General features: G+C 41.7%; 1 protein-coding gene across 3 annotated transcripts; it reads right to left on the reverse strand.

Annotated features, from left to right (window-relative positions):
- Window positions 1–26,280: 26,280 nt before the first annotated feature.
- Fcrl5 (Fc receptor-like 5) lies at window positions 26,281–56,534 on the reverse strand. Of its 3 annotated transcripts, XM_005400121.2 has the most exons (19): window positions 56,389–56,534; window positions 55,060–55,080; window positions 53,626–53,871; window positions 51,584–51,841; window positions 51,010–51,294; window positions 49,497–49,760; window positions 47,778–48,047; window positions 45,957–46,226; window positions 44,124–44,402; window positions 37,883–38,161; window positions 34,756–35,034; window positions 31,407–31,685; window positions 30,870–30,986; window positions 30,148–30,175; window positions 29,098–29,180; window positions 28,844–28,912; window positions 27,594–27,625; window positions 26,942–27,517; window positions 26,281–26,543 (listed from the first exon to the last, which is right to left on the reverse strand). In XM_005400121.2, the coding sequence occupies exons 1-18, from the start codon at window positions 56,417–56,419 to the stop codon at window positions 27,431–27,433; spliced, it is 3,177 nt and encodes a 1,058-aa protein (XP_005400178.1). In that variant the 5' UTR covers window positions 56,420–56,534; the 3' UTR covers window positions 26,281–26,543; window positions 26,942–27,430. The 3 variants fall into 3 exon arrangements, with proteins under 3 accessions (XP_005400178.1, XP_005400179.1, XP_005400180.1); XM_005400122.2 differs by lacking the exon at window positions 49,497–49,760; XM_005400123.2 differs by lacking the exon at window positions 45,957–46,226.
- Between the last annotated feature and the right edge of the window lie 9,222 nt (window positions 56,535–65,756).

Genomic DNA, 65,756 nt, shown 5'->3' on the forward strand with positions numbered 1-65,756 from the left:
CTTTAACCCTTTTTCTACCACTGCAGTACAGATTGGGCCACTGGACAGGATCCTAGGACATTCCTAAGTCCATCCTACCTGTAGAATTAAGTTGTAGGTTCACTGACTCCCATCGCAGAAGAAGAATCTTCAGGATGAATTAGTAAGAGGCATAAAGGGATGAATTAGACCGAAATATTAAAAGTATGCACTCATAGAAATAGAACGTGGGACCTCAAGAGAGAGAGAGGCACCTCCTGATCCAGAACTAGGCCTATTTATGGGGCCTAGGGGTGTCTTCAAGATGGGTGACCTAGGATTCGTATTTCTACTGTCGGTCAGCTCTGTCAGAATGCAAACTACTTACAAGTGCTGGAAGCTGAGCTACGCCGCCTCATATTGTTACTTCTTTGAGGGTGGAGGTCTACAGGAGGAATTGTAATGTATGGAATGTGCAGACCCAGAGCCCAATTTATGGGCTTATTGTGTCTTTAAGACCCTTAGGATTTGTTTTAAAAAGTTTCCTGGAAGGGAAAAAAAAGGGTTGAATAACTTGGTGTCAAGCTGCAGTGTTCCAGTTTTAAAATCCAGATTTTCCTCATCTCCTTTCTACCTATCTTTATTTCTTCTTTCCTACCTCAGTTGCACCTGGTGGCAGTGTCAGAAGGATGGAACCTACTTGGTAGTTTCTGCTCCCCAGGTCTGAGTGGCTTTCATTGGTGATAAAGCGCAAGGAAACTCTGAATCGTTCTTATGATGGTTTTTTTCTATACACAACTGTTAGAAAAACATTTCAGAAGATAATAAGCATTGTAATTAATCAACACTCAAGGGGTTTTGTGAAATAGGGTAGAAGTGAGCTGTTTTACTGGGGTTGCATCCTTTAATTTATTGGTTCACCAAAAGAATGGGTTAAATGGTTTAAAAATGAATTTTTTAACAGAAACGTTAAAAATGACTTGAACGATGACCTATTCCGAGTAACAATATGTAAATACACATTAGTGTTGTTAAATTTCAAATCACTAACTTAGCAGCGGAATAACTTTACTCACCTCAGCCAGGTGTGGTGCAAATGCCTGCAATCCTGGAGGCTGAGGCGGGAGGATCACAAGTTGGAGCCCAGCTGGGGCACTTTAGTGACTGAGACCTCGCTTCAAAGTAAAAGAATTAAAAAGGTTTGGAGACACAGTGTGTGAAAGCCACTGTGTTTCATCCCCCTCCCGGCACCATTATGGCAAAAACAACAACCAAAAAACTACTCACCTTATTAATGTTACACAGTACCGTTTCATTTTAATGCTTATATAGTACCCCTTACTTTTATTGTTTTGAGATAAGTACAAGATGCATAGATTTTGTTTCTATGTCTTTTATTAGTGTGGTAATGGAACAACTTAAATAAAAATTGGAGTCCAAATTCTGCTTGGTTTTACTCTAAAAAGAAACCTTAGTCTCAGCTCTTAAGCAAATCACTTGCCACGTGTGGTGTTGGCGCCATCTCGTGGTGTATAGCAGAACTGCACTATCACTGAACAGGTTCCCTAAAAAAATGGGCTCCTCCCAAAGGTATGCATTCTCTAAGGGTCTTGAAATGAGGAGTCCTGGGGCGCCGCTTTCTCATACTGGCCTGCTCCACACTGTGACTTTTCAGTCTGTGAAGCAATTTTCTGGAGAAGGGACACAGACTGCGGGCTAAGACCCAAATGTGGAAACAAATGATGATTTAGCCTAAGTTTTCAAGGTGTTTGTAGCAATTAGAATCCTTCAACGACGTTCACAAGGACCCCAGAAGGTCTCTTATCTTTACTTTGTTTTGGTTTTGCTTTCCTGATAGCTCTAACATTGCTTGACCTCAGGTCACAGGTAGTGAGAGCTCCTCCATCGGAAAGTGTTCGGACAGCAGCTGATGCCCGGAGGAGTCCTGGTGCTGCGGTCTCAGGCCCTTGGTGGGAGGATGGGTCACCCACACATCTCCAAGACCTACTGCAGTCCTGCGACTCTGTGAGCTTGGGATTCGGTAGGAGCCCAGGGCTCTGTGCAGGCAGGAGGAAGAGGACGCTACCCTGGAGGAGGTGGGCAGTCTCCTTACGCTCCACGGTGGCTTGAGCCCACGCTGCTCTGCTCCCTGCTGAAGTCTATCCAAAGTCTCCATCTTTGCTGTCTCTGTGACACAAGCTCTCGCGAGGGTCAATTGAATACAGCACTGCTACTGCCCTTCTCCTAGAGTATCCTCAAGGTTACATTCCCTACTAGGAAACAGAGTCTCTCTGTCCTTGGACGATCTTCAGCCAGGACTGAGGGCATCTGCCTACCTCGGAGCTCTTGCCCAGTGAGTGAGGAGATAACAGAATCCTAGTCATGAGAGTGGGCTGTCCTGGTCCCTGCTGGTAGGGGTCCCACGAGGTTGGGGCAGAATGGAAGCAGGGGAGGCCTTTCCCTGACCCTGTTTTCAGTAGCACAGGAGAGAACTAAGAAATAACACATAGCTGAAAAATAAGAACTTGTTTTAAAGCAAGGAATCCCAGTTCTGTGAGGCTACAGGGCATAGGTGTGCCGTTGCTTTGGCTTTACAAGTGGTGATCAAAATTCACATCACGTTTTTAAATAAGAAATATTTATGATGGTGAAATACACATTGCCGGGAGTCTCTCTCAGGGTATTCCCTCCTCACTTCGAACACACCTATCCTGTTTTTCCTGCCACTTTCTGAAGCAGTTCTGGAAGTGTTCTTTCGTGAATGTCTGATGATGAACAAGTTAGACTGCTGTCAAGTGCTATGCAACAGAAAGACACCTGCGCTCCAAATTCCAAACAGACCCGGTGAGGGACTGCTGCTGTGGAAGACCCAAAGGTGGCTAGTATCTAGTGTGTCACAGTCTGTGCCCATGGAGATTCAGTGGTGTGAGCCCCAGGTCTGTAGAACAGGCTCAGAGCAGCAGGTGCCGCACCCACAAACCTGTCCCTGCCTGGCTGTGGCATTGTGATGCCTTAGGGAGAATCCACCGAGCCCTGGAAGAAGAATGATGAATGCAGGAAGTTGCTTCAAACAAAACAAACTAAAATAAATTAGGCAGCTCATGGGGGAAATGCAAGTTAAAAATGAAAAGATATTTATTACCTTCTTGGGCTTATGTATAAAAAATGGGATCCTGAGATAAGAAGAACTGCATTCAAAAGAAATATTAAAAATAAAACAGGAACTGACACGATTCGCACAGACCTCGGGGATGGGGCAAAACAAAAGAATGCTCATTGAATGAAGAAGGCATCCTAATAAATTAAGAATGTGAGGGGTTCCAGGGGCTCTAGAGCTAGGAAGATGTCGGAGGGAAATGATGTCGGCGTAGCCCTTCTCAGCAATGCTTCGAGGCTTTTCCTCAGAATCAGGATTCTGGCCGCACGGTCTGGGTTACAGGTGCTGAACTGTGCTGTTTGGGGAAGGGGCATTCCTCCCTGGGTGCTCTGCTGGGTGGCCTAGTTACCCTGTCCACATTCTTGCCGGCAAATACCCAGCTGGTGGCCGGCTTGGGCTTGCAGGAGTCTCCCACAATCTGGTCACACTAGGACCTTCTTCCTGGAGCCTGCAGACTTCTTCAGAGATTCTGATCTCTGGCCCAATTCGCGGGAGACCCTGGCAACATACCAGCATTACTAAGTGCAATTCCAGGCTTTCCACTAGAGGGCAGAGATAGTCCCTGTGAAGATTCTCTTTTCAATTGTTTTATTTTTTATTTATTTTAAAACTAAAAGAAGGAAAACACATTAACAAACAGACAACCATTTACAAAATAGGAAAAGAACAATACAAACAGTGTAGAGTTACAAACAAAGTGGTAGGAAATTAACAATGCTTGTTGTGTTACGTATTGATATCTTCAAAGTGGTTTCTCAGGAAAGCAGAGACATGCAATATTGATCAGTCAAGTAATCATTAGCTGTTTCTTTCAGTAAAGCAATAGAAGACAGTAGTTCAACTATGTTAGCTATCCTGTACATACATACATACATGATTTCCCCTTCTTTCGCATCTCTTTTCCCACACCCCAGTTGTCCTTTACTTTTGAGCATTTTCCTTTCATTTCACAATATCTTTCATAGCTCCTAGGTTCTTGTCCCACAAGGATTGGTGGGGTCCATGTGGCATGGGGACAGTGCCGGTGACACTCTGAGAAGAGAGTTTGGGCATACAGGCTCTGCAAAGGCCCAGCTGAGTGAGCTTGCACAAGTAACTGAACTTGTCTGAGCTTCAGTTTTCCTCTTTCTCAAAACAGCAAAATCAGCATATTCATTGTAACCACCCCGCAGGGCTGAGTGGGAGAATTTGGTGAGGTGCCCAGTTCAGGGCTGGGCACATGGAAGGACCTAAGTAGAGGTGAGCTACAGTTACTGAGATGATAGAGTTTAAATTCTCTGCACCTACATTGCTCTGAGGACACAATTCTGCAGTCAGGAGGCACAGAACTAACGTTGACCAGAAACAGCACAAGATAAAAATGAATACAAAAACCACTCCTTCCTTCCAACGAGCAAATGCCCCATTGCAGCGGTTGATTGATTGTGTCAACTTGAGAAGTTTAGAAACTTAACTAAATTGGCTCAGCAATTCTACACCCTAGGGTGTAGAGGAGCCACCCTAAGGTGGATCATCACGTAGATGATCTAAAGGGGAATGAAGAAGGACAGAGGGGCTTCCCTTCTTTGCGGGAGCTCCAATCTTAGCCTTCAGCTTGGATGTCGTCTCTTGGCTTCTAGGGCAGAGTCTTTGGCTTCCACCTTGGATCCTTCAGCCTTCTGATATAGACTTATCAGCCTTCCATCACAGACCCATTGGCCTCCTGATACAGACTTGCATGGAATGCTGAAGTGAACTCTGGGCCTTGGACTGAACCCTTCAATCTTCAGTGTGCAGACACCCTCTGCACCCTTCCTTATCCAACTCCGTGGCTGATCGTCACCAGCCAATCTTGCCACTTCTTGTACATTTGTGTATCTTATGTTATATCTGTTTCTCTAGTAAAACCCTGACTGATACACCCATCTTCCCCCCAAAGGTAAAAACGTACAGATACACTTATCTAAGTTTGATGGGCCTTCTGTGAAGCCTAAGGGAGAGGCATTTGTAACGTTAGTATACAATGTTAAAAACAGTACAGGTGCTCTTAAAGGGTCAGCAGGAACCAGCCATCCTGGAGGGAACAGTCTTGAGATAGCTACTTTGCTGAGACCCTCTCCTCACCTGGTACAGAAGCAACTGCTATACCTACAGGTCTCTTGACGAGGACCAGAGTGGTCCATCTTGTTGCAATGAGATTTCATCAGAGAGCATTTATGGGCCAAGTGGTTTGGCTTATGAAGCTGTCTAGATTTATAAACTTAGGAAATCAACAGAGTCCAATCAGGTAGACCAGTTCTTCCCTTTCCTACTCCCTAGCTTCTAGTTGCAAGGAGACAGTTACAGAAGGTTCAGAGCTGCTTGGTGTCACTCAGATGCTGCCCACAACTTTCTCAGACAACTGTGGCTGGGATGGGAAGTGCGTGAGGCGACGGGAGTGGAGCTGAGGAGGGGGCACTGTAAAGACGAAGATACTGTGCAGAATCCTGCAATTGGTCAGTCTGAGTATTCATAGATGACCTGAAATGCTATGGCATGTAGAAATGTGTAAATTAACAAATGCAAAAATTTCAATTCTGTATTCTTTGATGGTGGCGTGTGTTGTGAATTGCACAGCTAGCGAGCGGGCTTAGCACACTGCCCGGCAACCCCTAAAAGATATTGCTTCGAGGTTCTGTGCTAGTCTTGTGAGCACAGTGATACTGGAGCTGGAGGGAGGCTGGCTCTTCAGTGAGAGAGTTTTCACCTTGATGAAAGCTGAAGAGGCTCCTTGACCTGCAGCGTGAGAAGATTCTACTGGAACACTTGGCTCTTGGTGAAAGTGTGACCCTGGGATGGGAGGGAGCTTGCTCTTTGGTTTTTCTCCCATGAGTCTGCTGGTTTTCAAAGGAGTTCAGGTAGCTCTCAGACAGTGCCCAGGAGCTTTGGATGGTTCTCATCCCCTGGAGTAAGTGAGGCCTGGTCTGCTCAGATTGTGAGCTGCACCAGAGTGCAGAGGCAGGGACAACTGCTGACTCCCACTTGCTTTTGGAAAATGGACCTTTTGTGAATGAGGCTTGTGGTTGACCAAGTGGTTATCGGCTTTCAGGGACACAGGCAGAGTGACAGCACTGTGGGAGCCACTTTTATGATTCTCAGTGATACTTGGGTGGTCTTTTCTGGAATGAATTCCTAGGGCCATGTGCTGCAGCCATGGCTTAGATGATGGTGCTGAGAGGTGACAAAACACTCGCTATAAGAAAGCCTAATGCTTTGCGACCCCATCCCCCTCCACACTTCCAGCCATCACAGCTGACAAAACCAGTGTATAATGAAAGGAAATCATCTCCTGTTCTCTTCGCACTGCTTCCACTGGCACACACACCTTTAAGCTCACCGGTCTCCCTTGGAGGGTCCCAAACACAGACATCCTTTGTCCCACCAGGGTGAACATTGTTTCTTCACATGGGGTGCAAGGGAAGGAACTAATGAAGCTCAGAAATGCTGGGCCACTTTGCGGCCCGATCCAGCCACTGCCCAGCCCAGCCCAGCGGCGTTTCACTCCCAACCCCGGGTGCCCCTGGGCTTGGAGAGGAAAAAGGCTGCTCAATCCTTTCATTCTTCTCCCTTTCCCCTAGTACAGGGTGATTATGCTGAACTGGTATATTGGTGACAGCCCACGAGGTACAGCTTGGGGCTGACTGGGGGTAAACGCTTCCATATGTGATCAGACAAGCTGATGCCCTTCCAGGCATTGATCTCTGCTGAGATCTTTCCATAATTTCACCCAGGGCTTTTGTGCAGTCATCTGTGGCTGGCCAGGATGGAGCAAGGGCCGCTTATGGGAAGGGAAGGGTGTACCTTTTTTACAGGGTGCATCAGTGGCGGAGTGGATGTCTATGCGGTGGGATGAGACACCTTGTGCTCATTTGCCAGGCACAGGGCGCTTCCTGTCATTTGTCCTCAGGTTTTTGGTGTGCTTTAAAAGTGATTTTCAACTTATTTTAAAAGAAAGAGCTCATTTTATGACTTAGACTGGCAGTCCTGTGAAAACAGCTTTTCACATGTGATAGAACATGATATTAACCTGGAAAATACACTGCAAAAGCCTTTTGCATCCAAATAGGGAGTTCAAGAGACTTCCAACATGATGGCTTCCTCAGTCATGAGAAAGCTGCCATTTCCCTTAAGAAAGTGGTTATTATCCCCCTAATGACACTAGCAGTCTGGGCCCCGAAAGGACCCTACAGAGTTTGTGTCATATTTTTACCCAAGTCTACAAAGGGCAGCAGCATTTGGTGACTTCTTCAGGCCCCTCTGACAATATTTTATTACCAGGCCTGAATTTGTGGATTTGTCTTTTCCTCAGTGGGTTCTTCAGAGAGCTGGCAGAAGTGGGTGGACTGGGAGGGCCTGAGGCAGCTGGATAACCCCGAGGCAGGGCGAGTAAACTGCCACAGTGGTTTTTGTTTTGTTTTTTCATTACTGGAAATTGAGCCCAGAACTTTAGCAATCAGTTATATATACATCCCTAGCCCCCTCCTATCCCTGCTCCCACCTTTTTATTACATTTTAAGATAGAGTTTCATTAAGTTTGTTCAATTGCCCAATCTGGGTTGGAATTTGTGACCCTCCTGCCTCAGCCTCCCAGAGAGCTGGGATTACACAGGTGAGCACCACCGTGCCCACCTCTAGCAGTTTCGAAATGATCACTTAGGACTTTCTGTATTTGCTTCCTGGGTGTTTTCCCCAAGCTTCATTTATTTCATTTAGTGCTTCCTGAAGTGGAAAATCTTTCTCCGGAGCTTATTACCTCCATCTCCATCTTGCATAGAAAACAATGCAAGAGGATGCCTGACTTCGGGGCTCTGGGGCCGCCTCACACACTGTCCTCACTGTTGTCGCCAGTCCTTGTGACCTGTATGTGGTACGTTCCTGTCCTGTGCTGGTGGCTGGTCCTAGCTGTAACCACCACTCAGGGCTACTGGTTCTCGAGGGCCTTGGATGAGGGGAAGTCCTGGAGAAGCCTCCTGTGCTGAGGCAGTGACCTCACTATTTTGCTCCCTTTCCCTTGATACTGACTTTGGACTCAGCTGTCTTGTGCCTGTCTAGTCTTGCCTTTTGTTTTCAGGATGTCAGTGGCCTTTGCTCTAGGGATACAGACTGGGAGTCCAGAGACAGCCAAGATCAGAACTTTATGAATTCTTACAGATGTAATTTCAGGCTTAGCTGCTGAGAATTTCTGTGACAATGTCAGGGGCTGCAGGCTCTGAGTAGCAGCATAAGGAAGACACACAAGCCACCTGAGGAATCATGGCCCGAGCCTTGTTTGTATAAGGCAGTGGTGGCGAACCCGTATCAGGTGTGCCACAGCAGGCTCATCGGGTTAAATAACCCTTAGTTATTGAGGTCTGACCAGGCCACAATCTCCCAAGCCAATGGACAGGGAAGGCTGAAATAAATGAGACAACTGAAAGGATTCCAGGGCTCCAGGAGGGTCTAGTTCTCTTACAGCTTTGATATTCTCTGAGGTTGGACAAAGACTTCTCTGGGCAGCCCATATTTATTTGGTTTACAAACGGAAAAGGGGGATACTGAAGAAAATGCAGGAATCTGGGCAGGACTTGGGAATCCCTTTAAGGATTTTTCCAAGTAATACATTATGTTAATTTAGGAGAACTGTGTTATCTCCAGGAAGGCCTTCACTGCAGGAGTGAGATGCCTGCAGCTGCAGTCTCCTTTAAGTTAATTGGGGTTGGAGCCAGAGGTCCTCAGCTGTGGCTTTATATTGTCCTTTGAGGCATCACTGCTTCACAAGCCAATACAGGCCTCAGCTGTAATCAGTGACTCATAGAGGTTTACTTACTATAAGTCCACTGTACATCCCCAGAGAAGGTGCCTAAGCTTCTGACAACTCACAAGTAAATGTGGAAAGGCAATTGGTTAATATTAAATCCTGCTCAGAGCCACTTCGTAGTGGTTTTCATCACTTTGTATCACTGAAAGCTCTAAAAGGTTCACTATCATTGGCATAAGGGATACTATGCTTGTGTAAGGTGTGGGGCGTATGTGTCCACCCACAGAGGGAGCTGGAGTAGGACAGCACTTGCTTCCAATGTGGAAGTATTGGATTAATAATATCCCTTGGTTATTGTTGACTGATCAGGTCTGCAGTCATCCAAACAAGTGCATGGTGAAGGCAAAATAAAAAGAGGTGAATGTAATGATTTCAGGGCTCCAGGGGGATCAGAACCCTCTCACAGAATTTGAGATTCTCTCAGGGCTAAGATCAAGACCTTCTCTGGGTGGCCTATATTTATTTGGTTATCAGAAATAGGGAGGGGTATACTCAAGAAAGGCCGAAGCACTCAAGGACTTTTCCAAGTAAGGCATTAAGTTAATCCACCCAGGAGTGAGATGCCTGAGGCTATAGTCTTTATCTAGTTGAGATCAGATCCAGGTGCCCGGGGCTGGGGATTTAGCTCAGCGGCAAAAGCGCCTGCCTGGCAAGCGCAAGGTCATGAGTTCGGTTACCGGTACCAGAGAAAAACCAAAAAAAAGAATGTCAGATCCAGGTGCCCTTGGCTGTGATATTGTCTTATCCTTTGAGGCTTCCTGGTTTCATCACCACTACAGGTTTTTGTAGGGATTAGTGACTCACAGGGTTCACTTACTCTGAGTCCACCATTTCCAGATAAGTAGCCTAGGCCTTGGACAGACTCATAAATGAACATGAAAAGCCAGTTGGTTAATTTAAGTCCTGCTCAGGTCTGCTTCAAAGTGGTCTCCATCAGAAGATAGCAATTATCAAAAACAAAATCATTATCTGTGAGTTTGAATTTTCCTAAAAAAATTTTATATCCCTTAAATTTTTTTATTGGAGGAGAACAATGAACTTGCTTCCTTGATATTACGATGATCCTTTTTAGCATGAAAACTAAGTCCTTGCATGCTGGTCATTTAAAAAATGTTTTATTAGGTACATGTACCAACTCCCCAAGAGGAATGTAATTGCTGTGTATAGCAAACGTGTACCGATAAGCATAAAATCATAAAAATGTTTTAACTTTACTGCTAAGTCATTTTCATCTATGTAAATAATATCTAAAATCACCATTAACTTTCCCCTATCCTGTATTTGAAAAACAAATCCTTTTTCATTGGATTAAGGGAGTCTTATTTATTGTGTTTTGTTAGGAAAGTGGGTCTCCCGGTTCTAGAGCCCAAAAGTGAGAAATCTAGTCGTCAGGGTTGGCTATTTCTGAAGACTATGGGGGAAAACCTGTTTCAAGCCTCTCTCCTGGTGGTGTTGGTCTGCTTGACACATCACTCCAGTCCCTGCCTTTGTCTTCCACAAGTCCCTATGTCTATGTCTCTCTAACTGTCTCCTATCTGTGTCTGGCCAAATTTTCCCTTCTTCTAAGGACACCTGTCATGTTGGATTTGGCCCCACCCTACCAATCTCATTTTAACCTCGTTATCACAGGAAAGACTGTTTCCAAATAAGGGCACATTCTGGGGTGGTAGGGCTAGGCTTTTGTGTAAGAAGAAGACAAAATAGAACCTAGAACAATAGGGGAGAGAAGGAACCAGGCAAGAACTTCTTTTTTTCCTCCCTGTGAGCAGCTCCACGGTGAAGTTTTCTTCTTGAGGAGCTCTGGGGTGGAGCAAATGCTAACCTTCCACAGTGTCTCTTCACACTTGCTGCGCCTCAGTGACTCTCAACATCACGTCACTTTGTTATGTGTCTTTCCTTACCCACTACCCGCATTTCACACCCTCCTCTTCCCATGGAAGCATATTCACATCAAAAGCCAGCATGCAATCCTTGCCTCAAGCTTTGCATTTTAGAGACCTAAAGAAGCAGGGAGCTCAGACCTCTGAACAGGAGAAAATGAAGTAGAAGAAAGTTGATGGTGGGACTGAGCTCAGAGTGGGGAAATGAGAGCAGAGTAGATGGGTGCTGGGCTCAGAAGTGTACTAGAAAAAGCAGGAAGGCCCTGGGAAGCAAGAGTCCCCAAGATAAGGTTGCCTCAGGGCCAGAAAGGAGGCACAATAAAGGGTAGGAGGGTGAAGACAGGTGGGAGAGGAGGGGCATCAAGAAGATAGAAAGTGGCAGTGGCCAGAAACAGGTTTAGCAGATGCCACCTTTATAATCGTCACGAAGTGGTTCATCAGCAGAGAGAGAGCTGGTTATCACACTGTGTGAGCCATGAAGCACTTATTTCACCCTCAAATATTTTGGAAGCGAGGCAGTAGTTACACTGAGGCTTCCTGAGAGTCAGAATCACTTATTTTCTCAGTGTTATTTCTGAATATGTGACTTCCCCTTTGCTAGTTGATTCATTACAGATAATAGACGAGAATAATTTTTAGAGAAAGGGATTTTTAGTATTCCTCCATATGGGTGCAATCTGATTCCACCCTCTGGGATTAAATTCCTTATTCTCATCCAGTTTTTCTATACATTCCACAGTTTTATTCTCTTTTCCTTCATTTCCATTTTTCTTCCTATGTGTTTGTAATTCATAATAAGGATATCCATCTTGGGGAATGGGTACATAAATATACCACACCTTAAGTAGTTTTCCTTCCTTTCCCCTCCTTGTCCTGCGGTCTCCACCAGTCCCCAGATGTCCTTCCCATCTCCGCACAGGCTACCCCTCTGTTTCCTATGATGTACTATTTATTCTGCTCTTTATTTATACTGTGAGTTTCTCATATAAGAGAAACCATGTGATATTTAACTTTCTGTTTCTCATTTATTTCTCAGAATTACAGTCCCAAGCTGTGTCAGTTTTCCTACAAATGACTCCAATTTGTCCTTCTTTGTGGCTGAGCAGAACTCTAGTGTACACAGACCACATTTTCTTTATCCATTCTTCTGTTGCTGGGCCTATAGGCTGCCACTGAGATTTAGCCATTTTGAGTTGTGCTGGTGTAAACTTGGTTATGCATGTATCATTGTAATACGGTGTCTCTAATTCTTTTGGGAAGATATGCAGTAGGGACATAGCTGGGTCAAAGGGAATCACTATTTTTAGTTTTTTGAGGAAACTCCATACAGATTCCTATACTGATTCTATTAGTTTACATTCCCACCAACAAGATGTTTTCCTCTTCCCCCACAACCTCACTAGCAATGTCACTCTAAGAGGGAGCTTTGCAGAGAACAGGTCTTGATGATAGCCATTCTTTCTGGAATAAGGTGAAATCCAAGTGTTGTTTGGATTTGCATTTCTCCAAAGACCAATGATGCCGAACACTTTTTCATGTACTTATTGGTCATTTGTACTTGTTCTTTCAAGAAGTGTCTATTCATTTCAATTGATGATTTTGATAGGGTTTTTATTTTTAGGGGTCTGAATTTTTTTTTTAGTTCTTTGTGTATTCTAGATATTAGTCCTCTGTCTGAGGAGTAGATGGTAGCAAAATTTTCCAAAGAGAAAGCCAAAATTCTGTAGGCTTTCTCTTCGATCTGTTGTTTCCTTTGAGGTGCAGAAGCATTTAACTCTGATGAAATCTGCTTTGTTGATTCTTGATGTTATTTCTTGTGCAGTTGGGGTACCATTCAGAAAGACTTTGCCTATCCCTAGGTCTTCAAGAATTTTAACTATTTTTATCTTCCAGTGCATTCAGTGTTTATGGTTTGTTATGTAGGTCTTTGATCCACCATTCTCTCTTTAAAAATGACAGCAGCAAGCTCTCTAAATCAACAGCTTGATTTTTCCTTCCTCCTTTGTTTCCTAAGGGCGTAGCTGCCCATTTGTTTTCTTTCAGGATTCTCCTTCAAGTCCTGTCACTTTCTCTCCCTACTACTACTGATAAATAGAGAGAGAGCTGATATACAGTGAGAGCGATGACTAATATTTCATGAGCTGTGATAGGCACAGCTCTAAGAATTTTATTCATTTATCATTCATAAAATACTTTATGAAAACCTAGTGCATATTAAATGTCACTCTAAGAGGGAGCTTTGCAGAGAACAAGACAGACTCGGTCCCAGGGAAAGTGCTGTGGTGCAGAGGGTCAGACAGTAGACAAAGAACCAATTCTATATGTATGAGGTCATGCAGTGAGAAGCTCCACCAGGAAACTAGAAGCAGGGATCCAGGACTGCAGGCCAACTGTGGGGCACTGTGTGAGTGTGAGGCTGTAGGGAATATGGTTCTGGCAGCCACTTCTCTCAGGAGTGGCCTCTGAGCAGAAAATTGAGGGTAACCCAGGAGTGGCCACACAAAGCTCTGGGGGAGGGAATGCTGTGGTGGAAGTCATAGCCAGGGCAAAGGACCCCAGCCATGAGTGAACTTGTCTGAAAAACAGCTCCTTCCTTCCCATATAAAAATTTACATTCTCCTTAGTACTGGTACTTGGTTGTTGAGCTTTGACAAATATGCATATTTACAAATTCATCACCACAGTCAAAATAGAACATCCTATCGCCCTTAAGCCATTTTTCATGCAGCTCCTCTGCACCCAACATCTGGGCACCACTGATATGTTTGCTGCCCCTGTGGTTTTACCTTATATGAATGTTATAAAAATGAAACTGTGACTTTTGTAGTATTTTGAGGGTGGTTTCTTTTAACTAGCATAATACTTTCAAGATTCACTCATGTTACTGTGTATATATCAAGACTTTGTTCTCTTTTGAGTGGCTGAGTAGATTCTATTTTAGGGAAATTATGTAATGATTTTGTTTACTCATTTCTCAGTTAAAGGACATCTGAGTTATTTTCAGCTTTGTGACTCTAAACAAAACTGCTAAAAACGTACATGTATAGTTTTTCTTGTAAATCTAGGTCTTCGTGTCACTTAAGGTTAATAACTAGAGTGGAGCTGTGGGGTGGTATAGTAAATGTATCCTTAAATTTATAAGATGCTGCCAAACTGTGAAACAGTTTTGAAAACATTGATTAAATTTTAGTCTCCATAGCAACTCTTTGGAGTAGATGCTTTTATTATCCCACTTTCCATTGAAAATCTTTAGCATCCCTAAACTGGGCGGCTTGCCTGAGGTCACAAACCTGGTAAGTGTAGCTCTAAGGAACCTGGGCTCCCTCGCTCTTGCATGATGTGATTGCTTTTCTCTGCCCCTGGGTGTTACCCACTGGTCTGGGTGACCCCCAAAGCCTCATGTAGTCATAGGCAGGGCTTTTGAAAGGTGGTAGAATCATGCAGTACTATAGCTGAACGTACTGAGAGGACATGGGGCCTGGTTGGAAGCAGGTCCCTGGAGGCATCACCTGGATAGGACCATCCCCCTCTCTGGTTCCTCTCTGCTTTCTAGCTGCTATAACATGAGTAACTTTTCCTCCACTGTGGCTCTCTGCCATACTGCTTGGTTCTTCTTTGGACCATAGATTGAAACATAAGCCAAAATTAACCTCTCCTTCTGTAAGTGTGGGTGTTGGTTCAGTCTCAGCAATGAGAACTTGACTAAGGCACTGGGTTTCTGTCTGTTCCCTCGCCACTGGCTTCTTCTGTGTAAAGTTATGAAGCAAGCCGGCCAGGACCTGCCTCTCTGTGGCACCTTGTGCATCAGGACGTTCTCTCCCAGAATATCACCATCTGCAGCTGCCCAGGCAGTGTTGAGACACTGCTTGCTGAGAGTGCTCTTGTCTCCCTATGCTTGGCCTGACCTCCACCTAAGCCCACTGTCCAGGCTGTCAATATCTCAAAAGAAGGAGCAGCCAGCAATCTTGGGTACTCTGTTTCCCAGCCTGGCCCCAGCCTAGGCACCTAGTGAGACGTGGTCATTAGTTAGACCTGCAGCTTCATTTTTCAGTGTGTAGCAAGAGCCACTCTGATGCGGCACCATCCTTAGACATTTACGTGTGTAAAGATCGGGGAGTGGTGATGTGCATCTATAATCCCAGCACTCTGAAAGGCTGAGGAAGGAGGATCTCAAGTTTGAGCCCAGCCTGGGTGACTTAGTGAGACACCGAGTCAAATAACAAACCAAAAAGGGATGGAGACGTAGCTCAGTGTGAGACCCCTGGTTCAATCTCCACTACCAGAAAAACACAGCAACAACATATGTGTGTAAAGGATACATGCTTAGGTTTGAAAATTCAAACAACAGAAAAAGACATGCAATAAAATTAAAGTCTCTCCTTTCTCTCATTCCAGTGTTACCCCTTTGATCAATAAATGTTGTTATTAGTTATCTGGTAATTAATTAGCATATTACTGTGATAACATATGTAAATTCTTGATTCATCAACTTTCAGTAGAGTTACTATCTACACTGTAGAAAACATAAGGGATTGAAGAATTCCTTCTTGTCACCTTTACTTCCTGGTTTTGATCTGTAATATTAGTGGGTTTTTCTAGTGATTAGATTTCTACCTAACAGGAATGTACTTAAATCTTTTTCTCAATCATCATTAGATAAAATCTATAGATTCCCCACTACACAAAACAAGGAAATTAGTGCATGCAAACTTCTCTCCTCTTTCCACCTCCAGATTTCTGTCAGCCACATTATCATTTTTATATTGATCATGTTTATGCTAATTAAATGTTCTGTGCTTGGGATTGATTCTGAAAACTGAAAACTCTCAAACAATATTTAAGGCATTATGTTTATGTAAACACGATTCACTGCAACACTAAGTACTGTGATTAGGCCCACAGAAAAGGAAATAAAATCCTACGTAATTAAACCTTGGGCACTCAAAAGATAATGTTCTGCGAATGAGGGTCTCTATTCTCCACTCCATCAATTATCTACAATTACCCTGCACTTAAGTTTGCCTCAAATTTGAACCACAGCTTTTTTAGATGGTCTTGTTTTTCTCAGGACTTCTAATTGCCACCTTGCTTTATATTACATTTGTCATCAAAGACTCATTCATTTTTACCTCCTCACTTAGAATTGACTAAAAACTGCTAGAGATTTGTATTTCGAGTCCTTATTTATATAGTTTCTATAGAGGAAATGACTTACTTACCTTCTGTCTGTCATGTTCTTGTTGTGAGGACAAAATATGTGGCATCCACAATTAAAGAAAGAGAGGATTGTTTTTGCTCATGCTAACAGTCCATGGTTAGCTGGCTATAAGGCAGAAATGGCATGGGGGAAGGGTGTGGGTAAGGAAAAGCTGCTCACAGCATGGCAGACAGGAAGCAAAAAGAGAAGGGTGGAGCTGGGGGGGGAGGCACACCCTTTCAGGTCATGTGACCAGGAACTGCCTTTAACCAGGGTCACCTCCTACCAGCAAGCTAGCTGTAGTACCCCATGATCCAATCATCATCTATACACATGGCAATTTGGGAGGCATTCCACATCCAAGTGATAATATCTTCTGAGCACCATCTTCAGAGAGTTCTGGACACTCTGTGGACACTTTGCTTTCTAGGGCTAATGTATGGTTGTCATCTTGGAATATATGTATTGTTTCCATTGTATACCTGAGTACCACATTTTCTGCTCTTTATTTTAAAAGGTTATTATTTTATTTATTTTACTGTCTTATGTTAGATTTTATTGGTATGTTTATTTTTATTTTTTATTTATTTATTTATTTCTTGAGACAATGTCTCAGGGTGTAGTTCAGGCTGCCCCTGAATTTACTATGTAGCCCAGGCTGGCCTGGAACTTGTGGCAATCCTCCTGCCTCAGCCTCCCAAGTGCTGAGATTTCAGGCATGTGCCACTATGCCTGGCAAGAACATTTTAGATATACATAATGACACATTCATCATAGAGAATTTCTGAGTACCACATTTTCACAAGTCTTTTGTGATCTTCTGCTTTGGATTTTATTTTGTCTCTGAAGTTTATTTCTTCTGGAGTACATGCTTCATCAGCATAGCATTACAGGTAAGAGTTGGCCTCTTGAATTTGAAACCTGGCTTCATCCTCTGTAATCTGTGGTCTTGGGCAATTTTGAGATTTCAGCCCTTGGCATTCTCCCCTACAGCATGGGCAAAGTTCAGTTCCCTTGGGAGCTATTTCAGGATGAAATGAGATCACACATACAGCACTGTTAGGACAGTGATAACTACATGATAAAGCCTCATTTTTGTGGATTTGGGAAAGGAGGGAGTGCTCATCTGAGCATCCCAAACTGGCAGCCAAAACATGTTCCTGAAGTGGTCATGAAGCCTTGCTCTGTGGCTGTGCATTTCTTTAATGACTTTATGCGGTCCTTATTTAATCCAGTGACTGACAGGTAGGTCTCCAGACCTCTCTCCTATACACAAATGTAGATAGATCATCAACTGACACCTCCACTTACGTATCCAATGCATCTCTCAAGTAAAACTTGTTCAAAATATGTTCCTGATAGTCTCCACCTAATTTATTCACCCATGCTGTCTACCATCTCTGGATGAAGCTGTCATCCTTCAAATGTTGAAGCCAACTATTTTGGAGTCTTGTTGATTCTTTTCTTTCTCTTATTCTTGACATTCAGTCAGTCAGGAAATGCTGGGTGCCATATCTTCAAACTGTGCCCAGTATCCCACAGCTTCTGATCACCACCACGACCTCACCTGGTCTGAACCATGCTCATCTCTTGCCAGGGTCTCAAGGTGGTCCTGGAACTGGTCTCTCTGTCCCCACCTTGCTGCTTACTGTCTGTCCTCATAGTCATCAGGCGTGATCCTACCTTATGGCTTATGCCCTCCCCTGGAACACTCCTTTCTCTAAAACGCATTTGCTGTCCAGAGGCTTGGCCCATCTTCTTAATGAGGACTTCTCTGACTACCCTATTTATAGTTACATGCTTCCCTGGGCACTCCTAATCTCTTTATTCTTTCCTTCTTTTCTATAGCACCTATAGGTTATATTACTGTATCACAGCATAAATTTCTTATTTGCAATGTTTATTTAATGTCAGTTTTCTCCTTTAGAATGTTAGTTCCTAGAGAACAGGAATTTTTAAATGTCTGTTTTGTTTACTGATCTATCCCAAGTGCCCAGCTCTGTTGTAGACCCTGAATACATATTCATAAGCAAACTCACAGACGGCAGTGAAGGGAGCAGTGGTTCTCCTACTTCAGATTGTTCCCCTGGCCCAGCTATTTGAAGGTAACAACTAGTGAAGGGAATTTGATTAGGAAGCCGAGGGAACCTGATTTCCTCACAGAAAAAATTAAGGGAGGTAGAAAGGAGGGTCACAGGAAATAGAACTTCCTGCTCCAGAACATGCTGAACCAGCTGTATCAATGGTTCCTTGAGCTCTCACCTGCTGTGAGTCATGTCTTTGAGAGTGCTGAGTTCCCCAACCCTGAAGGTATTTGAGTATATGCTGGTTGATGTCTCAGCAGGAACGTTATGAACAGACTCTAATATAGGAAATATATGAGAGGTGGACGGCCTTTGAAGTCACACCTAATCATGAACCTTGAGAGTTAGATGAGCAACCTCTTCTTGATTATTCCCAACCCTGAGCCTGGATCACAGGCCTGGGACCCCTGGCACTCCTGGGTGGGATCCTCACGACCTCTTCACATCTCCATCACTCTGTGCTTGTAGGTGCAGCACTCCCTTTTTCCTCCTCCACAGTTGTCCTGTTTTGGGGGCAGACAAGGTGATAATTAACCTTGACTAAGAGAAGGCACCCTGGGCAGACTGAGAGAAGGTGAGTGAGGGGCACACGGTCTCAGCCAGGTTTCTCTCTCTTTCTCCATCTCTCTCCCTCACTCACCAGAAGCCTCAAGGCCAGCTCTGGACCAGAACTATCCCGTGGGGGTTTGCACTAAGGTTCTGGGGATAGGTGGGTGTGGCATACAGAAGTGTGGGACAAGAACAAATACATCAATGAGAGAGCGAAATAGGCAGGAGGCAGAAGGCTGAATGTGGGGGCATGTGCCCGAGCATTCTCTTTTCTTGTCTCTTTTTTTCATGGTTTCTAATCTCTGAAACTTCCTGGTACCAGGAAACTTAAACCTGCGCGACATGCTAGGTCATCATCAGTGGAACTGGTGTTTATTTAAACCTTCTTATAAGCAGATAACAGGTTCTTTTGTCAACAAGATTTAGAAAACTGTCTAAAAAATTACCCTGTTGCTTTTATTTCTCTGGAAAATGTTCAAATAATACCCAAATCACAAAGGCCAATCTTTGAAATGCTAAATATATGCATCCCCACACCTCTAACCTAATTGTCCTATTTCTCTGACATTAAAAAAAAAAGGATATTCCAGATGATTTCCTCTCATTCTCCTTTGAACTATTTTTTGGCAATTTAGCACCTGCTTCACTATGATGTGGGGGGAGGGATGAATAAAGGCCACTAGAAACTGACACACACACACAAAAAAGAAACTGACACAGCTTTGCAATGAACACAGGTACTTCACCATCTGCTTCCATGAACACCTGTGGGTGTTTACACAACCCTTATCTCGTTCCACATGCAGTGCATTCAAACAGTTGTAATTATGCTTCCTGTTTTACAGACAAGGTAACCAAAGTTCAGAGAGTTTATGTAGTGAGTGGAAGTGGTCTGTGCATGAGTCAGGCTCCCTGACTCCAAGTCCTGCACGCTGTTACACTCTTTCACAGAAACCTTTGCCTAAATGGGATTCATGACACATACCAATAACATTTGGTGAAGTAACCAAGAGCATGGACATTGGCGCTAGACCCTCCTAGCTCCAACTTATTAATGTGTGGCCTTGGGTTAAACTAATTTCTTGAAGTCTCAGATTCCTTAATTGCAAAATAAGGATGGATGGATACTTATTGCATAGGCTTGTAAGCATCAACTCGGAAGATTTATGCAAAAAGCTTAGCATGATGTCTGACACCTATTAATCCTTTAATCAGTAACAGCTGTACTTAAGAGTTAGCTCACTGTTGCCTGGGTAGTATTGATCAGAGGGTATTGGAGGATGGGAAAGACCACAAAGTTGGTTAATTGAAGTGCAATTAAATTAGGAGATGCTGTATATGTCAGCCAGATGTCAAAGAGAATGATGGATTTTGTGGAGTGACAAGACAGAGAAAATAGTTATGGCCTCGGAATGGTTGGCTCTTTCTTAATCACAAAGAAGCTGATCTCTTCTCTTTGAGGAGCCTCCTACCCCAATGACAGCTATCTTCCTTAAAAGGTTCTGAACCAAATAAGAAATAAACCGAACTATTTAGTGGAACCAATAGATCATCTTCATGATGCTGATGGTTAATTTTGTGACAATCTAGGGTGCCCATTCCTTAGTTGATGGGCATTTGGGTTGTTTCCAAGATCTAGCTATTACAAGTTGTCCTGCTATAAACATGGGTGCACATATATCACTGTGGTACAATGTTTTCAGTTCTTCTGGGAAGATACCCAGAAGGGGAATAGCTGGACGGAATGAAATCTCTAATCTTAGTATTTCGAGGAATCTCCACACTGATTTCCACAGTGGTTGTACTGGTCTATATTTCCACCAGTGGTGGAGAAGGGTTCCTCATTTTCCACAGTCCTTGCCCCATTTTATCAGTTAATTTCTTGATGGTAACCATTTTTTTCTGGAGTGAGTTGGAATCTCAGTGTTATTTTACTTTGCATCTCTTGAATCACCAGTGATGTTGAACACTTTCTCATATATTTATTTGCCATTTATGTTTCTTCATCTGAGAGGTGTATCTTCATTTCAGATGTCCATTTTTGGATTCAGTTTTTTAATTTGATGGGCCTGATATTTTTCAATTCTTTATATGTTTTAGATATAATAGAGTACCATTCAACCATAAAGAAGGATAAACCTGAGACTTTTATAGGTAAATGGATGCAACTTCAGACCATACTCATAAGTGAAATAAATCAGGCCCATATATGTAAACATCACATTGTCTCATTAGTGTGAGAAGCTGAACAAATAAATAAGATCCAAAAATGTATATAATAGATATTGTGAATTGGGAAGAAACTGTTTAAAAGAAAAGAGAAACTAATGGGGTAAAGGGAAAAAGAAGGAAAAGGGGGAAAAATATATGTATATATATACATATATATATATACACAAGATAGTTAAGATATTTATAAAGCTAGTTTCTCTTAGTTCATTGAAAAGAAAGATTTGTGCTAATATTGTCTGGACATTATTTCATGCCTATATCTTGTATTCTGAGTAACTACTTTGAAGATAACAGTGCACAATGTATTAACTATTGTTACTCTCCTATTAGTCTCAGTTGAAACTCTGTTTTATTTTATTCCTATTTTTCTTTCTTTTTTTTTGGTACTGTGAATTGAACTCAGGGCCTTGCACTTGCCGGGCAGGTGCTGTGCCACTGAGCTAAATCCCTGGTGCTCTTCCTCTCTTAAAAAAAAAAAAAAAAAGAAAGAAACTGTGGTGGGGGAAAAGGAAGGAAGGGAAAAGGAAAAATATAAAGGAAAAAATATATATATTATATATATCACACAAGATAGTTAAGATAGTACTACAGCTAGTTTTCCTTAGTTCATTGGTAAGAAAGGTCTGTGCTATTGTCTGGACAATATTTCATGCCTATATCTTGTACTCTGAATACTGCTATGTAGACAGTAATATGCAAGGTACTATTGTTACTGTCCTACTAGCCTGTTTTGAAACTCTATTTTATTATTTTTACTTTGTTTCTCTTTAAAATCAAAAAAAGTCTGGGGTGCCCAAACATTTGGTCAAATATTATTTGGAGTGTTTCTGTGAGGATATATCTTGATGAAATGAGCATTTGAAACAATTAAACTGAAGAAAATGATCGCCATCCATTATGTGCGTCGAAGGCCAAGTGGACCAAAGGGCTGATCTCCCTCAGGTGAGGCTGCCTGCCCAACTGCTGGAGCAGGCACGAGGGCCTTTGTGCCTTCACATGCAAACTTCAGATGGCTTTTCTTGGATCTCAAGGTTAACGCATTGGCTCTCTTTGGTCCCTAGTTTGCTGACCAGATCTTGTGACTAGTCAATTTCCATAATCACAAAAGTTAATTTCTTTCGGTGTAGGTGAAGACACAAATCAAGGACCAAATACATTGCATTCCAGGCCACACAACACTCAAGGCTGAGAGTTTATGCTTTGATGTCTTTTCCCCTGAGGAGCTGTTCAGTTTCCTCTTAGGAGCCCATGCTTGTGTTTTCAGACCTGCACTGGCAGGAGCTGCTCAGTGAGGAGGCCTCCCAGAGACCCTATAGTAGAATTTTTTTTTTTTCTTCTTTTTGTCCTGAGCTACTCTTGCTTTGTCCCCTCTTTATTTTCAGTGACATCTAAGCAGCCTGCCTCCTCAGGTACACTCTCCCTTTGTTCCACTTTCCTAGCAGCTGCATTTCTGCAGTGAAGATGAGTGCCTCTGCCTTTGCCCTACAACAGGGGTCCCCAACCCCAGACCATGGACGCATTAGGAACCTGCCCCCTACCCGCACAGCAGGAGGAGAGGGTGCGCAGCAGGTTAGAAAGAAACTTTGTCTGTATTTAGAGCTGCTCCCCGTTATTACTGCTCTCATTGCTACCAGAGCTCCTCCTGCTGTCAGATCAGCAGGAACATTAGATTCCCATAGGAACGCAATCAGCATTATGAACTGCGCATGTGCGAGAACTATGTTGCAAGCGCCTTCTAATCATCCGGGACCCTCACCACCACCACCACCACCTTGCCCGCCGGCACCACGGAAAAAATTGCCTTTCATGGAATCAGTCCTAGGTGCCAAAAAGGCTGGGGACCTCATCTTCTGACGTGAGGCCTCTTTTCAGAGGGCTCAGCTTAGTTGGGCCAGTGTATCTGGTCCTACCTGTCAAGGTAAGGCCCTCACAGTTGAAAGCCTGCCGAGCACGCTGTGTGGTGCTCAAGGAACCCAGCTGCCTTGCACACAAAGTACTACTATGGCTCCCAATGGTTAAAAGCTTTAATGAAAGCATATTTTTTTATGGTTGAATCTTTGTTGCAGTCACAGCTACATCTGTCAGGAAGCAGGAATAAGAAAGATTGGGAGAAGCTAGGAGTGAAGGAGAATGCATGTATGTGTCCTATTGGGTGTGTCTTCCTAGTCTGACCACAGCTTTGACACAGTTGACTGCTTCTTCTCTCAAGATGTCCTTCTGTCAAGCTTTTGCACCTCCGAACAGTGAACTGGGAGTGGGGGAAGGTGAAAAATTTGTTCACCGATTCTAATATTTCATTGTCAAGGTCAACTTCCCTACACATGGGCAGGTCAGCCCAGTAGGGGGCCCAGGGTGGAGGTGTGGTCCACAGCGTGTGTGATTGTTACTTGTGACTTGTCAATCTGACTTGAGTAAGAACCTCCGGGCAGATTAGTAAATTCTGGGTGTGTCTGTGGATGTTTTACATACAGGCCAGCAAATTAGGAGAGAAGATCGACCCTGAATATGGGTGGTACCAATCAGTAAATAGAATTGAAATTTGGACAGAGTAAAAAGGGAAAGAGAGGGAAGTGTTTCTCTGTTTTGGAAGAACTCTAGTCTTTGCCATTGCCTTTGGTCATTGATCTCCAATTTCTTCAGACTTCCAACAGTTTCTTCAGACTTCCAACAGTTTCCTCAGCCTTCAGTGCAGACTTCTATCAGTGATTCTAGAGTGAGCTTCCAGGCCTTTGACCGGTACTGGGTCCTCTGGTCCTCCAGTGTATGTTTTGGATTCTTCCCCTTCTGATCCTGCAGACCACCATTTTGACTCCCCTGCTTCTGATCCTGTCAGCCTACCTAATAAACCCATTTGTATAATTATATATATTTTATAATGATTCTTTTTCTGTAGAGAACCATAACTAAGGCACTGTACAGAAGGGAGATGTTATCCAGTCATAGGCCCAAGTGCCAGGAGGAACCGGGACCCCAGCCTGGCAGTTGTACTGACTGGAATCCATAATCCAGGATCAGCACAAGCTGTGGCTACATCCACTCCAGCCAGCACAGTCCAGCACACCTGCTTGGCACAGTCCCAGCCCCATAGCCCCAGGACAAAGTTCTAGCAACCTGCCATAAAACCCTGCACCCTGTGGCTTAGAGTTCCACTGTGAGGTTGAGTAGCCAAAAAGCAAAGCAATACTAAACAGTTCCAAATCAATTGTGAACAGCTACAGTAAAAAACCCACATGACGGTGCAGGGTAAGCACCACTGATGTGTAAAGCCATCTGCCCTAAGCCACAGTAGAAGCCCCTACTCTTGCTGTGCACTTCACTGTCCTGAACTCTTCTTCTCTGTTCTATTTCCCAAGGTTTGAAGGCTTGTGTGCCAGCTTTGAGGATGAGGTTATGTTCCTGAAGCTGCAGGAGCCTCTCTAGAGAGGCAGGTCCTTTGAAATAGGGTAGAGGAGAAGATGAGCTCCTGTAGGCTGCTTTTGGCTGTGAGAAAGAGAGACAGACATAGGGGCTGGGCTGTGCAGGTCTATGCTTTCCTTCTCAACCCTCCAGGGAGCTAAGTAGTTCTTTCTTCTCTGGGGAGTGAACAAGGGAGTGAGAAAAGAGGGGCCCATAAGTATGTTGTCAATGGGGCTCCCTTAATGTGGGAGAAATGGCAGAGTGGTGAGAAAGTCCTCCTCTCTCACACCCCTAGGTTCCAAAGCACTGTGTCAAGAACTTCTAAAAGCCCTTTCACTTGGGTGGGCTCTGGGGTCACTCCAGGATGGATCTGCAAGTTCCTGAGCTCAACAAATCTTCCGAGAGTTGAGGAGCTATCTTCCATTCTCTAAGGGTTTATTTAGGAACACTGCTAAATCACAAAGGAAGAAAATGCCCAGCACACTCACTGGATCACTACCTCCTCCTCCATCATCACCTTTAATGGACTTTAGACTTCACCTGAGAAGGGACTGTTGAGGAACCCAAAGCCCTGAAGGGCAGGTGTGGCCACAGTTAATCCTGTGGGATGTGTCTAGAAGCTTCTCTTCAGAACAAGGAGGTACCTGTCAATAGTTGAACTCATCTTTGGGGTTATAGGTATTAGCCTGGGAAAACAAGAAAAGTCCCTTTCAGTACAGTTATTCCCTAAGAACTGAGCATCTGCTTTACCAGGCCCTGCACAGTGGGTTGGAGGGATGACATGAGGATGAGGAAGGGTTACACACCAGAGCAAGTGGTAACAGCTGCTTGGGAGGCTGACGTAGAAGGATCACAAGTTTGAGGTCAGCCTGAGAAATCTAGCCAGATCCTGTTTCAAGATAAAAAATAAAAAGGACTTATTGGGTTTTCTTTTGTATTTCAGATACCCACAGGACATGTAAGTTTTGAACGAATAAAAAAAAAATCACGTCAGACTTATAGGTAGACCTGGTAGAAATGGTTTTATTGGTATCCTAAAATACTCTGAGCTCTGAATACAAGTACTGAATTAACATGGAGTAAGAGTGGGCAGAAAAAGATGCGGATGACTCTGTAGCGATGTTGTGTATGCATCAAGTGGGCTTACCGGCATTCACTGTGACAGTCAGTGATTAAAAATCAGCTGCATGCCAGGCACTGTGCTGAGCCCTGCCTGTACATCAGTTAGACATGGGCTTTGCATTTAAGGCTCTCTCACCTTTGCTGAAAAGACAGAAATGCCTACATCTCTGTAACAGATGAGTGATTTGGAGGAGAGGACACAATCTGTGGGACAGGGGCCCTGGCTTTACTTTAGTCTGAGCTCTGCCACTAACTGCTCTGGTTCTCAATTTCCAGCTACAAAATCAGAGCTGTCTTCATAGCATTTAAAATTCCTTCCTGACATCAACATTAGTGATTCCACATCCCTGTGTAAAAGTGCCATAGGAGCCCAAAGGAGAGACTGCTGAATGTGGTGGGGCTGACGTTTGAGTCAGGCGTATGGAAATGAGCAGAATTCCTGGAGAAGGAGATGACAGAGAAAGGCCTTCCAGAAAGAGGTAATGCAGAAAGGCTGTGCTAGGACTGCAGAACAGCGCTGTCTAACTAGGTGCAGGTCCTGGAGGCCATGGCATCAGGAGAAGAATGTAGGGCAGCAAATAGGTGGAGACCCTTGAGTGCCCTAGGAAGGATTTTATTTCAGGGGTATGGGGTTTAGAAACAATCCCGTGACACAAAGCACTGGGGTCAGAAATCAAGAGAAGTTGTGATGAGCATCACTAGCGTGTAACAAAGGCTCCCATGGCTCAAAGGTGAGAGAGAATCACCTTGAAAAGGGCATGTTTATTCACTGTTTTCACATTGAGATTGTAAGGCCAGAGAGGAGCTACACCAAGATGGTGGCTGCCGGGGCTGGGGATTTAGCTCAGCGGCAAAGCGCCTGCCTGGCAAGCGCAAGGTCGTGAGTTCGGTTCCTGGTACCGGAGAAAAACCAAAAAAAAAAAAAAAAAGATGGTGGCTGCCACCTTCCTCTGCCTGGAGTGGCTGATCAAACCCAAGATGCCGCGGAGAAGTTCTCTTGGCCCCAGCAGATGGGGGTTCTCTGGCTAAAGGATGGCTCAGGAGCACGTGATCCACATGAATGGCCCCTCTGGAGTCACACAGAGGGAGCCAGACCTAAGGGACTTTGGTTCTCCCCATCTTCCCTGGACCAGTGGCATCTGTTACCTGAAAACTTATTAGAAATACAGAATTTCAGGTTTCACCCAGACTTACACAATCAGACTCTTTCATTCTTACAAGATTCCCAGGTAATCCAGAATAAGCACGTTAAAGTTTTATATGGTCTCTAGCTTGCTGCATGGCCTTTTCCTCACCCCAACTCCTTCTCTTTATTTCTCACTTAAGAGAAAGAGGAGCCATTCCTGAGCTTTCTAGGGACCATGCTGGATCAGAGGCCAGTCTGATTAACTACAGTTTCTTCCCCATTCATTCATATGTTCGTTCAGTCAAATACTGTTCGAGCACTTCCTAGATTCCAGTATATATATACAACCTGCCACTCTGGTGCTCCTGGCCTTGTGCTGTTACTTCTATGGGTGGGAAAAGACCTGGGGTGGAAAGTCTACTTACTTGAGTGGGTAGATGTTGGTATACAGGCAGGAGAGAAGTAACTCCAGTATGCGGTGCTGACCCTGGAGTCTGAGGCAGGTAGAAGCGTATCAAACACCATATTGTTGGAGGGAGGCCTGTAAGGAGTCCGTTGTTGGGGTGGGGTGGTGTGTTTCTTGTTTGCCAGAGGACTGCAGTAGCTCCCAGGCCATGGCGATTGACAACCTCCATGCTGGAGCTGATGAGCGGTTCTGACAGAGGGATGGTGGGTGCCACTGAGGAAGCCAGGAGACAGAAAGGCTCTGCTTTGAGAATAATTTATCAATAAATAAAAAGCAGCACTAATGAAGGGCTGTAGCTGAGGAGATGGGCGGGAATGCAGCAGAACATTTGACATGAAGGATGCTGCATGTGACGTGGGAGAGTTTAAATTCTTCCACTCAGTGCTCCCACTCCCCCTAGGAGCATTGGGGTGCAGGCGTGAGATCACAGCTGGGAAGTCATGTGAACTCATCTGTGAGGAGCCCAGGTGGCCGACTGCTGGGTGCCGGAGGACAGGGTACAGGCCTTCACTTGGGAGTAGATGACAGAGGCACCCTAGGAGGGAAGAACACTTAGATGAAGGCCAGAGCCAGTGACCCACAGGGGAGGCCACACTGGTCAGGAGACTCACCTCGTTCCTGAGGATCCTGGATCTGGAGGCTGCTGTGGAAAGAAGAGGTGTGCTCAGCCATGGAGGGATACACAGGTTTTCTCTGTGCCCCTGGTTGCTGGAACCACCTTCTCTGCCCTCTGTCTCCTCCCTGTCCAGCAGCTGCCCCCCCTTCAGCCTTGCCACTCCTGGGGCCTGGGTCAAGTCACTCAACTTCTGCCTCAGTTGCCTAGAACCTTTAGATTCTGTATTATACAGGTGAGCACAATGTGATCATATGCATCCTTACAATCAGAGAACTTTTCCCAGAAGTGATCAGAGGAAAGACCAACTATGAAATAATAGTTAGCAAGATGCTGCAACATTGCTGGCTATGAAGACGGAGGAAGGAGACATATCCCAAGGAAAGTAGAGGCCTTAAAGTGCAGAAGTCAAGAAACACGTTCACCCTCACAACCTGCAGGAAGGCACACAGCCCTGCCATTAGCTTGATTTTAGCTCAGTAAGACCTATGTCAGACTTCTGACCTATAGAGATGTCAGATAATCGGTTTGTGTTATTTAACCCCATCAAGTTTGTGGTAACCTCTTGCAGCAGCAACAGTAAACTAACACAGGCTGGAAGGTCCCATGAACTGATGTATTAATGTCCCTCTCCAAATACATATGCTGAAGCTCTAACCCCCAGTGTGATGGTATTTGCAGATGGAATTTTCAGGATAAATAGCTCATGGTGGAATTAATGTCCTTATAAAATAAGACAGGAGAAAGGTGATCTGTCTACTTTGCAAGGATACAGCAAAACAGCATCTGTCTGCAAACCAGCGAAAGGGCCCTCATCTGGAACTGACAATGTCAGCACCTTGCTCTTGGACTTCCAGCCTCCAGAACTGTGGCTAATAAGTACTTGTTCTTCAAGCCATCCAGTCTAGCATATTCTGATATACCAGTATGAATTAAGACAGCAAGGAATAATAGCCCCACTCCATTTTACAGATGAAGACACTGGAGCTAGGAGGAGTTCGGTGACAGCCCAAGGGTGATGTTATGCACGTGACACTGAGGCCATGTGTAGAGAACAGAGAAAGTATCACTGCATGGTGGGGTGGGATTGCCCTCAAACAGTATATGCTCAAGTTAAGAAGCCCTCTGCCCTACTGTGAGGGATAGTTCTGTGCCTGGTTAGTCAAGACCTGCTGAGGAGGTGGACACTGAGCAATATTGGCTGTCAGAGCTGAGGTTGGCCAGAACAGAGACTTTCTCAGATCTTACCTGCATGTTTATTTTCCTCTTGGTTTCTTCGCACTTCTGAGTAAACCACGTCTCCTCCTCTAGGATTTACTTAGAAACAAGTAGAAGTTTCAGGGGGTACCAAGGTACTTGGCTGTTTTCTGAGCTCCTCCCTCCCTTCCCAGACAGTTTGTTCTCTGGAAGAACTGTGTGTGGTCCCTCCTCATCTCCTGCCCGACCCCTCCCCCACACCAACCTTTTGGTGCCTGCCAAAAGACGGGACCCTCTGTCCTTACCATTGATGTACACTGGTTGCAGTTCTATCCAGCCTGGTACATTGTGGTAGGTGTGCTCTTGGGGGTTCGAATCTGAAGGGCTCCTGTGAAACACAGAAATAGTTGTTTTCCAGGAAGTCTGAAAAAACAGCTATGATGTTCACTTTCAGTTGATGAGGTTTTACTCTAGGATGATGGCCAAGTCTAGAAACATAGGCAAACACATAAGAAGTTGTCTATGTATGTTATGTTATAAATCTTGAGAAATTTGTATCACCTGGCTTTTCAGACTTTATATCCCCCTGATATATAGCAGGCACTGAGTTAATGCTTAGAACAACATTGCATTAGTTCTATTTTCTCCCTAGCTTGCAGATGAAAAAATAGAGTTTCCATGCTTCAGTGACTTATGAAGGCCATGTAATTAGAAAGAGGAGGCTGCAAGATTCCAATGAGGCTCCAAAATCTCGACCTTTAGAAAGATCAAAGGCTTATAAATCAGTAGTGAGAAAGGCTCAGAGGAAGTCTGGATGGTTTTGATATTGCTACCATATCCAAGGATAGTTTAGGAGCCATGATGTGAGTCCTAAAGTCAGCCATTAGAATCCAAGATGGCAGCCCTTCTTCATAGGCACCCCTTTTGCGGGGGAAGTGATCTCTGGGTGACCAAGTTTTATGGCTCCACCTTCTTGGCTGTCATTACCACCAGAATTGATTAGGCTGACCATATGCAGAACTTTCCAGGCTAATTAAACTAAATAGTTTCAAGATATGTGTGGATTTATAATTGGTCACTCAGATAAGCAAGTCAACAATGGTACAATGTACAAGGAAGTGAGATAATAAGTGAAAATCAACTAACACTTGAGAAGAGGGCCCATGAAGATAAGGTGGTCGGTGAGATAATGCTAAGAATTGCCTTGAGTTACCTCATGGGTGGTGGCAATCTAAACCGGGTACTACATCAACAACAAGCCAAGAAACTGGACATTTGGTGATAACCAGATTCATTCCATTTTTTGACCCTGTGGGCATTTCATTAGCTACACAGAAATATAGCCCCAGTCTTACCTAGAACAGTGAGAGGCAGACCTGTCTCCTGAAAAACAAAGCACAGGGGTATTGGATTCTAACCAAGGAAAGCTTCACAAGGACACAACTCACAGCAGGCTCACACAGAGATTTCTGGGAGTTGTTGTCCCTGAAGTTCTAATCCTCCTAGCTATGCCCAAGGAAGGTGGTAGAAGGGACAAAAGCTACTAAACTATTAACCCCAGTCTCCAGTGGGGTGCAGCGATAAGTTGAAAGGGGAATACACAGTCCCCAATCTCTTAACCTAGAGTTTTAAAGATGACAGTCTGTAAAAACTATAAACAGTCTAATAGTCACAGGTAGAAAATAGACTTGATCACCTATAAAAATGCTGTACATTTAAAAAATCAGTAAGTTACCAAATCCTATTTGGTTTCTATGTTTAATTCTACTTCTCATTCTTTCTCTTCCTCTTTCCATTCCTTGGGGAGTCTTGGGAAAGTACAGAGCAAGAAACACTGCCATTTATGAAGTTGGATAAACTCCATCTCATTAAGGCCTGTTCCACCCCATAGGCTGTTTCAGCAGCTCTGCATTTGGTAAAGAGGACATCTAGGGGACCCAGAGGGACAGATGAAAGACTACGCAATGGGGGAGGAGGAGGTATTGAGACCCAGTAGTCACTAAGTCAGCATGAGTCTGAGCAAACCAAGATGGGAAGGGTATAAACTCAAACACAAGTGTGCCAGGGAGCTACCTACTTGCTTTTCTTGAGAGCCAGAAGTAAAACAGCAGTGCTCCTGCAGCAAGGCCTGCCATGCTGAGTAGTGCCCCAGTGACTCCTGTAGCTACAGCACCTCTTCTGTTCTTGGCCAGCCCTGCAAGGTAGACCCTGTGCATGAGCCCCAGGGAGAAGCTGTCTCAGTCTCTGAAAGGGATGCTTGCGAGGAAGGATGGGCTGAGGTGATCAGTTCCTAAGGTTAAGCAGGTGCTGGTGTGATACAGGAAATGGCTTGTGCCTTGATCAGGAAGCTGGGCTTGGCGCCTCAGGCAAAGATTGAGGGTCAAGATGGACGGCAGCCAGTGAGAGAAAAGGCAGGCAGCCTCTCTACATTCAGCGCTGCTCTTTTTCTCCATACACCTGCCACATACTGTCACTTCAGAATACAACGGTTGGAGAGTTATCATCACAGAGTGTTTGAGAAGCACTCTTCCTGATCAAGCATCAGGAGGATTATCAGAGTGACATTGGAGCACATAGTAGGTCTCTTCCTGTGGCTTGAGCATAAGAAACCTACCTGTGATAAAAAGTGTCACCACCTCACTCTGCTGGGCCCCAAGGCCATTGTCAGCCTCGCAGGAGTAGTTTCCAGAATGTTCTGCAGTCAGGGAGAGGTTGAAGGACACCCCTTTTCCAGAGAAAGCCGAGTCGTTCCTCAGGGTGACATTCTCATGATAAAATCGGTACAGGATTGGGGGAGAACCTCTCAGGGCCTCACAATGGAGCTCCATCTCATCCCCCACCACAGCCTGGGCCCTGGGGACCCTGAGAGTGAGGACAGGGCGGGACACTGGAACTGAGCAAAAACAAAATTTCAATAGTAGCTTCTGCTTTAACATATTTCTTTTGAGACAGGGTCTTGCTAAGTCAATAAGTTATCCAGATTGGGTTTGAATTTGCAATGCACCTGCCTCAGCCTCCCAGAGAGCTAGGATTACAGATATGTGCCACTGTGTCCTGCCTCCTTCAAATACATTTGTAAGGAAAAGAAAATATTAAAGCAAATGGAAAATGTCAGGTTTCATTCAGTTTAGGAAAAAATTGAAAGACATGATAAAATAAGCTAATTACTTTGATCTGCAAATTGTTTTTCAAATAGAAATGTATAGTAGAAAAATGTAAACAGTATGAGTCACCAAAAATTTCTAATAGCTAATAAATATATGAAATATTCTCACCTGCATTATTAATTAAACACATACAAATAAAAATAAGTATAAATGATATTCCTTTTTGCTTCATTGGATTGCTGTTCCTTAGTAGACTGGTTTACTGATGGAGTTGTAGATAAACAGGTTATTTCCTATACCCTAGGAGGGAATGTAAATTTAAATATACTGCCTTGAATGGCAATGTGAGAATACATACAAAATTCACAAAACATATAAACTTTGACCCAGAAAACCTACTTCTAAGATCATGTCCTTTAGGGATACTGATCTAAGTAGGTCAAGATATTTGCACAAGAATTTCTAGTATGGCATTTTTATAATAGCTAACAACTTGTAATACTTTAGTAGACTGGGTCATGAAATATTAAAATATCCAAGATGTATAAGATGTATTTTTAAATTGACATGCAATTTGCATAGCTACCTGTGTAATATGATCCTACTTTTGTAAAAAAGTAATACATGTCTTGGTGTTTACACTTATATTTCTCTATAAGTACTGTGTGCTAACTGATTGCACCACTGGAGCCCCTACAGAACATTTCTGAAGGGTGCATATGAAATGGTTAGCAGTGATTGTCTTGGAAGAGGAAGTCGAAAGAGAACTTTTCAATGTGGGTCCTTTTGTATTATTAGCACTTTTATAATGAAGATTTATGTACTATCTCAGGATAACAACTTATTAAAAACTCTAAAAACTTATGTTAAAACATGGCCCGTGAAGGATGAAGAAATGTCACAATGTAGAGTAATGTAAAAAATTGGATAAGGCCGTGTTTCAATCTCATTTTCCCATTACTAGCTGTATCTTTAAGCCAGTTATTTCATCACTGTAAGCCTCAGTTTTCTCTCCTGCAAGGTGGGAATGAATCTGTCTCCCAGAAGTTTATCTTAATGATTAAATGAGATACTACATGACCATTGCACAAGGCCTGCAATGATTGAGGCTCAGTTAGTATTGATGATGTCGATAATGATGAAAACAGTTTTTTTTCTCTCTCTCTTTTTAATAGTTCTTATTCTCCCTGATTCATAGCTTGATTCCAGGACTTAGACAAAATTCATCCTGGCTGGGCAAGAAGCCCTAGCTGTGATAATAAAAATATCAGAATAACATGCAAGAAATTATAGAAACAAGGGAATGAGGATGAGCAGAAAATTACGAGCAACTACTTTGAAGATAACAATATGCAATATAATAACCATTGTTAATTTCCTATCATTTTGTTTGGAAAATTTGTACTGTTTTATTGGTTTTTTGCTCTTTAAAAAGCTCTTAGGCACAGAGTGTAAGAAGTGTGAGGTGCTGGTGTCCTTGGTTGTGAAATGAGGACAGCAGCACTAAGTCAGGGGAACATGGCTGGGTGGTTGATAGAAGAGGTCAGTTAGTAAACTGGCAATGGTCCTTCAAATCTCAGAGGAAAACTGGTGGAGCCAGGTGTTGCTGGTGAGTGCATGGGTGGGTGGGTCAAAGGAGAGAAGAGTGAGCTACTTGGGTGGGAAAAATCATATCTGAGGTCAGGTCACTTCTTAGATGCCAGAAAAAGGTGGTTATGCCAGCAATCTTGAGTAGAAGCTGGATTCTGGACTGGGATCCCCAAATCAACCTGCTCATTTAATTTTGTCACTATTCCCTGTAATACCCAGGAATCCAGCCTAGAGAGAGTGAGAGTTTCAGCCTATATTTTGCTTTACGTGAATAAGAGTGTGTTTACCTACCATTGTGTGGTCTTTGGTTTTTAAACTAAATTCCAGGGGCAAGGATAGGTAGCTTTTCCTTTTGTACATCTTTTTTCCAGAAACCTTTGAGTCCCACTATTTCCCTCTATCTAGTATGATATTTTTCCCACTTTTTAACTCAAAAGATTGAAGTCAGTGTAGAAAGGATATTTTGGCCAAGCTCATAGAGCTAGTTATTTTCAATGCCTAGTCTGGAATATTCATCTCAACAGCTCCAAGCATACTTTTGCCATACCCATTTCTCCCTAAGCAAGCATTTGGAGTCTGGCTAATAAGAGGCCATTGCTGAACAGATCCAAAGTTTTCAAGATTTCCCTCTGTTATTATACTTAGTGACAAGAGGTCAAAAGACAATCTGTAGAATGGATGGATTTGATTGATGGTGGCCATTTTCATTTCATTTCATCCTGCTTGCCTGGTCTCTGCCCTAGTCACCTGGGTCCTGTCTTTTAGGAATCACAGAATGTCTCTCCTGAGAAGCTGCACAGGTACCTAACGGTAACACAGTCTTTCAATACAAAGTAAGTAAAATTTATATCTGAGATAATAAAGGAAGCTCAAGAACAGAGGTTTGTTGGGAGTGAATGAAAGATGCACGCAGACAGGAATGGCCTAATATTTTCAGGGGCAGAGGAACCCGTTCTCAGAACTCTTTGGTTTCTCTTTTGCATCATAATTTCAGATCAGAATATAGTCTCAGTTCTAGAAAGTCTTCTAAGCATTGTTAATAAGGAGTTTTAATTCTAGAAGACTGCTTAAGTGTGTTGCCAAAGAAGTCCAGGTTCCTGAAACCATACTATAGGAAGGATCTCAGACTTCAAAGAGGTGTTCTGCAGACAAGATGTATGTCCAGATGCCACCACAGAGGGTAGCTTTAGCCTCATATGCTGCTGCTGGGGACAGGAGGCACTGTCAGATCCTTGGTTGTGCTGCTGGTGAGCACAGCCAACTCACCTATGACTTTGAGTGTCTTCACCTCACTGAGCTGGGCTTCAAGGCCATTGGAAGCCTCACAGGAGTAGTTTCCGGAGTGTTCCTTGGTCAGAATGAATTTGAAGGAAGCTCCTCCTCCAGAAGGGGCCGAGCTGTTCCTCAGGATGACATTGTCACGGTAAAACTGGTACAGGATGGGGGGAGAGCCTAGCAGGACCTCACAGTGAAGCTCCACCATATCCCCCTCCACACTCTGGGCCCTGGAGCCCCTGAGGGTGAAGACAGGGCGAGAGACTGGAACTGGAGGAGGAAAAACAACCATGAGCTCCTTCTGTTTAAATATATTCTGCCGCACTGAACATATTTTAGTCAGGAAAATATTTTCCTTAGATTTTAATGACCTTGTAATATTGCTGAGAACACATCTGTAATTTCTTCAGATGGCAGGAGACAGTAGCATTTGCCTTGTTCTATTTGTAGTTTGGAGTACTTACATATACAAACTGCATTTGAAGAATCTGAAAGTAAAGATTAAGCTGAAACCTGTGTATCTGAGAAGTCAGAGCACTATTGTGGAAAAGGAGAAGTTCAACAAAGTTCAATAAAGACCTGCTGTTTACATAGCCAGGGATATAATTGAGTCTGGACTGCATCAAGCCCAAAAGGTAATAATCATTGCTCAGTGTTTGCCTACTCTTACACTGATTCACCAAAAATTAAAGAGTATAAGTAAATAAAGACCCCCAGACTGCCATATAGGGTGGACATTCGGTGGTGAGAAAGGCAGACCTTGTTCTCACAGAGCCTACAGTCTAGGGAAGTGGTAGGCAGCATTAAGGAAAAGCATAAATAAAGAGTTCAAACACTGATGACTGGTACAAAACAAAGGCAGACACGGTGCTTAAACTGGCACTGATTCTCGTGTGGCTTATTCAGGAGGAATCTCCAATGAAGAATGAAGTAACAAGGTTGTGAGCTAGACAGACAATATGTGCAAAGGGCCTGAGTTGAAAAGAATATTGGTATATTTGAGTTATTGTCCCAAGATAGGAGTAGCACTGAGAAATGTCCAAAGAGTACCATAAAGCACCAGGGAAGGGCTTTGTAAGCCATGCTGAGGATTTTGACTTTTGTTCTCCAAGCAATGGGAAAACCATTTTGACCTCAGGGTACAAAATAAAATGCAGAGGGAGAGAAGTGGTCCAGAAAAGCTTAGTGTCATGCAGTAGTTGAAATAATTGATTTGACTAGGATGGTGGTAGTAGAGCCAGAGAAGACTGAAAAGAGATCTAGGAAGTAGAATCAATAGGGCTGGTTATGAGGGATGAAGGAGAGAAATGTCTAGGAAGGCTCCTAGATTTCTGCTCCATGTATCTCAGTGAAGGAAAATGTCTTTCACAGAGGTAGGGAACTTGCAAGGGACATAGCTCTGAGAGGAACGTCAGGAGACTTTTAGAGATGATCAGGTTGAAGAGCTTTTGACAAATATGAGTGGCAATGTGGCATCTGTAGGTGTCCAGGCAGGAGGTCCATTGTAAAGATAAAAGTGTAAGACTCATTATTTATAGATGATAAAACCATTTACAAATAATATGCCCAGGTTCATCCAGAGAAAGAATATGACTAAGAGGACACACGTCAAAGCTCTGGAATATGCCAGTGTTTAAAGATTACCTATTGGTGAAAGAATCAGTAAAGAAAACTGAGAAGGCGTGGCCAAAGAGTTAAGCCAAGAGAAAGTGGATTTACTGAAAGTAAGAACGGAGGATTTCAAGTAGAAAAAATGGTAAAGAATATATAGTATTTCTTAGAGGTCAAGTAGGAAGAGGATTGGAAAACAGTCACTGGCTCTAAATACATGGAAGTCAGTGGTGATATTTGTGAGAAACAGTTGAAGGAACCTAGTGGGTCAGAAGTAGTAGGTAATGAGGCATTGGAGGCAACCTGGGTAGCTCATTTTTTTCAGAAGTTTAGCCATAATGGAGCAGTGAATTGAGTAGAATCAAATGGGGATCAATACAGGGTTCTTCTTAGTTGTGGGAGAAACACAGCATATTAAGTGCCAGGGGAAAGAATCCCACAAAGGTGTTGAGAGCCATAGAAAAGACAAGAATAACTGATTATATGAACTTTCCAAGAAGGAATGAAAGGATAAAATCTAGGGAACAGACAGAAATGATTTCTGACAGAGGCAGCAGGATCTTCTCCATGTCCAAAAGGAGAAGAGATTATTCACTGAGTGGATACAGAGACATTACTCAGTTTAGAGGCAGGAGTCAAGGGTGGTATTGTCTGTTGAATGAGATAGTGAGTAGAGGTGTTAACGAATTGGGTGTTCTGTTGAGATCTGAGAACATTAGTAGCAAATGGATTTGGAGGAAGCAAATGGATGATTAGGAGGTTGTGCTCAGGCAATAAATGCTTAGAATTGTCATTTTGGTAATGGAGCAGTGTGTGTAGGTAGATGTGGATGGCTGATGTAGGAGGACAGGCCACAGTACAGATATTAGAGTTATGAAATGATGACTATATATGGACTAGAGCAGAAGACTGTGAATATAGTGCCAAAGCCTGTACTGAAAATAGGCATGACAAGGGCCAAGTCAAGACAAAGTGAGATGGGCTGATACTGCTGAATGGAACAGGGAAATATAAGAAGGCAGGAGAATGACATTGGAATCTCTTCTAATAAAGTCTTCTGGCAGGAAACTCAACTTGTTTCGCCACAGGTGTAAAAGCCAGGAGGTATTTGTGAACCAGCAAGAGAATGTGTTTACTGATTGGCAAACAGAAAAGTACAACTAAATCTCTCCTAAAATAGAACAAAATGGACTGCACAGCTTCTTTTTCTATATTCAGTGTTGATCAGACCATAGTTTATGTTTTGAAAAGCTTTTACTCCTATGTTAGGGGCACTTGTGTCACAATGGTGGAAGAGTATTTCCACTAAGGACAAGTACAACTGTGAGGAAAGTGTACATTCTTAAAAATGTAAAATCGAAAATTCCCTGGGGATACTGTGTAATGGAAGGCCTGCATGATGTGACATAGCAGGTGGTTTTGTGAAAACTGAGTTTCAATCTTGCTTACAGAGGATGGTGGGGAGATGGTCTGTCTCTTCCACTGCTAGCTGGAAGGGTCAACTTACCTTTGACATTGATTGTCACTGTATCACTGCGTTGCACCTTCTGACCATTGCTGGCCTCACAGAAGTAGTTTCCAGAATGTTCTTCAGTGAGAGTGAATTTAAATGATGCTCCTCCTTTGGAGGGCGATTCGATGCTTTTCAAGATTACATCCTTTTGATAAAACAGGAATAGGATTGGGGGAGAGCCTTTCAAGACCTCACAGTGAAGCTCCATCACGTCCCCCACCACAGTCGGGACTCTGGGCGCATGGAGAGTGAAGATTGGAACGGACACTGGAACTGAGGGAGGAAATGAATTAGTTGACACTGGTATCTTTTGTTTAAAAAATCAAACACCTCCTCATTAAAAAAAGTACAAAATTATATAAAGTAAAAATAAAAAGTTCTATCATTCCTTTTCCAGTTTCCATATTTTTAATTTCCATATTTTTGAATATTTATTGATAATCTAGATCTTTTCTATGTATAAGTACACTCATTCATAGCAACACATAAATAAACATAAAAAATGGACAGGACCACAAATACACAATGCTCTACAACCTGCTCTTTTCCTTAGCAACATTGCATGGACATCTTTCTATTCTATTACTTGAAGATTTGCTTTATGCACTTTGAAAAATCTACTTCATCAATATGTAATTTATACACAATGAAGTGCAACTTTTTAAAATTACAACTTGATAATTTTGGATCAATGTTTTCTCATTACTTTTTACAAGCCACACAATATTTCATGGTATGGATTTATAATAATACATTTAAGCAGTTCCTCATTGATAGATGTTTATGTTGTTGCTGCTTTTAAAATTTTTGAGTAATATTGCATTAAATAATCGTATGCTATATCATTGCACATTTGTGCAGGCATTGTGTGTATGTGTGTGTGTGTGTGTTTGTGTGTGTTTTACTGGGAATTGAACTCAGTGCCTTCATACTGATCTATATCCTCAACCACCTGTATTTATTATTTTGAGACAGGGTCTGGCTAAATTGTCTAAGTTGCCCAGGCTGGGCTTTAGCTTAAGATCCTTTTGCTTCAGCCTCCCAGAGCACTAGGATTATAGGTATGTGCTACAATACCTGCCTTTGTGTGTGCATTTCTTAGGATAAATTCTTAGAATTTCTGGGGTGAGATTTATGAGTATTTTGCACAATGATATATAATGACAAATTATTCTTCCAAAAAGTTGACCCAATTAATACTTACAGTAATGATAATTAGGAATTTCTGTTTCTATACTCCCTGATCTGTTAGGTTCATTTTTATTGTTTATTTTCTTTCTATAGTATTGGTATCTACAGTTGTTCCACATGAGTGATTCAGCCATTATAACCTATGTGGTCATATGGGCTGTCAGTTTTCCATGTAATTTTAGTGACTCATTAGCATTGAGTTAGCATCTGAATTATCTATAAAATGGACAATTTTCAGGGCTGGAAGATATACAATAACTCAGTGGTACAGCAGTTTCCTAGCATACATGAAACACTGGGCTTGATCCCCAGCACTGAAAAATAAATAAAATGGAAAATTGAAATAGATATAAATTTTTGCAAAATATACTTTCATTTTAATCAGCACATAGTAAGTGTATATACTTATGGAGTTCAAGGCAACATTTTAGTAGTGGATACCATGTGTAATGGTCGGATCAGGGTAACTGACACATCTGTTGCCTCAGACATACATCATTTGTGTTTTTCAGAATTATCAAGGTAATTACTTTTTATTGCTCGTTATGAAATAATAACAAAGAGAAAATAATTGTCCTTTGGCTTTCTCTCCTCTTTTTGGCCAGCTGATTTTTCATATATTTTTGCATTTTCAATGTTTACAGAGTGCAGTGGACATTTAAGCAATATATACAATATGTAATGAGCAAATCGGGGTATCTGATACATCTCTTTCTACTTTATATTCTGTAGCTGTAGATTTTACAATTGATTAGCTTTGGTTTCTAAATACTGGTTTTCAACACTGTCATACAATATTTTCACTGAAAATATATTAGGAAATGTTGTTTCTGAGATTTCTATTTGAGAAATTCTGATTTTGATTGATCTGGAACAGAACTTAGTAATAAGTATTTTTACAAAGTCCCCAGGTGATCCTAACCCATAACCGGGCTTGAGGACCACCAATCTATGTAGGTTCAGTATTCATTTTTATATCATTTTCCTCATGGTGAGTCCTTATAGTGGATTTTTGTCATGAAGTAATTTTTTTTTTCAAGAAAGGTTAATAGGTAGTAGGTTTCCTGAGCTTCTGCATTTTGATAAAGATTTGATATAAAACTCCTTGTTTTTGATTTGATATAAAACTCCCTGTTCTCATTACTCTCCAGGAAGTCCAAATATGGGTGTCACACCTCTCTTCTTGACACTGACTGCTATACAAAGACAAACACCTTAATATTTCTCCTCCTCAGGTAATTACTTACTTTGCAGTTGTTCTCTCTCTCTTTCTCTCTCTCTCTCCTTCTTTCACATTCATGCACACACTTTTTAACTTTGAAGTTCAATAACCCCATTAAGTTGTATCTTCTAATGTACATAGTCCAATTGCCTTCACTTTAGGAATAACAATTTTGATTACATATTATATTATATATTTTTATTACATATTATATTATATTTTCCTAACTTACAGACATTTAATCATGCAAACATGGGGGCTTTATTGTCCTATTTCCATATTATAAACTTTTTCCTTTACTTCTGTGATTTTCTACCCTGCATTTTGTACTATTAAACTGATTCTTCATACACAGAACAGTTTTCAGAGGTATTTATTCTATTCTTACTGCTTTAAATTCAGACTTAATTTCTAAAATAACTTTGTTATTTTCTCCTGAGCTCTGCTGAATCATTTTTCAATATCTTCTTATCATTTCTTCTTTGAACAATAATTCCTTCTTGTACTTTTAAATATATATATTTTAGCTATATTAAGGATATTCAAAAAAAATTGCTTATTTTTTCTGTTCCTATAGCAATTCTTCTTCATAAAAACATTATGTGTCCTTCCTTCCACTTATAATTTTTTTACTTTTAATTGGCAAAGAGTAATGGACAAAAATATGGAATATACAACATATAATGATCAGATCAGGATAATTTGTTTATCCTTCACGTCAAGCATTTATCATCTGTTTGTGTTGAGAACATGCAACATCCTTTGTACTAGCTATTTTGAAATATTAATTGTCAATTCTATTTTCCCACTAATATGCTATAGAACATTAGAAGTTATTTTTCCTGTGCAACTTTGCCCGTGTACCTACTATCTTCTCTGTGTTCCTCTACCCCACCTAATGTCCTCTATTTGTCGAGTTTTGCTTTTATTACCTATTCTTTTGATGTCTTAGGCAGAAAATGGAATTATGTCAAACTAAATACTTCTGTACAGCAAAGGAAACAATCAACAGAGTGAAGAGATAACTTGAAGAACGGGAGAAAACTCATTCATCTGACAAGGAATTAATGCATAGAATTCATAAAAAACACAACAACAAAACAATGAAATAATCCAATCAAAATAGGCAAATGACTTGAATCGACATTTTTCACAAGAAGATATATAAATGACTAGCTAATAAGTGCATAAAAAATGCTCAACATCACTAATCATAGGGGAAATGTAACTCAAAACCATGAGATATCATTTGAGTGCAGTTAGAATGGGGGTTAGCGAAGAGAAAAAATAATAAATGATAGTGAGGATGTGAGGAAAGAAGGCAATTCTCGTACACTGTTCATGGGTATGTCAACTAGTTTAGGCTTTATAGAAAACAAGATGGAAGTTCCTCTAAAAACTAAAAATAGAACTGCACAACCCACCAATTTTACAACTGGGTATATATCCACAAGAGAGGAAATCAGTATGTCAAAGAGACTTCCCTTTATAATTTTAAATGCATTTATCCAAAGATACCTACATTGGAGAATTTTTTTTTAGCATTGGGGATTGAGCTCAGGACCTTCACTCTGAGCTACATCTTCAGTCCTTTCCCTTTTTTTTGGGGGGGGGGGGACAGGTTCTTGCTAAGTCACCACATACTCAGGCTGAGCTTGAACTTGTGATACTCTCCAGCTTCAGCCTCCCAAAGTACTGGGATTATAAGCATGTGTGGCTTGTGATTAATTTCTCAACAAGTAAAGTCATATTCAAATTTCCTTGAAAATACCGCTTGTGTGCATGTGTTTCAGTGAACTCATGGCTGTCGATACACTCAAAAGTTTATTTATCAAGATACTTGCCCATGAAATCTCTCTAGGTCCTCCATTTGGGTCACATCCTTTCAAATAAAGGAGACTATTTTGCCAAAAAATTGCATGGCACACCGTGAATTTGTCAGCTTATAGAAAATGCTTGCTAATTTAGGATTTAATTTACCCACACATTCTCCTTCTAGGTTTCCTCCCAAAAAAGTTAAAGCCACTGTATTATAGTGATACACACATAGTTATGTTTATAGCAACACAAATCATAATAGCTAAATCTTGGATGTGGCCAATATATCCATAAACAAATGAAAAGATAAAGAAAATGTGGTATTTACACACAATGGATTAGTACATTGCCATAAAGAAGGATAAATTTAAGTCACTTGTGGGAAAATGAATATACCTTGAAACCATAATGTTAAGTGAAATCAGACAAACAAACTTACATGTCATATAATTTCTCTCATGTGAGAAACCTAAAATCAAAATGAAGAGCAAAATACAAGGCAGATAATAGGAAAAAAAAAAAAGATAATAGGAAGTAGGAAGTAAGGAGATAGATCTTTTGCAAATGTGAAGGGGATCAAGAGATGGAGGGGAGAGGAAAGGGAGATGAAGGGGAGGGTCATGGAGGGAGGGTCACAGAGGGAAGAAGAGGGAGGGGAGGGGGAAGGGAGGGTCATGGAAGGGAGGGTCATAGAGGGAAGAAGAGGGAGGGGAGGGGGAAGGGAGGGTCATAGACAGAGGGAAGAGGGAGGTGAGGGAAGGGGAGGGTCATGGAAGGGAAAGGAAAGGGAAGGTCATGGGGGGAAGAGGGAGGGGAGGGAAAGGGAGGGTCATGGATGAAGAAATAATTGAGACGTGTTGTGTACAAGCACCAGCTTCCCACTAAGAATATAACCATTATGTACTGCAAATGTGTACTAATACAAAATAAAAACTGAAAAAAAGGATTTAATCTACTTCTGCTCATTTGATACATAAGAAGCTGTGAAGATCAGCCCTTTCTCCATCCTCTCCTCTTCATCTCAGCTCACAGCCTCACTGAATGGCAAAACTGATCCATGCCACACTGGGAGCAGACACAGGTGGCTGGGACCCACCCACTTTTGAGAAATACTCTCTATTCGGAGGGGTCTCATTTCTCTATCTATGAATCTGGCTGATCTGACTTTCTCGCGTTCCTTACTCCTAAAATAGCCTTAAGATCAGTCCCCACCCATCCAGGACACCTGGGCCTCTATTTTCTTGCAGTGTAAAATAATCTGACACACCACACTCCAAGACTTTTCTACTTTACCATTCTGCTTCTTGGAGAGGAAAACTGTACTTTCACACTCTGCTAAACAAAGATCCGAGGGTAAATGGAAGAGGTGTTACCCCTTAAGAGACAGCTTTTTAATGGTTGTGTGGATAACCATGATTATACACTTAGGATTCAGACACTTTTTTGAATGTAAGTGGTTCTTCAACAAACATTTAAAAATAGCATGCAATAACGTTATACTTGTTTTAATAGGTTAGAAAGGAAGAGATCATGAAAAACATGAAAATCTGAGGAGCAGGTCTTGGGGAGCTCTTCCCTCCTTTCCTCTCACTTTCAGGCTCCCCAGACCTACTGTGAGAACCATAACTGCTGAGGACTCTTTGGAGAGATTACCTGGAATTTGTCCATTTGAGTATGCTGCAGCTGAGTGTGTAAGGGTTACTGGTGAAATAAATGATGCTTCTATGCATCAGGAAAAATAAGTCTGGAGACTGAATGAACAAAAAATAACACTCTGAGAAAATAAATACATTTGGCAAAAGTAGGGGAGCCTGCTACACAAATATGAGGTGGGCCAGGGCTGGATGAACACTACGGCCCAGAGACAGCAAGGTTTGGAGATAGGAGCCAAGAAAGGATAGCGTTGATGACAACCCAAAGTGGAAGTTAGGAACAGACTTCTGATGGGGTTGGTAAGAGAAGGATCTGGCTGGTCATGGGTAGAGGTAGGAACCCAGGTCTTACCAGTGACAGAGAGGCTCACAGTCTTACTGCGCTTGGGGCCAGAGCCATTGTCTGCTGTGCAGTAATAGTTCCCAGAGTGCTCTGCGGTCAGAGAGAAGCTGTAGGATGCTTCAGTACCAGCGCGCACTGAGCTGAGCTCCTGCAAGACGTCCACATGATAGAACCGGTACAGGATGGGGAGAGAACCTCTCTGGGCTTCACAGTGAAGTGTCACCACGTCTCCCTCAATGGTCTCGGCTTTAGCAGTGCGGAGCGTGAGGACCGGCTGGGACACTGGGACTGAAAGAGAGAAAATGAGTCGAAAGTCATTGTCGCCCTTACCACAGATTTCAGTCTGCTGCCAATGCAAAGGCTCAGAACCTAGTCTCTGCCGGGCCTCAGGGCAGCCAAACAATCTCCCAGGCTTCTCTCCTCAGCTCTTTCCTGTTCTTGCTGATCTTTCCCTGGCTGCTCCTTTCCCTTTAGGTCTCCCCACTGGCTTCCCTGTGAGGTGACCTAGTTCCTTTTTGCACAGAAGATGACATCTTTAGGAAAGAAGTCCCTTATGTTGATTTCACCAGACCTACACCCTTCCTGCACCAGCTTCTTTATCCTTCCTTCTGCCCGGAGACCATGGAAGAGTTTTCCTCATGTCAACCTAAATAGCAACCAGAGAAGATTGCGTCTACATTTAAACAGACAGTTTCTGGGCAAATGTTCATATGAAGGTATTTTTTGTGCAGGACCCTTGCAGGCCCTCTGTGTAGTACTGTGGTCTGGGTATAGTCTTTGGTGAACAGTTCTTGTCCTCAGACACACATGCATGAGAGCCCCTTCTTCATAATCTCCTGGCTATATGTATTTATTTTGGCTACGGCTTGACAAAATGACTCCATTTTGACTTTGCCAACTTTCACTCCTGTCTTCCCACAGTGGATTCTCCGCTGTGGTATGACCCTGTGCCCACTGGCCTCTAACCTGGATGTAAAATTCCTTCTGCCTGTATTGTCTTCCTCCAAACACCGTCTGGGTGTGCAATTCTCTCCATGTTAGCAAACAATAAAATGACACAAAAACCACCTTGTTTGTGCTTAATCTTCCCCATACTGTCTTTCTCCTCTGTTTCTATGGACACATTTCTGGGAAAAGAGCTTCTCTTCTTTAACAATGACTCATTTTATGTTGGTGCAATCCTGTCATTACTCCAACCAACCTACCTATGTTGATATTTCTTATTTATAAATATAATCATGATAAGGAAAATACCAAAAATAAAAGATGCTTCTTATACTGAGAAAGTAGTGCTTTTAACTCTCTGGTCTGCATGCAAACTGATCATATATAATTCATAGTTATATCTATGTAGACTCAAAGTATTTTTCAAAACATTTCAAAACACTAGTAGGTCCTAGTGATTCTGTCTTACAGATGAGGAAACTGAGGTTCAAAGAGGTTAAGTCATAAATTAGTAAGTGATGAGATACCAATCAAAGCCTGGTATTCTAGCTATGATCTATGTTCTTCTGCATGTGGCTAAATTCAGTGTGTGTGTGGCTGAATTCATAGCTTTCATCATCTTTGATCTTAGCCTCATCTGAATTGGCCACTATCTTTTGCACAAGGCATTTTGTTCCTCTGGATTCGGAGGCACACACTCTCCTAGTATCTTTCTCAGCCAGATTTCTTCTTGGTGTTCTTTCTTCTGGTGGTTGCTTCAGTGAGTCGGGGAGTAGAGAGGACAGTGAGCTGCCCCAAGGAAGAAGCAGAGGAAACTGGAAGGTGGGAACACATTTCTAACAGCGCCGGGGAAGTGGGATGAGCCAATGATGTGGTGTGAGGAAACCCAAGGCTTACCAGTGACTGAGAGTTTCAGGGCCTCACTGCGTTTGGGGCCTAAGCCATTGTTAGCTGTGCAGTAGTAGTTCCCAGAGTGTTCTACAGTCAGAGAAACCATGGCCAACCTTGAACTGGATTTTATGGTCCAAAGGATTGCATTTTCACGAAGAAACTGGTACAAGATCTCGGGAGAACCTTTGTTGACCTCACAGCAAAAGTTCACTCGCTCTCCCTCCAGAAATTTGGTCTTCCCAGTGCTGAGGGTGAGAACTGGCTGGGACACTGGGACTGAGGGAGAGGAAATGAAAAAAAGTCACTTCTGCTTCTTACACAAATTTCTGTTGGTGGCAAATGCCAACGGCCAGAGTTCAGTCACAGTGGGTTGTTAGGGCCGCCCAGCAAACTCCCAGGCTTCTCTTATCACCTGCCTCCTGTCCTTGTTGATCTTTCCCTGGCTGCTCCTTTTCCTTGAGGTCTCTGACTTATTCCCCTCTGGCTTCCTTGTTAGGTGTCCTATTTCCCTTTTGCACAGAAGATGACACCCTCAGGGAAGAATTCCCTTATGTTGATGTCACCAGACCCACTCCCTTCCTGCACCAGCTTCTTTATCCTTCCCTCTGCCCTGAGACTATGGAAGAGCTTTTCCTCATATTAACCTAAATACCAACCAGAGAAGGTGGGATCTACATTTAAACAGACAGTTGTTGGGCAAATGTTCATATGAAGGTATTTTTTGTGCCAGATGCTTGCAGGCCCTCTGTTTGGTATTGTGGTCTGGGTACAGTCTTTCGTGAACAGTTCTTGTCCTCTGACACTTGCATGAGAGCCCCTTCTTTATAATTTTCTGGCTTTAATCATTTATTTGGGCTAGGGCTTGACAAAACCACTCCATTTTGACTTTGCCAACTTTCACTCCTGTCTGCCCACAGTGGATTCTCCACTGTGGTATCACCCTGTGCCCACTGGCCTCTAACCTGGATGTAAAATCCCTTCTGCCTGTATTGTTTCCCTCCAAACACCGTCTGGTTGTATAATCCTCTCCATGTTAAAAAAACAATAAAATGACACAAAAACCACCTTGTTTGTGCTTAATCTTCCCCATAATGTCTTTCTCCTCAGTTTCCATTGACAGATTTCTGTGAAAAGAGCTTCTCTTCTTTTCTAACCACTCATTTTATGTCCTGTGCAGCCCCATCATTACTTCAACCAATCTACCAAAGTTGGTACTTCTTGTTTATAAATATAATCATGATAAGGACAATATCAAAAACAAAAGATGCTTCTTATACTGATAAAGTAGTGCTTTTAGCTCTCTGGTCTGCATACAAATGGATCATATAAAATTTATAACCACACCTATGTAGACTGAAAGTATTTTTCAAAACACTATCAGGTGTTAGTGTTTCTGTTTTACAGATAAGGGAACTGAGGTTCAAAGAGGTTAAGTCATAAACTAGTAAGTGATGAGATACCAATCAAAACCTGGTACTCTAGCTATGGTCTGTGTTCTTCTGCATGTGGCTAAATTCAGTGTGTGCGGCTGAATTCTTAGCTATCATCATCTCTGAGCTCAGCCTCATCTGAATTGGCCACTATCATTTGCATAAGGCATTTTCTTCCTCTGGATTCTGAGGCACACACTCTCCTAGTATCTCTCTCAGCCAGGTTCCTTCTTGGTGTTTTCTCCTGCACTGCTGCTTCAGTGAGTTGGGGAGTAGAGAGAACAGTGAGCTGCCCCAAGGAAGAAGCAGAGGAAACTGGAAGGTGGGAACACATTTCCAGCAGTGCTGGGGAAGTAGGATGAGCCAATGATGTGGTGTGAGGAAACCCAGGGCTTACCGGTGACTGAGAGCTTCAGGGCCTCACTGCGTTTGGGGCCTAAGCCATTGTTAGCTGTGCAGTAGTAGTTCCCAGAGTGTTCTACAGTCAGAGGGAACCTGGCCAAACTTGAACTGGTTTTTGTCTTCCAAAGGATTGCGTCTTCATGAAGAAACTGGTACAAGATCTCGGGAGAACCTCTGTTGACCTCACAGCGAAAGTTCACTCGCTCTCCCTCCAGAAATTTGGTCTTCCCAGTGCTGAGGGTGAGAACTGGCTGGGACACTGGGACTGAGGGAGAGGAAATGAAAAACAGTCACTTCTGCTTCTTACACAAATTTCAATTGGTGGCCAATGCCAGTGGCCAGAGTCCAGTCTCTACGGGCTGTCAGGGCCGCCCAGCAACCTCCCAGGCCTCTCTCACCATCTGTCTCCTGTCCTTCTTGCTCATCTTTCCCTGGCTGCTCTTTTGCCATCAGACTTCTGGCCCCTTCCCTCCTGGAACCCTTGTTAAATGATTTGCTTCCCCTTTGCAGAGAGATGATGCCCTCAGGGGAGAAGTCCCTATGTTGCTGCCACCAAACTCACAGTCTTGCTCTGCCAGCCTCTTGCTCTTTCCCTCTGACCCATCGCTATGGAAAAGCCACTGCTTGCCTCCACATCATTGTGAGGATTTGTCACTCCCTGTTCTTGGATCTACCACAGGGTTCTGCTTTTGCCCCCTTTCCTCTCCAAAACCATGCGTTCTTTGAGGGCCCTCTCCCTGCACTCAGACTGATTCTGTCTATTTACATGAAATGTAAGTTGGGAGAGTGTAGGCAATGTCTACAGATGGCGTTTCCAGCCTGTGTGGTAGCGCACACCCTGACCCTCACTGTGACTTCTGATGCTCAGAGCTCACTCCTGGTGGAGAGTGGCTTCTCCTACTGGCTGGGTCCCCAGGCCATGGTCTGGGTACAGACATCGTTCCTAAAATGGTCTTTGAGCGAAAAATGTTGAGGGAGGTTCCTTTCTAGGGGAGTGTTTTCCTCAGAGTTTCATCTTTATGATAAAACTGATACAGGAAGGGGAAGAGCTTCCAAGGCTCCAAAGTGAAGCTCTGCCACATCCTCCAAGGCAAATTGTGCTATGGGAGCTCTGGTAGGAAGGAAATGATGTGTCACTGGGACTCATAGAGACAGGGAGGTGGTCAAGGGGGGTCATACAACTCCTTCAATTAAGGGGGCTCAAGAGACATGATCCTAAATCAGTCATGGTTCTAATATCCTGTTTGTTCTACCTTTATTCTCAAGAACCATTTTCACTTAAACAGAGAAGGAGTTTGTGAACATGAAGGGTTGGACATATGCCTAATCACTGAGCAGCTTTAAAAGTCTCCATTTCATCTGGGTGTGGTGGCAATGGCTGTAATCTCAGTACTGTGGGGGACTGAGGCAGAAGATCACCATGAATTTGAGGCCAGTGTAAGCTACATGGTAAGTTCAAGGACAGCCTGGGCTGCAAGATCTTGTGTCAGAAAACCAAAAAATACCCACTAAAACAAAAAACAAAACTCAGTTTCCATAGCCTCTTCCACCCCTTTTTCTTGCTCATCTTTAACTCACTCCTGGCAGGTTGTTCAAAGCAGTGAATTATTAATAACAATTAACATCCACTCCCACTCATTGCCTATAGTCTGCAACAGGGATCCCTGCATGCAGTTGATCATCTAGTCTTCAAATGACACCTGGCAGAACCCACCTTTCACTTTGATGACCACTGGCTTGCTGGTAAACTGTCCACCTTTACAGTAATATTCCCCTTCATGGCTGCTTTGCACTATAGAGATCTTGTATTTTGCTTCTGAGAATATCTTTTCGTCCTTATTCCATATTCTTTTTTTATACCAGGAGAACTTAATGAACCTTGGGTCCATTTCTACTAAGCAGATGAGCAGCAGCTCCTGCCCTTCAATGACAGACTCTGAGGCTGAGTGTGTGGGTATGCGGACTTTGGCAACAGCTCCTAAATAAATAAAAATGACATGTGTGGGAGTCTTGACAGTGGGGTGCTGAAAGATCCAGAAGAATCATAGGATGAGAAGGGAAAAATCTGCTAGTCTCATGTGGGAAGTTGGAGTTAGCCTTGCCCTTGGGAAGAGGTAATCTGTGGTCCCTGTCTTCCTGGAGAGGCCCTCTACTCCCTAAGGGTCTTGGGAAGAAACATAAGTAGGAATAGAGGCAATCTGCTGTTCCCATCTGAGATGGTATGGTTGGGGGTCATGATGCCAGCATAGGAAAGTGCCTTTCATGCTATCCTCAGGTTCTGGAAGAATAAATGAAGATAACTGAACAGAGGAGAAGGGCTTGTGGTTGGGGTTCCACAAGTTATGCTGTGGGGTGGGGGAGGCCATGCTAGAAATTATTGTGCTGTAACTGTTGGTTAACACCTTCTCTATCTTCTCTGAATCATTTTTCCCTTAAACTCAAGAACTCAGAAACATCTGTTTCCTATAACTGCAGAACAGACCAATAGAAATCAGCAAGTTTAGAAAAACAGTTATAAAACTGTTTTGTTTTTCTTAAAGAGGGGAATAAGTCTATTGGAAATGCTCACTTTCACTCTTTTCCTGCTCAGGAAAGTGAACACCCTAGTCTCTGTCCCTTCTTAATTCTCAAATAGATTTCTCAAGAGACAAACCGGATGTAATGAGGGAACACATTTGTCCATTGGCTAATAGTCATGCTTGAGAACGTACACAATTTCAGAAATTTAGGAAAAAGTGATGGTGTGGTACCATCTCCAGGGGCATCAAGTTGGAACTGTTTAGTTTCCAGACTTTCATCCTTTGGTTTTCTAGTCTGGCGTAGCCTGCTCCAGGCACCTGGAGTTGTAGGAGTCTATTCACCTGGTTGAGCGCAGTCTGCTCAGGTCAGTCAGAGCACTCTGCTGAGGCACAGAGTTTATGCCTGTTGGCCTCAGAGGAACCAAGGCATGTCAAGGGAGAGAGAAAAGAAAGTTCCTCTTCTGAGAGAAAGGAAAAGGCTGTGTCTAAGAGCATTGGAAGGAAATGTAAGTATTGTTTTTTTGGCTTTCCTCATTCTAAGCTCTTCTAAGATATCCACAAGAGCCAGGCTGTCTTCTCTTGTGCAGCTCCTTTTCTCACAGAATGAGAACCCCTTTCCACATGGAGCAGTGACCCAAATGGATATGTGATTCTGAGTAACTGCTCCAGACATATTCCCAGAAAATCTCGGAACGCATGGATACTCACTCTGCACACGAATTTGGGATACACGGCTCTCTTTCCAAACACTGGAAATCACCGCCCCTGCCTTGCACTGGTAGATCCCTGAATATTCAGGCCAGATGGCAGAAATCTGGAGTTCTGGGTTGTTAGTGCAGCCTGACTCCAGGGCCTTGTTATTTCTGAAGAAGCAGAACTGGAGCATGACATCTGACTTCTGAGGAGAGAGCTGGGTCTTACAGGTCAGGGTCACTTGGGTCCCATCTTTGGACTGAGAGAGGCTATCCGTCAGCACAGGACTTGAAAACAGCTCTAGAGAGAAGGATCACAACAGTCCCTGGAGGAATGAGGCTTGGAAATGTTCTGGAGAAAAACACAATTCATTCTCAGCACCACCAAGTGGAGCTGTGGGGCTGCTACCTTCTACCAAAAGCAAGTAAGGGGAGTTATGGTGGTGCCATGTTTGATTCTTAATCTTTTCCAGCCCAACACACTGTTACACTTTCTCTCAGTGTATCTCAGCCCACCTCACTCTTCCTGTTCTACCACCTCAGGGACCCTTGGTTTCACTAACCCATTCACAAAATAATAAATGCTTTACCTTGGACTTGGATTTTGACCGTATTGGAACGAGCTCCGTAGTGAAGATTTTTCCTAACTCCAGTACAGTGATATTCACCATTGTCCCTCAGACTTGCTCGATGAATGTTGAACTCAGTGTTTTTACCAAGTAATGCCAGTAATTCACCATCCTTATAAATTTTGATATTGTCTAGTTCTGTTTGTGCCCTTGCCCGGCACCTCAGAACCGCAGAGTCTCCTTCAAACACAAAGAGTGGAGTTTGCAGGACCAGTGCAGCTGGAGGAAACATACAGTTAGTTAATTATTCATCCCATTGTTTCCTCTCCCTTTTCATTATTGTAAGTAGATTGTACAAGGGAGGAGGAGATTGGGAGAAAAATTAAAAGAATCATCCTTTCTTGTTTTCTGATTTTGAGATGAATACCCGTACCTTGAGAAAAGTTGGAAAGTAGTAAAAACACTTATCATCTCACACCTCATAATTCTGACATGTATTTTTCCAGTTTTCTCTGCCAGGTTCAGGTACATAATTATTTCTGTGTATCTTATTTTTCTTTTCATGAAATTGGAATAATATTTATATATCTGAAGATTTTCTTTTCACTTTCTATACTATAAACACTTTCTTATGTCACTAATATCATTGTTGAACTTGATTTTTTAACGACCTCAAAGTTTTCTATCAATGGAAGCAACATAATTTATGTGATGAGTCTTATTTTTTTTCTTTGAAGCAAGGTCTTTCTATTTTGCTTAGGCTGGCCTCAAACATGAGATCTTCTCTCCTCAGTCTCCTATGTAGCTGTGATTACTGTGTACCACCACATCCAACTTGCATCTTCTTTCTGGTAATTTAAGGTACTCTGCTTTTGAAGATATATTTATAATTGTTTCAGTAAGTAAATGTTTAAGAGAGGAATTGTTGAATCAAACAGCATAAACTTTTTTTCTTCTTGCTGCTGTATCGCTTCCTTGCTCACAAAATTAAAGAACATTATAACTAGTATGATAGACTTCAAAGTCAAAACAAATGGTTTTAGAAAAACAAATGAAATGCCTTTTATTTTCTCTTTATTTATTTATTATATCGGTCAGTCTGCCTATCTACATCTACTTATTCAACATATATTGCAACTATATATGTGAAAATCTTCATGGTACTTATTATGTCAATCAAATAGTATGGCTTAAATCTATACATCTTGTCTCAAAGTACAGGAACCATTCAAATGAATTACTTCTCAAATTTCCTTTTACCCGAGGAGCTTGTAAAGAATTGTTAATTTCCTACCACTTTATTTGTAACTCTGTATTGTCTGTACTGTTCTTTTGCTATTTTGTAAGAGGTTGTCTGTCTGTTAATGTTTTCCTCCTCTTATTTTTAAAATAAAAAAATTTTTTAAAAAAATTATATTCTTGGGACCTACTTTCACAGATTTTGATTCAGTACATAGAGGGTAGGCCCTGAATATCTGTATGATTAAAAAGCTACCTAGGCTTTCTATGTCAGATTGAATTTTAAGAACAACAGGTTTAGAGGCATTAATCCACTCTGTAGAAATTGCAATGAGCGGGGTGTAGTGGTGCAAACTTGTACTTCCAGCACCCTGAGGCTAAGGTAGGAGGATTGAAAATTTGAGCCTATCCTGGGCAACTTAGTGACAGAGCAAGACCTTGCTCAAAATAAAAATGTACAAATACAGAATTTAAAGTCCTTGAACTTAATCTCTCTCACACACAAAAATTTAGTGTTTGACTCACCCACAACTTTAGCTTATATATGACAATTATGTCCTTTTGGACACACTATTCCAAGTCACTGCCCATTGAGTTTTATCTAGAGGATTTAAACTTTCTTAATTTTTATGATTAAATTTGGGAAGGCAATTCTATTACCTATCTGGTTTTATACCAAATTATTTAACTCCTTCTCTGTCCAACTGTAGTGTGGAATGAAATTGGTCACTCATAAGTCATCTGAAGGAAATAATGGTGACAGCTAGAAAGAAAAATGGGCTAAAATTATTTATAAAGTTCATTTCTATTACATTTTTCCTAACCTGCAACAAAATCCAAGTGCACAGGGTCACTCACAGACGAGCTGCCAACCCAGCATCTGTAATCTCCCAACTGTTTGACCTCCAGGGTGTTTCCTTCGGTTTCCGTTAATAATCTATGTCCATGGTACCACTTTATTCTCCCTGGTGAAGAAAAGCTAAATCCACTGCAAGTCAGATTCACTGTCTCTCCTTGAAAAACCGGAGTCCATGGAGGATGAAGGAAGATCACAGGTTTGGGTGCAGTTGCTGCGGAGGAGAGAGAAATGCATGTGCGGTAGAGGTGGCTGTGGTTCCAGCTGCAGAGATTCTGTGCATAGATGGGAGGACCTGGTTCTGGACAGTCCCTAGGAGACCCTGTGAGAGGGTCATTCATGGCTTATGGCTGTCTGTCAGCCAGCAGCACTCACTTCCTCCCACAGAGAGTGATTACTTGGGGGATGCCAATGAGCAAAATCTCGTCAAGGGAGTAAAATGTAGTATTCACTGTCATGTTTGCACTCAGGCGGTTGTGTAAGTGGATTCCAGGGAAAAATCACCCCTACCTCTGCCACCTCATCCTGGTCCTAAACCCAGAAGAACTTACACAGGCACTGGTAAAATCACAATTTTGCATTTTCCTAAAGTAATAAATAATTGCATCAAAAGATTTTGGCACTGAAGAAACCCTGAGAGATCACCTCGCCTAATGGCTTCATTTTATAGATGATGATTGAAATACCCAGAAAAATCCCAATCATATCTAACTGTGGTAGAACAAGAAGTGGTAAAGTCTTCTGCTAGAATCCCTGGACAAGGGTCCAGGTGTGGTAGTTGATCTTGGACAAGAGGGGTTGTAGAAAATTCTTGCTATTTATGGGTCCCCAGATACCTAAGACACTCTGACCTAGAAGAATAGCTATGAATCAGAATTCAGAAAATGTGTAATACTGATAAGCTTGCCTTTTCTCCAAGTCTCTCTTTTTTGTATATTTCTTCCTTGTGAAGACCCAGTTGTTAGATGTTCCACTCCTCACACATTTCCTGGAGGATTTCAGTCCTAAAACTGGCATCTCTATCATGTGATATTTTCAGACAAGTTTTCCTGGCTTGCTGATTGGACAGGACCTCTCCTGAGTCCTGCATATTTACCATGGAGCTGAAAGTGTCCTATCTGGCTAAGTGGGGTCCATTTGCATGAGAAGTAAATACAGGGCTTAGAAAAGGCCAGCAGCTGTCTGTTCCTCCACCACATCACCCAGGGAGGTAGAGGTTGACTGTGAAACTACCCTGGTTCTTAGGCAATGCCAAGAGATCAAGCATCACTTCCACATCCCTGATGAGCTTGGCAAAACAATGGGAGATGTTAGGGATCCTCAGGTAACCATCACAAATATTTTAGACTAGGGAGACACTGTTATCCAGAGACACACAAGAGCCAAAGCAAGGAGAACTCACCAACTTGTCCACTGGCAGGAGCTGCAAAGGAAATGTAGAACCAGACATGAGCACAGAGCAGGGATTCTTTGGCTTTTCAAAGATGATACATTTCCCTCGTCCATTTACTATATTTTTTTCATTTAAAAATTCGTTTCTAAAATGTTAGTAATGATTTATCAAATGTGTGTACATCTAAGGCATGAGGCTTAGATTTCTAAGATAAATGAAAGATGGTATCTGCTAGCAGCGAGTTGACCGGTGGGGCAGACAGAAACATGATGCTAAATAATATCATGTAAATTTGATGCCCAGTGCTGTAATTGACATACACATGGGGTGTCTTGAGGGCAGAAGGGCCATTCAGTTCAGTGTACGGAGTGTTTGTGTGTATTGAATAGAAAGGGGAGTGGGCCATGGAAGGCACCCCAAGGAGGTGACTCTTGAGAAAACTGACTGAGAACGTAGGAGCTAGCCAGGTGAGGTTTAGGGTTTGTGTGTGGCAAGAGATGATAGGGAAGCGACTCAAGGCAGGAAGGCACAGAAAGGAAGATAGGACACTAGTGTTCAAGAGCTGCAGGAGTCCAAAGTTTAAGGAGTCATGGGACCAAGAAGAATGCAGGGCCCAAATAAGTAGCTCTCATTTCATAAAAGCCATGGAAAGATTTCAAAGAGCGTGATACAGCTAGAACTGTCAACTTCTATGGTACGCTCTGGCAGAGGGCAGCCTTCAGTGAGACAAGCTGGGCATCTTAGATCACATGGTGAGGGATGATGATATTAAATTTTCTGTAGAGTGTTGATCCCAGATTATCCGAATTATTTGTTTGTTTGCTTGTGCATGGTTGTTTTCATTGTTTTCCCATTTGCAGAGTGCAAGCCTTCTGAGATCAGGACTTCTCTTATGTTCACTAGATAATCTTTCAGAACCTAGAGCAGTCCCTGACACATAAAAGGCATTCCTTAAATATTTGCTTATTGAAATAATGAATCAAATGAAAGGGCTAATTAGTAAGAGTTGAGATAGGATACAAGTTTGAGAAGTGAATATTGAGGGGGAAAAGGAGGAAAATTGACATATTTATAAATTGAGTATATTGAAGAGAAACATAAATAAAACATTAGCAGTTATGCTCATTATACATTTGGAGACTTTTTACTCGCTCTCATCACTGTCTTTAGTCCCAAGAAAGGAAGCCCTGAGCTACATAGTAAAACCTGAAAATACATTTCCTTATGTGGGAAAGACTCTCGGAGCAGGGGAGTCTGGGCCCCATGGACAGCGAAGGTCTGTGGTGGAAAAAGAAGCTGCCTCAACTGACCCAGCCCCATGTTGAGCCCTCTACTCACCCAGAACCAGTAGCGTTGCCCACAGCAACATGAAGACTGGAACAACCCGCAGCTGAGACCAAGAAGTTTTTGCAAGAATATCAGATTTGATCTTAATCTTATAGTTAATACACTGTTCACATCAGCCCTGAGGAACACATCTGAGAAACTGCTTTTTCTGCAAAATAAATTAGTATATCAGAAAAAAGGAAGTGAGAGCCCGGTCCATATGTACTTGTCAAAGTTTCCTGCCCAATGGTTAAAGTGAGAAAAATCAATGTTAAGGTTTTTTAAAAAGCACATGTTCTTAAACCCATATTTCAGCGATTGGGAAATTACCGTAAGGAAAGTACATCATGATTATTCTATCAATAATCAGAATGTTTATTGCGGCATTATTCACTACTGCTTAAACACAGGAAGCATCTTAAGAGAATGTGTACATGAGGCAATTTAACACCGTTCTGATCCATCTGCACAGGGACAAGAACAAAGCCATTAAGACTGAGGTAAACCTAGTCCATGCTAAGTTGGCAAGAGCACCTTGATTAACGAAAGAGAAAAAAGGGAGGTGTAGATTGATTTACCGTATGTGCTTTAGGATCAATGTAAAAAAATAGCACATGTGTGTTTGTGAAAGAGTATAAGTACACAAAAACTAATGGTTACATTTGAGGAATTTCATGTCTATGCTGTTGGAGTTTTACAAATGACCACCCGAATGTACAGATTTTATACTTTATAAAAGTCAAATTTTTATCCCAGCATATGGGTCAACAAATGTTCCAAAGATATTAGCTGCTCTGAGGAATGACAGTTTCTTTCAGATAATTGTTCCCATGTTCTTTTTCATACTTTTTTTCTACTTAAAGAACATTTAATGCTAAAACAAATAGTGTAGCTCTGAACATTCTCATATGTCTCTGTGAGAGTGGGCACATATTTTTAGTGGTCATGCACCTGGGGGTGGAATTCTTGGCTCATCAGGTATGCCTACTTGCAGTCAGTTTATAGGGTACTGCCAAATTATTTTCCAAAGTGATAGACTCTGCCGAGCCATGTGTGGTAGTCCTCACTGCTCTAAAATCCTTGCTTCTATAGGTATTATCTTGTAAATTTTAGTCATTTATTATGCTGAGGTCACCTCAATATGGTTTTAATTTTATGTCCTTGGTGAATTATGAGATTTAGCACATTTTTATATTCTAATTAGTGATTTAGATATTATTTTTATGTGAAATACTTGTTTAAATCTCTTCCCATTGTCCTACTTGTTTTTAGTCTTTCTGCTACTTAGGTTCTTTTTTTTTTTTTTTTTTGTTTTCTCCGGTACCAGGAACCGAACTCACGACCTTGCGCTTGCCAGGCAAGCACTTTTGCCGCTGAGCTAAATCCCCAGTCCCTACTTAGGTTCTTTTAATAGATTCTTTGTTATATGTACGTATTGTAAAAGTCTCTCTCCAATCTGTGACTTCTCTTTTTGTTGTTTGATAGGACCTTCTGGTGAAAAACATTCTAATTTTGATGTAATCCAATTCATCAATCTTTTCCTTTCTCATGAAATATTTTCACAATTCCCTCTGTTCATTTTTGTCTACTCCAAGACCTTGAAGATATCCTAGGTTGTCTTCCAGAAACTGTGTTTATTTTATATCTTTAATATCATTGTAAATAATTTTCATAGCCTGAGTGAACATTTACATTCACTTTTAATGCATATGAAGACAGCCAGTTTACCCAGTCTTATTTATTGAAAATTGATTTATTCTACAATTCAGAACAACATTGTATTTGTCATAAAACAGGAAACTGGGTGAGTTTGTTTTTGGAGACAGTTTTCTGTTCTATTTGTCTACTTCACACCAATACCACATTGTCCTACTTGTTGTCACTTTATAATAAATCTTATTATCAGCTAGTTTACGTCATATATTGCTTTTGTTTATGAAAATTGTCTTCTCTATTTTTGGTTCTTTGTATTTTCTTTGTTTTTCAAAATCAACCTTGTAATCTTTCAATTTTTAAAAATCAACTTGTCAGTTTCTATCCTTATCTAACCACAGACCCTGCATAACCGTGGCTTTACTTTCTTGTTCTCATGTTTGTATGAGCATTTAGAAGAACCCTGGAGGTGACAAATCTATTTCTCATATAAAAGGAATGTAAATGTCTGCAATCGGAGATTGTGGACAGTCTCCTAAGATGATAAATGAAAATTCCTTTCATAGTTGTATGCTGTTCTTCTCACTAAGAAAGAAAGTCCATATTCATTACCCTGGAACCTACCTGGCCTCCTGATTTGCTTTGACCAACAGAATGTAGAAGTAAAGCTGTGCAAATTTTGAGCCTAGTCCTTGAAGCTTGGCAATATGTTTTTGTTTTCTTAGAGCCCTGAACTACCATGTAAGGAAACTGTCATAAATGAGAGACTCCCAGGCAGCCCAACTGTTCCTACCATCCCAAATAAAGCATGAGACATGTAGATTAAGCTAACTTGAGTGTTCCTACCTGACTTTCAGTCCCTGATGAATGAGGCCACATTAGTGATCCCCAAATAACTCAGATGCCTGGTTGAGCAAGCAATAGATAACAGAGATGAACTTATTCTATCTTCTTTAGGAATTTTTAAGTCACTAAACAATAATGTACTTTTGCCTTAAAGTTTATTTTTCCTAATAGATCAAACTTGTTTAACATGTATAGAACACTATTTAAACCTACATCTTTGCAAATTTTAGTCCACCTCTGTCTTGTTTTCTCTTATGGCATAACTCTTTTTTTATGCATGCCTGTTCTAATATTATGGCCCTCTTTCTAATTTTCATGTTTTATTTCTCTTCACTGTTATCCATTGGCTACTACTTCATGATAGAGACATTTACTGCTCCCCAAATAGCCATTTACTCCATGTTTCCCAGCCCCGTGCTGTAGAGGACATGTGACTTGTGTGTCCAATAGTCAAGTGAAAATGATATATACTATTTCCAGGCTGAAATATACAAGCACAGGTATGAAGTGCCAATTCATCACTTTCTTGGCTTCAAGAAATAATTTATACCTCAAGTGATATAGATAGTGCAGTTATAAAATGGTGATGTTTCTGTCAGCTTCCAACTCATGTTGGAAATACCACTAAAATTAGAATAATGATTTTTGGAGGGAAGTGTTGTTTTGTTTTGTTTTGTTTTGTTTTGTTTTGTTTTGTTTTGTTTTGTTTTGTTTTGTGACAGCATCTCACTATATTGTCCAGGCCAGTCTTGAATTTTTAAGCTAAAGAAATCCCCTGTACTCAAACTCCTCACATCGCTACAGGCATCATCTACTACCCCCAACTTAAAGTAGGCTTTTACTTGTATGGGTTGAGTCACTCGGTTTTAGGAAATGATTATTACCACAGTACAAATTGTTCTTTCCAGGTTAAAACATACTACAGGATTAATTCCAGATTGCCATACTGTTTCCAGACTTATTAGAAACTATTTCAGTATTCTTCATTTAAGGCAAATCTGACTTTTGTCTTGATAGATAACTATTATCATAATAAGGAAGGATTCTTCTAGTTTTAAATTTATGTGCTTCAGGACCACTACTTTTACAATTATCCATTTAAAATTACAGCCGGAAGAGACTAGAGTTTACAAAGTTAACACATATTTAATAAGAGGTTACATGAAAAATGTATATCAGACTCTTCTAAAGCTATTGAAAACCTTTTCTTTTCCTTTTAAAGCCCCATGTAGATGTGTGTACAGGTCTATACTCAATATCAGCTTTATTTTTCCCTTGGTTTTGTTTGAATTTCACTGTGGTTAGAAGCAGTTTTTCAGTTTGTGGATTGGGGATGTGGCTTTTTAAAAATTCTCTTGAAGACAGAGTTTCATTTTTCAGCTTTTAAATAATTTGTGGTTGGTTCCAGAAAGTAAAATGTGGTAGATATGTTTCTATTCTGAACTGACAGGTTTTTTAAACATAATAATAGCTACCATATATTGAATGACTACTGCAACACAGTATCATACCAAATGATTTGTAAATATTACCTTCTTTAATTTTTGCATCAACATTAAAGCAGTTCAACCATGAAATAATGCAAGCAATGTTCTCAGAGGCAGATGTTGTCATCCTCCTTTTTAAAATGTAGAAAATGGTCAAGTAAATTATGTACTTCAATTTCAAGTATTTTGGAAGTCAAACAACTCAGAACAATAAGTGGTAGCACCAAGGCTAAACTTAGATGTGTCTGAGCTTCACCAAGTCAGCAAGACTCAACCATTCAGATATTCCAGCAGGGATCCAGAGGCAATGAATTTCTCTTTAAACCATCTGCAGGTTGGTAAAGTCCATGGTTAGATGATTACATCTCAAGAGCAATTAGTCAGGGCCTATTGTGGTGACAGGAAATGGAAAGTTGGTGCTCTGAAGTCTAAAAATTCACACTGAGCTATTTACAAAACACAGGTCATAGACAAAGATCTCAGCAGACCTAAAGTGATCTCAATAGTATTGGAGGACATAGTTAAGGCAGGAAGTAGGGAGGAGCTACAGTAATCTCATGATTGTTGAGTGGGCCTGGATTAACTCTCAGGGTGCTGTTAAACATTTTGGAGAAGGTATGGGGCCTCTGACTGATCAGGAACATTCTGTATGCTGATGAGGAGGGTCTCTAGCCATAGCACCTGGGAGCAAAATGATATGTAAAGAAAGAATTGATCCAAGAGTGGAGGAAGTCCTGACAATGACAACAAATGCTTACAAAGGAAAGACTTAATTGCTGACATGTTAATGTTGGATGATTTTTCCTGAGGGAAAATCTTAGGTAATGTTCTGTCATGACAGTTTGTCAAAGGAGTATAGGCTATGTCACCAGAGAGATTCAGGGCTCTGTCAATTACGAGGGAGATAACCTTGACAAATTAAGAAACTTGACTTTAAGTTTCATTTTAAAATGGAGGCTACAACGTTCACCTCATAATATTAGTGTGACAATCAAAAGGAGATGATGTTTATTTGACATATTTAAAACTCAAGCCTATGTAATGTCCAGATCTGTTCTTTCAATGTTCTAATCATTTTTTCCATGCCAGGTTTTGTACCAAGTTGCCTTTACATTGTGGTAACAGTTTCTTGTTAAAAATAATTGGGTGGGAGGGGAGAAGCTAGGGGTCCACATCAAACCTGAAGAATTTAAAGTGAATACAAAACTCTTTCATCAATACTGACAATGAAGTGTTGTGTTGTAGGTGATGGTGCTGATAGGGGTGAGGTTTGGGGTTTTGTTTTTTTTTTTTTTAACCTCTGTGAATGAATGTGACTTTCAAGGAAATTTGTTTGCTGTTTGCTGCTGTTGTATTGGAAGTTATTTTCTAACTTCCTTCACTGACACAGAAGTATTGCACTTTTTGAAATACACCAAATGTATTGAGTTTGTAATTTTAAAAAATTTCCTTGTCTAAAGCAATTACCGGGTGAATGAATATTTACTTAACAGCTCTACTGAGGCATAATTTTCAATGATAAAATTACTTATCACCATAATCTGTCTATCTATTTATCTATCTATCTATCTATCTACCTATCTATCTACCTATTGTAGTGCCAAAGATCAAACCTAGTGCCTTGTGCATGATAAGCAAGTGTTCTAACACTAAGGTACCCACTCCCAGCCCACCACAATCTAATTTTAGAATATTTCCACTATCCCCAAAAGAACCTTCCTGTCATTTACAGTCACTTTCAACTTCCACCCACAGCTCTGCACAATCAGTTTGTAAGAATTTATTTTCTCTCCTATTTTCTTCCTATGCCTATTCTGGACATAGAAATGAATTCATGCAATGCGTAATCTTTTAGGTCTGGTTTCTTTTACTTCATAAACTGTTCCAGAGATGCATTCATATTATAGCATTTATCAGTACTTTGTGAATGTGTGCTGTATAGCTTGAATGTTCCTGAGGGGCAAATGACAGAATAGAAAAATTTGAAAAACTTGAATTTTGGCCCAAAAGAAACCATATATAAAATTGAAGCCTAAAGGTGTATAGCTGTCAAAGAGATTAGCTCCATTAAAAAGAAACTAAATGCTTTGTACAGAGACACAAACCAAGATGTTTTGAGGACATCTCAAGAATGATCAAGAGTTCACCCACTGCAAACTCAAGAGTGCAAAACTGTCAGCCCTTCTTCTGGGAAGAGAACCTTGGGATTCCTGCTCAAGAAGGACCTCCTAGGGAATTTGTTCTCCAGGATCTACTTCACCATGTTCAGCCATCCTAGCACTGTGAAGTCAGTGCATCCATGTTTCAAAGGAGCCCAGCTACTGCTTCCCCTGACAGCAGATACTGGTGTCCACTATATGGTGCTGGTTTAACTGCATGTAGAATGTAAGAGTTCTTGAGTCAGGAAAGCCTCCAGCCATATTTCAAAGGAGGTCCTGGGAAACCAGTAAGGAGCCCCTGAAAGGATAACGCATGAAGGTATGAAAATAAAACCAAAGGTGCAATAAAGACCCATGAAGTCAGGTTCCAGGAAGGTAGAATGTCTTTGGAGGAAAACTGCAGGCTATTAATACAACGAGCTCAAAAAAGACACTATGGGCTGCAACAAGCAAGATCATAGTGACAGAGCTACCCAATCCCTTTGAAAATCACTTTTTACCACTACATGTCCAGTATGCCAGATATGGAGTTATAAGACTCCATATTTGCCCTTTTGGATTTTGGTCTTGCTTTTTTCCAATTCTTTTCTCTTTTCTAACCCTCCCCATTGTGACGGGAATTTTTACCCCATGTCATTGTAATTTAAGATTATGTAACTTGGTTTTGATTTTATAGAGGCTCACAGCTAAGGGTTTGCCTTAAGTCTCAGGAGAGACTTGGACCAAGACTTTTGAATAATGCCAGAAATTATGAGACTTTAGACAGGGGATTATTGTGTTCCAATTTTATGTGGGATAATTTTAATAGGTGGAATTATGAACTTGTTATTGTCTTTATTTGGAGATTAAGTACAATTTAAGGAAATGTGTTTGGGTAGCAAGTTGAAAAGGGGTAGGATATGGAAGTCAGAGTAGAGTTCAACTTGATTGGCTTTGGGATCTTGATTTGCCCTAGGGATTGGTGAAGCATCCTTCTTGGTATATCTTGGTGAGTTAAGGAGGTATAGTCTTGAGGTTTCTGTTTGGTCTCTTGCCATTTGTGCTCTGGCACTCCTCTATTATGCTTCCCAGCTTACATTCAATAAGAATTTTTTCTCTGCCATGCCCATCTGCCATGATGGTTCTGCCTTGGACTAAATCTATAAGCTAAATTAACCCTCTTCTCCTTTAAATTGTGGCCATCAGATATTATGTCTTGCAGTGGGAAAGCTGACTAACGCAGCTGCCAAATTCAGCACTATCACAATCAAAAATGCAATGGTGGGTTCAGCCAATTACACAAAATTTGTAGAAAGCAAGTTAGAACTTATTTCATGCCTATCTGAGTCCAGAAGATCAGTTCTCCATTAGAGATGTCTCTGATCAGTCATTTGTAACTTGCTGAAGTCCTCTAATTAGATCTGGCTTCACAGGATGGGTCCTGTACATTCTTACAGGATGGGTCTTGTACATTCTTACACTCAGAAGGGCACTGAGCTTGGTTTAATGCTGTACCAATGCTGTCTTGAAACTCCTAATAACTTTAACTTGAAACTTGTTTTGTAATTCAAATCTAAGAGGCCAACAGCCTGTGCATGAGCTTAGTGGGTAGCTGCAATGTGCCCACTGCTGGTTTGAAAAGAGCAGCTACAATACCTCATGACTACAGAGCTCCATGATGACCCGTCTGATTAGCAGATCACAAGGGCTCAAGGAAAACAGCAAGCACGTGCATAACACTGATGACTTCAAGAAACTGCACTTTCTATTTAAAAGAATTTGTTTCTTATTTGAAAAGAAGACAATGATGTTCTAAGAAACATGGTCAGGGAAAGAACATTTCTTTCTTATGTTACCTCCATGGATGAGCTAGTCACTTATGCTAAAGATAACACAGAAAGAATGATTTTACCTTCAGTCCTTTTTTACTCTTTAATTTTTCCAAGGGCAGAAAGTGTTGATAGAATGTGCACAGTATTAAGAAATGGAATAAAAGTATTTTCATCTTTTTATTTTGCAATTTTTCCATTGTTCTTATAAAAACAAAATACATATGTATACACAATCTATAAAATAGGAATTATCTAATTTTGGTGATTCCATATATTAATTAAATGTTCTTATATTTCCAGTAAGGTTGACATTGGAAAACACAAAGGTAAACAGGAACATTCATGCTGGTAATTTAAATTTTTGTTTATTTGTTTATATTTTTGTACCAGGAATCAAACTCAGCACCTCACACTTGCCAGGCAGGCACCATGCTGCTGAGCTATATCCCTGGCCTTCATGCTAGTAATTTAAAATTTTCTGTTTTCTTTTCTTGGGATAACTTTAAACAGTGAACAAAAAAGCTTTGACAAATTAAGAGACAGACCATGGAGGAAAGGAAGAAGCTTTATAACTTTAATGATACTTTTGTTCCTTGCTTTTTGAACAAGAGATCTTGAATTCTCATTTTTCACTAGGCCTGTAAATTGTGTAACCAGTATCCCCATGTAATTCTGTTGTCTTTTCTGTAATTATCGCTGGTTTGCCGTGCAGAACTATGGGCTCTTGAATAAATGTGTTCTCAGGGAAGAAGAACCCTCTTCTGATGAACTAACTTCCTTTTCTGATGAAGAGCTTCATTTTTAAAGCATAAAATTATAGAAGCTAAATGATTTGAGATTTTCCCATTGCCTACCAAGGTCATGTAAATGTTTGAGTTATTATTTTTCCATGCCTCTGGGAAGTCCAAGACTAACACACTTTTGCATAAACATAAATGATATATTTGTCTGTGGGTTCCTCTTTCTGTGGCTCTTGAATTGACATCTGGGTGGGGGTTCTTTTTACCTCTTACCTCAAATTCATACTCAGCTTTGCAAATTTTATAAACTATGGCCTGCAAGACTATGGGATGGAGCTGCTGTGAAAGGAAGGGAAATGGTGTGTACAAGGACATCATGTAACGTGTGAGCTGGAAGCACAGTAGGATTGCACAGGTAAGCATCCTAACTTGGTTCAAGAGTAAGGGCAAGGAATTGTCAAAAATATAACAATTACAAAATATCAAATACATTAAAAAATAAGTGACTAGACTATAAAGTGACAGGCGGAGAGAAAGTGAAGAGAATACTGACACTTCTGGGAATTGTTTTGAGAGCAGATTTGGAACATAAGTTTTGGAAAATAAAATGCAACATTCAGAGAAACTGAGACAATATAAAGAGGACCTGAGACTGCGGCCAAGGAGGAGCTTTTGGATTACCTT

The sequence above is a fragment of the Chinchilla lanigera genome, unplaced genomic scaffold (genome assembly GCF_000276665.1).
Source record: "Chinchilla lanigera isolate Chin_1 unplaced genomic scaffold, ChiLan1.0 scaffold00067, whole genome shotgun sequence".
Classification (NCBI taxonomy): domain Eukaryota; kingdom Metazoa; phylum Chordata; class Mammalia; order Rodentia; family Chinchillidae; genus Chinchilla; species Chinchilla lanigera.

Excerpts from the sequence above, each read along its gene's own strand:
- Fcrl5 (XM_005400121.2), bottom strand. The coding sequence starts at position 56,419 with ATGTTGCTGTGGGCAACGCTACTGGTTCTGG. Across the intron at positions 46,227-47,777 it reads CCTGAAGCTCTCAGTCACCG|TCCCAGTGTCCCAGCCAGTT; the intron begins GTAAGCCCTGGG and ends CCTCTCCCTCAG. Across the intron at positions 30,987-31,406 it reads GGTGACACTTTTTATCACAG|GGCTGGCCAAGAACAGAAGA; the intron begins GTAGGTTTCTTA and ends TCTACCTTGCAG.